At 37.5% G+C, this 60948-nt stretch overlaps 11 non-coding genes and 4 pseudogenes across 11 annotated transcripts; 12 read left to right on the top strand and 3 right to left on the bottom strand.

Annotated features, from left to right (window-relative positions):
• Positions 1-645: 645 nt before the first annotated feature.
• Positions 646-795, top strand: LOC148843197 (U1 spliceosomal RNA; annotated as a pseudogene).
• A 2909-nt stretch (positions 796-3704) lies between these two features.
• On the top strand, positions 3705-3823 carry LOC148843196 (U5 spliceosomal RNA). Its single transcript, XR_016104011.1, has one exon. It is a non-coding gene; the product is annotated as a U5 spliceosomal RNA (small nuclear RNA).
• A 2045-nt stretch (positions 3824-5868) lies between these two features.
• Positions 5869-5983, top strand: LOC148843195 (U5 spliceosomal RNA). Its single transcript, XR_016104010.1, has one exon. It is a non-coding gene; the product is annotated as a U5 spliceosomal RNA (small nuclear RNA).
• A 3460-nt stretch (positions 5984-9443) lies between these two features.
• Positions 9444-9593, top strand: LOC148843194 (U1 spliceosomal RNA; annotated as a pseudogene).
• Positions 9594-15085: 5492 nt separating this feature from the next.
• LOC148843193 (U5 spliceosomal RNA) lies at positions 15086-15204 on the top strand. Its single transcript, XR_016104009.1, has one exon. It is a non-coding gene; the product is annotated as a U5 spliceosomal RNA (small nuclear RNA).
• Positions 15205-22219: 7015 nt separating this feature from the next.
• Positions 22220-22379, top strand: LOC148843192 (U1 spliceosomal RNA). The gene has a single exon (XR_016103998.1). It is a non-coding gene; the product is annotated as a U1 spliceosomal RNA (small nuclear RNA).
• A 5218-nt stretch (positions 22380-27597) lies between these two features.
• On the top strand, positions 27598-27793 carry LOC148843191 (U2 spliceosomal RNA). Its single transcript, XR_016103886.1, has one exon. It is a non-coding gene; the product is annotated as a U2 spliceosomal RNA (small nuclear RNA).
• A 1541-nt stretch (positions 27794-29334) lies between these two features.
• LOC148843190 (U1 spliceosomal RNA) lies at positions 29335-29494 on the top strand. The gene has a single exon (XR_016103975.1). It is a non-coding gene; the product is annotated as a U1 spliceosomal RNA (small nuclear RNA).
• A 1004-nt stretch (positions 29495-30498) lies between these two features.
• LOC148843189 (U5 spliceosomal RNA) lies at positions 30499-30616 on the top strand. Its single transcript, XR_016104008.1, has one exon. It is a non-coding gene; the product is annotated as a U5 spliceosomal RNA (small nuclear RNA).
• A 500-nt stretch (positions 30617-31116) lies between these two features.
• LOC148843188 (U2 spliceosomal RNA) lies at positions 31117-31236 on the bottom strand (annotated as a pseudogene).
• Positions 31237-32284: 1048 nt separating this feature from the next.
• Positions 32285-32447, bottom strand: LOC148843187 (U1 spliceosomal RNA). Its single transcript, XR_016104012.1, has one exon. It is a non-coding gene; the product is annotated as a U1 spliceosomal RNA (small nuclear RNA).
• A 1052-nt stretch (positions 32448-33499) lies between these two features.
• LOC148843186 (U2 spliceosomal RNA) lies at positions 33500-33695 on the bottom strand. The gene has a single exon (XR_016103889.1). It is a non-coding gene; the product is annotated as a U2 spliceosomal RNA (small nuclear RNA).
• Positions 33696-37612: 3917 nt separating this feature from the next.
• Positions 37613-37808, top strand: LOC148843185 (U2 spliceosomal RNA). The gene has a single exon (XR_016103890.1). It is a non-coding gene; the product is annotated as a U2 spliceosomal RNA (small nuclear RNA).
• A 3019-nt stretch (positions 37809-40827) lies between these two features.
• Positions 40828-41023, top strand: LOC148843184 (U2 spliceosomal RNA). The gene has a single exon (XR_016104014.1). It is a non-coding gene; the product is annotated as a U2 spliceosomal RNA (small nuclear RNA).
• Positions 41024-47424: 6401 nt separating this feature from the next.
• Positions 47425-51068, top strand: LOC148843183 (strychnine-11-hydroxylase pseudogene; annotated as a pseudogene).
• The last annotated feature ends 9880 nt before the right edge of the window (positions 51069-60948 follow it).

Here is a 60948-nt window from a genome sequence, read left to right as displayed (position 1 = left end):
TTTTGTGTTTCATGTGCTTCACCATCTCAAAGTGTCCAGAAATTTCTGGACCCAAAATTATCCGCTTCAGGATGACAACCTTCAATAGATTGTTTTTTCCCCCACCATCTGTTGTTTGATTGCTTTTTTTCAATGTTTTTAAAATCGGACCGTTTTACCTTAAAACTGCTTTTTGGTCAAAACTGATGATCTGGTCAGTGAATAATTGATTCAGGTGGTTGAACCATCGAACCGTTCAACCTGAGAACAATTATTGGCTGTTTTTTAATCTTTGTCAGAGCAGGCCGTCCGTTTGGATGAGATGGCCAAACCATTCAATCCGGGAATGGTTTCCTATCCAATCCGATTTTAAAAACATTGGTTATTGTTGTTAACTTTCTTGTTGAAACTGCTCTAATCACCCTTTTCAGACTGTAGATAGGCCTTGAATTAGAGGATCTGGTTATATGTGGAGGAGAATTGGACGGTGGAGAATGAAGAATCAATGGAGTTGAGATAGTCTACCACCTTCTTCAGAAATCTCCCCTGCTTGTTCTGTTTGATGGGTTTCTTCTGCACCCCTTAAAACTGTTTTCACCTCCATTAGTTTCACCTGATTCTCTCTCGATCAAGTATCACACTAAGATAATAGAAGAAAAGGAAAATATACTTACCTGAACGGGTCAATGGGTGATCAAAAAGGCCCATGCTTGCGACCTCCACTGCATTAGGGACGGGTGCTTGCACATCTGCGCAAGTGGGAGAGTGTACGTCATTATTTGTGGCAGTGGGGATACGCGTTCGCGTGGCCACTGTCAATCTTTTAGGTTCAAGTTTTATATTTTTAGCATCAGGATCAACATTTTTTATGCAAATCTGAATCTGGGCTATTTGTTTACAGATCCAAATTCATTGTATTGCATTTACAGAACCATCTGTCTGCTATCAGGGAAACAGGGAAGAAAATCTTGCTTTTGGGGATTACAGTGTCAACTGAAAAATATGGCTTTTCCACATGTATTTGGTCAGGATTCAGGAATGAATCGGAACCTAAAAGTTAATGGATCCATAAAAAAACAAAAGCTTTTAGTATATGTTTGGCATCGATGCAGCAGCAGAAAACGGTGTGGCTGATGTGTGGGTGAAAAAATGGTGTCTTCTTTTTTTTTGTTTGGAATCGTTACTCTCAGGTAAGACGTTTCCTGGAGCAACAACAACTTTTTCTGTTAGGTATCAATGCTCCAGGAAATGTTTTCTGCACTTCTACCCATTATCCAGTGTCACGTCACTGCCCTGTTGGTAGCAAAGAGTTGCAATTTCAGAAAATGCCAAATTTGGTGTTGCTCTAAGCCATGCCTTCCCAATTTCCAAGGCATGGCTTAGAGCACTGTTTTCTATAAAAAACGGTTCCAAATAGATGGCTATTTCCTGGAGCACCATTTTTTCCTACGTGGTGCTGATATGGCACGATTGCTTCAGGAAATGGCAATAATTTCAAATAGTTGCATAAAAGCTCCAAATTAATCATAACATGCTGATTTCTTAGAAAGTGTGAAATGTAAGCCACTAAAATTAGAACTGATAGTTTAAGTTCCTGCAAGAGGAGAGGAATTTTCTATGATATGTTCTTCTCACTTATCTTCTTGTCCCACGCTATATGGGAGTGTGCAGAGGTAGGTTATGTACATGTAGAGGTGTCAATTGGGCTGGATTTGGTTCAAAATGATCCGATCCAATATGAGTCCACTATAGATGGATCAAGTCCAATCCAATCCAATCCAATGAATAGAATATTTTGGACTGGTCTAATTCAATGTCGGGACCATCCAATCTGTTTAAATCAGTTTTGGTGTAGATTGGTTCCAACCCAATCCTGGTCCATTGTCACTTGTATACTTATCTTCTATCAATGGACCAGATATCAATTCAATCTGACCCAATCCAATATAAAACCATTACAATGGACCAGGTCCAATCCAATCCAATAAATACTTTGGACCATTAAATCTGGACAGGTTCAATTCAATATGTCTTATAGGTCTATTCAATTTGTCTAAATTGATTTGGATGGGCCCAACCCAAAACTAGTTCATTGGCACCATTATGTACATGAGCATTCAGTCTACATGATGTTAAATTGATTTTTCTGCACCCCCCAACATAGTACTTGCTATTTTGTGGAGGTTGAGACATCACAAAATGGTGAGCGGTTTGGAAATGGATAGGTCTGTTAGTTGGGTTTTCCACTGAAGGAGTAATCATAGTTGATGGTTGATTTGTAGGGCAGGCCTAGAAGAGATTATGAACCTTGGATAGTTGGATTTTTGTACCTTGAATTTCTATTGTGGCTGTGTTTGGTTGCTGTGCAATTTTATTCGCACTAGTATAAATGCATGGGAGTGCAAATGAAAAAAAATGCAAATTCTCGTTTAGTTTAGTTTTGAGTTTTATTTTATTCTACTTGATTTCTTAATTTCTTTTGTACTGCAATCAAACAAAATAAGCTAAAATTTGAAACAAAAACAGGTCAGAATTTATACTCAAATCATTTGTATTGCCATAGTTTTGCATCAGTGCAAATCTATTTGCATTGCAACCAAACACAGCCTGGTGGCCATATTTGAGACTACAATTTAATGCCATATGTTCATATTAAAAAGGCCAAGCCTGTAACTCATAGTTTCTTTCTTTCTTTCTTTTTTTTTTCTTTTTTTCAAAAAGTTAAGGTAAACTTTATTTATGAATATAATAGTCATACAAATGAATTTGGCTTTGGTCAATGCAAGCCCGTGTTCACACCGTTCAAACAGTCTCTTGCAACCTTGCATTGGAAAATATCTCCCCATGAAATAAAGCACATAACTATAGAGATATTTCCAATGCAAGGCTGTTCGAAAGGGCATTACACTGACTGAAGCCGTACTCCATATAAAGAGGGAAGAAAACCATAAACCAGTTCACCCCCAATAGAAGTGGTCAGAGATCCCACAGACTAACTGAATTAAGCATCAGAAACTTGTTCTGATTACAGAAATTAGGTAGGACAGATAGCCAAGATGCTAATCTTGCCACAATACATTGATCAACACCTCAGGATTCTTCTTCTCTTTTCCAAAAGTTCTATCATTTCTTTTTGACCATATAGTGCTGATTACTTTTGCTGGAATAGATCTCTAAATGTATTTGCCTTCTTTTTGATAAGCCCAGAAGGTGCCAGCTTTGTAACAGATCCTTTACTGGTCACAGCATTACCCAAAAAACACCAACAACATAAAGTAAATGAGACCATATTCTCCAAGAAAACTTGCAATGAATACAGAGATGGTCAATGGATTCCTTGTCAAAACCACAAATTCCACAACTTAGGTCATCTAAACTAATTCATTTCCTCGTCAAGCCTATAGCTCATAGTGGATAAACTTTTGTTTAAGTTGTTTTCCATGAAACAAGAGCTTGCTTTCTTTTTTGCAAGGATAAGTCTGATCAATTGACCTGCAATAGGTTATCCTACCCTAAACCGAATCGAATTCAGGTCACTCTTAATGGGATCAAATTCAAACTTGAACAATCAGTTTATGTTGGATCCTAATTTGAACTGAAGTTTAGGATCTTGGATGAGAGTAGGCTACTCGTGGTATCTAGGAGTCTCACATCTGTTGGGTGAGAGGACTCCACTGACCATTAGATTCTATGTCAGATGCTTTTGGCTATAATTCTAATTCACTCAGCATTGTGGTGAGCACAAAGCAGACTATTCTTTTGCCTTTTACTAAAGAATACTAGTGTGCTTCTGCTCAAAGTGTCATACACCTATTTTTGGGGAGCCTTTCTCATTGATGAGATTGCTCCAACAAAACGTCATTGGTAAATATGATTTTAAGAGCTTCTGAAAAAGTATTTTCGCACCTCAAATCCTCAAAACCACAGCAATGTTGCCAAAGTCTGTTTAACCTGTTTTGTTAATGAAGAGATTAAATTAAGACATTACCTTTTAAATTGGTCATTTCAGAGCAGAAGAGTACCTTTTATCATGATTTGCAGGTCATCATGGATGATACCCAATATCTTTTCTGCAGTTTCTGTTCTCATTTATGAAGTGTTCCAAAAAGAGAATTCTACAATGTATATAATCCTTCCTGTAAAGTACTTCTTAGTTGGTGCTGAATGCATATTAGTATTGATTCTTGCAATTCAGTTCTAATCCATATTAGAACTGTAGGGAAAGGGTAAATATAATTATATCAACTTATCACTCTCTAGTGTTGTCCAATTGGTCGGTTGGTTGGTTTTGCATTCTATTCTGGTTCATTTCTATTTCTATCAAGCAGAATCAATTTGAAGACTTAGATAGAAAGATATGTTTTGTTTCTTTACGCTTTATAACAATCATCTTTTATAAGTTGTGTTTTCAGTATACAGATCAAATTCTGTACTTTATCCCCCCCCTAGTGATCTAATAAATCTTTATCCAAGTATGAAGCATTGTATAGGATAATTAATTTAATACAACAAACTGAATAACAGAACATACCATAAATATAGAGCACAAATGCAATAAACAAGCTTTTATTAGTTAAGTAATTTGGAACTAGTAGAGAATAAAAGCAAGGGTTTAATAATTAAGTGAAAAGATAGTGGGGAGGACTGAAATTTCTTTACATGTGAGACTCAGCTCTGGAATAAGGTCTACATGTTGTAATAGAGTAGCACTAGCAGACTAGCAGCTGTGGAAAATCAGAACTAAGGGAGGATTGAAATTTCTTCACCTCCCCATGCGTGTTGCACTACTGCATGGGCCCGGCGCACCCTACCAATTCTTCTGCTCTAAGTTTCTTGTATTAGGCAACTGATGACCGTTTCTTCACTCTTTTTCCGCCAAACAGCAAAAGTTCTTTGTTGTTGTGACTCTGCAAAAGATGTAGATATTTTAATCCCAGTTTATATTCCCGCCAACACTTCGCCACCTTAATCTTACTTTAGGGGATTCTGTTTTTCATTTAATTTGACAAGTGATAAGTTATCTATAAAAACTTCGCATTAATTTTTGTGTTTCCAAGGTTCAGTTGGCTCAACTCTGCTACACCTGCTGTGCGCTAGACATGACGAGACCCATAAAATTAAACCATATCTATATTACAATGCAGATGTAGAACTGTTGCTTATTAGAATCCTAGGATTCCTCACAAATTTGTAGCAATTGAAGTTGATGGCCTCAGCAGAGGTGGTCATAATGAGTAGAGAATGTGAGCCCCAACTCATCTGTCATTAACTCAAAACTGTGAGATTTGAAGTTGGGGATTGGTCTTAAATGGTCATTACATGGTTAAATATGGTTTCTTTCTAAATTCTATGTCAAAATCAAATTACTAATACAAGAAGCAGAAGGTTCACTTGAACCAAAGCTTGTGTAGGTTTTCCTTCTAGGAAATTTCTTTTCTTTGTCAGAAAATTTCTTAGCTTTTCAATTTTTTTTTGAGTCAATTAGAGATGACTACATTAGTGATTATACTCCTTACAAGTGTGACCCACTTCCCCTGTATTATACCTTCTGAGTAAAATGTCACTACGTTGATCAATTCAGTTGCGGGTCATTTAACTTCATTTGGATTCCTTTTATTTGGAAAAAGTTACGGTGTTTATATTATAATCACTTAAATCAGCTGATATGTTAAAGTAAGCAGCGTAGTCTATATATGTCTCAAAGGATTGGCTTCAGCAGCTGGATCGTTTAATATGAATATTCAGAAAACAGAGCGTGAGAGCAGACACCCTACCTCGTAGATGGTTATCAGAGAGTTCCATCCCAATATCCCATATCGGTTAAGAGAGGAGAAGACCACTCACCAACGCCCCTATATCACATGCTTCTGGGTTAATTTAATCTCACACTGCTGCTTGCTGAGCACAGCGTGAACTATGCTTTCGCCTTTTACTAAAGAATACCGTGTGCTCCTCCAAGCGGCGTACGCCTATATTTGGAGGGCTATTCTCTTTCTTGAGATTTTCCAACAAAGCAAATTAAAACCATTCATTTATTTTACGTTTTTCTATTTAATGAGGTCATTTATGTCCGTTCCACTCTCTTTGCCATGATTGGAGCCTGCTGAAAGACACCAGAATGAATTATTTAGGGTAAATAAAATAAATTATATTTAATTTTCAGTTTTTATTAAATCTTTTGAGAATTAAATTTTAAATTATTCATTTCATTTTTAACAATATAACTATGTTTTCATTTTTAACATATAATTATGTGTAAAATAAAATATATAAATAATCTAAGGTAGATAAAATATATTATTTTTATAATTTTTAGTTTTTATTAAGTTTTTTGAAAAAATTAAATCTTAAATCATTTATTTCAGTTTTCATAATATTATTTTTTAACTTGTATTAAAGATGAAAAACAATCTAAAAGTAATTAATGTATAATTTTGTCAAACTATACACAGATACACCTCTATATTGGTGTGATACGATCCGATATTGTACCAATACATACGACTCATGAAATACGTATCTAGTTGTAACGTATCCTGTATTTATGATTATGGATACGGATAGAATACAACTCATATCGGGAATATCATATCAATACCTTAATCCTTGCTAAAATACAAATAATGATGATGCTGAAATATACAGATGTTGATCTAGTGTCCTTAATGGGCTTTCATGAAACTCTTTCCTTTTGTGGTTATCTTCTATTTTTGTATGGATCGAGCTTTACCATTCAACCTGTCATCACAAACAGTTATTCTGTGGGTCACTTGGTTTTATCGGTATGATAACATACTTCATTCATGGAAAAATCTCATTGATTTGACCACAATAATGTGCATTGATGATGTTACCAACAATTTTATTTATTTTGGTGTGGTTTTTGGTTTCACTTGCTTTTGTTACATAACACTCATTTTTGGTTTCCTATTTCAAAACACCACATGGCACAAAGATTGCAATGAATGAATTATTGGGTGTGATGTGGTTTCAACCAAAGTTACAATTCTCATAAATGAGATCAGAATCAATTCTAACCTTAATTTGATCTAATAAGAGTCAGATTTGATACATCCTTGATCCTAATAAATCGGATTGAATCGAAAAAGTTGATTCATTTAATTAATAATTTATGATTCATTTAATTAATAATTTAAATTCGAATATACCTTGATTCAAATCCGATCTGCTATGATTCAATTCAATCTGGTTATTATTAATTATTATAATATATTATAATATTATATAAATAATATATTATTCATATTATATTACTAAAATTTTTATTACAATTCAAATCAAATCGGATATCCAATAAGATATTCGAATTTGAATCATAATCTTGAAAAAATTCTTATTGGATTTTCGGATTTCTTGTCAAATTAGATTGGATATACCCTTCATTAAATTCAATTCTACCCGTTTTGTAGTCCTATGTGTATTGAGTGTTTTGACTAGGGGTGTAAACCAAGGTTTTTAAAGTCGAGCTCCTGGGTCGAATGGTTCGACAATTCAAAACCGAACGGACGACCTGTTTGGATAAAAAATAAAAAATTTTAAAAAAGGCCAAAACCATTGGACGGTTCAACTAATCAACGTGACAATGTTTTTAGTGAAATAACGGTTATGGGGTAAAACAAAACCGATCACTTGATAGGTTCTCGGTTTTTCGGTCCAACCATTCGGTTCATTTTTGAAAACCATGATGTAAACGGAGCAAATTTGTATCGAATCAGGTAAACATTCTAATTCAAATCTGATTAGAAAATTCGATATCTGACAGATATTGAAAATTAATATTCGAATAAATTATTTATATAATTTAATTATTATATAAAATATTTTATGTTTTATGTATTATATATAAGAATTAAATAATCAGTTGAATTTTGATATTTATTGAATCGAATAAAATCATATCCGAATTTGAATCTCATTAACTAATTGGTATGAATAGGATATCTAAATTTGACCAATTACCATATTCAAATTATCCAAATTCGATTCAATTATATAAAATCTCAAATTTGAAATCAAAATTTTAAATACCATTGACACCGCTAATTTTAACCACATGTATTCTTTTTTTATTTTAGTTTTTTTTTTTTTTTACAAAAAATAATCAGGAATAGGCTTTAGGCCTGCCTACCTCTTGAAATTGGTCAAAACCCAAAAAGGACCTGCGAAAGTGCTGATGTAATACATATGGGCCCGATATGATGTGAAATTTTGATCCCTGATTTCAACCACATCATAGTGAGATCAATTGCTTGAAATAACCCCACACCTCAGAAAGAACACTACCAAATACCCTTAAGGGGCTAAATTGGGAACTGATTCATCAGATGAATCTAAATTAACTGAACAGATTTGGCATGAATAGCTAGTTTCACATTTGGCAGCTCTGATAGAATGCTATAAAGGGTTACACTTTTTCTGCCACATTATCTCCAGATCATGTCGAGATTTCGGCCTAAAAGCTAATTATTCCTATACAAACCTATTGACAAGATCTGTTTTCCTCTTAAAATTTTCTACTTTGGGAGTATTATTAAGACTTACGAGATTTATAACTAGCAACAAAAGAAAAAAAAAAAAAAACCTCCAGGAAAAACCAAAGAAAAAATTGTTCATCCTTTGTAAAGAATCTTATGGCTCTGAGAACCCAATTAGTACTTTCATATTTCATATTTATAGGCCACAGAGAAAATATGTTATGGACGCATTCGTGGGGAAGAAGTACCGCCGCCGGCAGCAGTAATAACATGGGACCCTCATCAAATTATCTAGCTAGCCACAGTTCATCTTACCTTATCCTTTTCTTATATGCTTTCTTACTCTTATCTTATCTGTAAGCAATTTAATTATCAAGGAGGACTAGGAGGACTCTTATCTCTTGTAATCTTCTATTTAATGAGCTGAATTTATTGAATAAAGATATCAAAATTTCAATCAAGAAAGAGAGTAAAATAAGAGTTTGGTGATCTATTGGACAAATCACCCTCTAGAACGCCAAGATAGATTTAACTAGGAAGGGGAGGAACAAGGGAAAACAAGAGCTTTTCTCCGTAGACCGACCCATGACGTGATCCTATTCCTGGGCCCATAACAAAATATGTGAGGACTAAATCCAACTTTTCACCCCTGGTTTGAAATATATGCACCTGGGCTTGCATAGTTATCTAGCAAGTAGTCCAAAGGTATAAGTATAACTAATAAAAAAACAGTTGCAAATTTGAAAATTCATCTAGTTTTTTTTTTTTTTAATCTTGGTCCTCTTTTAGGTGTTACTCATCCAATGTGGCCCTAGGCCATATAACACCTGGCAAATTAGGAGAACTTAGACCACAAGTTAGCAGATATGGGAGTGGAGTATTGATTCCTTGGTTTTTGTCCCACATTGGCGTGAGAAAGAAGCAAAGGAGATGGAGGTGCATAAATAGGGATAAAGAAGATAGAGAAACATACTTACCTGGACGGGGTCAATGGGTGATCATCGCCTAGGTTGGTGACCTCCATTGCACTTGGAGGGGTGCCCACCTAACATCTCCCCAAGTGGGAGAGTGTACGTCATAATTTGTGGTAATGGGGTTACGCGTTCGCGCGGCCCCTACCCAACTCTAATGTTTAAAACTTGGTTTGTAATCTCTAGACAAGGGAATTGATAGTTCTAAACCTTAACTTGTTGGTTAGATAGGTTTAGAATTTAGATGAAGAAATTGTTCAAAAAAGAAGACCATTACAGATTGAAATGAGCACAAATACACACACATAGACAATATTTTAGACTTACTGGAAATAGTCTCTTTTGAACCTCAAATCCTCAAAAACACAGAGGTATTGTCAAAGTCTGTTTAGCCTATTTGCTTATAAATAAGACAATTGTTGTAAATTAGCAGAGTACCTTTTAATTAGGCTCTCATCATGATCATAATCTCATTGAATCACCCAGTATGTTTTTTTGTAGTTGCTATTCTTAACGATGGTCTTTTGTTTCATCTGTATGGTACTTCTTAGTGGTGCTGAATGAGAAACATTTTCAAATGATTTAGTATGGGATTTTAGACAATGATATCAAACTAATTCATTCTGTTTTTACTTCAGTATAGAATTCAAATCTGTTGCTTTGTTTAGAAAGAGGAAGAAGTAAAATTCGTGGTGTTCAATGATCACGTAGTGCTGATAAACTCAAGAGTGCTATCGGCGGGTAAAAATGCATCTTTGCTAAGTGCCAATAAAGATTGTTATACAGTGAACCTCCGAGTCATTTCTCATGATTTCAATCCGTGTCCCTTTGGCCTGGCCCTAGTTCATGGTAATAGACTAATAGTTACTGAGATTTCAAAATATGATAGGAGTTTAGGAGACCTGTAGTTTAGAGCTGGTAAGTCATTTGTTTCTAGGGCTCAGTTTGGGAAGAGTACAAATACATACAAATAGAATGCAAAACCTTGTATTTGCAATGTATCATTATTTCCAAAGTGAGCCTAATGGATTTATATTCGTACTGAAGGAAAAGGGTATAGATAATAGATCAATTGATCGCTCTTTGATAAAACATTATCCAAGTATGAAGGTTGTTACTGATGAACAAAATACACCATAAATCTAGAACACTAATGCAATAAATAAGCTTTATCAGTTAAGAAACTTGGACTGGAGAATAAAAATAAGAGTATTAAGTGAAAAGATAGTGGGGATGACCGAAATTTCTTCACATGTGAAACTCAGCTCTGGGATAAGGTGTACGTGTATTAGAGCAGCAGACTGGCAGCTGGGGAAAATCAGAACTAAGAGAGGATTGGAATTTCTTCACTTCCCAATATTGAATACCCCTTTCGGCTCTGGCTGAATCCAACTTTTCTTTTCTCATGGGTATGTATTTAGTAGAAGGTTCAAAATTGAGGGGAGAGAGAGAGAGAGAGAGAGAGAGAGAGAGAGAGAGTCCTGCTAATAACATACCAGTGTCCAAGTGCTAAGCATGGGCCAAAAGAAGACACGGGACAAATTAAAATTGAGAAGTGGTTGATTATCTCAAATGGGATTTGATAATTCATCCAACTATGTAAATTTAAATTTCAAAAATTTCATTTTTTAACTAGTGTTCTTTAGTAACTAAGAATTTATTAAAATCAACAACCTTGTATTTTCCTACCTTTTATTCACACTTTTAAAGGTTTAAAGAAAGCCAAGTTTGCTAATAGACCTAATGAGAAGGAAGTGTGGATTATGACTTTAGATTACCAATTTTACATGTTTACACCTGTATGATCATCAACTGAAATAAGAAAGAAACAAAAGAATTATGGTAAATGTAGATCAATATCAATTTGTAACACTTGTAATAATACATTTAAATCAAATACCTAAACAAAATCATAATAATACATGGTGGAAAGTGGAAATATTAAAAAAAAATAAAAACAAAACAAAATTTTGGCTCGACGTACCATTCCATTTCTGAAATGGAAGCCCCACAGTTGGATGAATTATGGGCATTTTCTGATGGCCAATAAGCCTCTATATAAAGCAAAAATGGTTCAGATTCTGGAAACAACCATCAGAAAGAAATCTTGAATTGCAACAAAGAGTTTGAGTGTTTCAAGAACTTCTTAATGCAAGGTGATTTGCACGAATGTTTTGAAATAGATTTGCACGGAACTTTTAATTTAATGTGAATCTTAAAAAAAACACAACTTTGACATGCATCTTAACATGAAATACTGATAAGACTGGAATGGATTTAATGTGAATCTTTCAAAAAAACACAACTTTGACATGCATCTTAACATAAGATACTGATAAGATTGGAATGGAAAAGTCTATTGAACGGTTGAACAATAAATCCTCAAAAGTCAAAACCATAGCAGTATGGTAAACATTAACCTCTTTTGTTTATAAAGAGACAAGGGACCGTTTGGTTATTTGTAGTTGGAATCAGAATCTAAATCAAAATTCTTTTGGAATTGGAATTGGAATTGGAATGGTCTATTTCCATAATTTGTTTGGTTGAGATAGGAATGGAAAATTGAATAAGCAGGAATGGGGTTTCATTCCCAAGGGAGGGGGAGGGAATGTCCATTTCTTCAAATGGGGAAAATGCCATTCCACTAAGAATGTGGATGGGATTCCGATTCCATCCAACCAAGGTTCAAAGTATTGATACGCTGATAGAGGCGTATCAGTAGTTTTTCTTTAAGTTTTTTTTTTTCTTTTTTTTTTTTTTCAAATCTGGTTTAGAGGGGCCGGTTTAAGTCCATCCACCCCCTAAAACCCAGATACACCCTTTGTGGGGGCGTATTGAGAAGTTCCTAATACGATATGTATCAACCGATACGTATTGATATTTTGAACATTGATCCAACCAAACAATTCGAATCGTAATAGCCCATTTTGATTTTGATTCCAAACCCAATTTCCACGAATCAAATGGGGAATAATTATTGTACCTTTTTATCAGGATTTATAGCTCATTACACTCGTAGTCTCATTGAATCATGCGTATCTATTTTGTAGTTGCCATTCTCAATGATAGTAGTTTCTTCTTTTTTTTTTGTGGTACTTTTTAATGGCGATGAATGAGAAATATTTTCAAAAGATTTTGTTGGTAAATGGGGTGGAGAAGCTCTGAGGTGTATTTAAAGACAGTTAGAATGCTATTTTGCCCCCATTTAGTTTATTGAATTTGCTGTTGAGTTATTAACAAATTAGTTTCTTAGGTGAAAAACTATAACTAGCAAAGTTGAAGAATCTCCTAAAGAAACCTTTTGTGAAATAATAGTAAATATTAGACTGAGAGAGACAAGTGTATTTGCAGTGAAAAATGAGCGAAAACTTGTGTTGTAAAATCAAGCTTAGTTTCCATCATTTTATAGATTTTAGAGTCATCATGAAGAGGGGCGTGTCTATCTAAAGAGGCTCTTTGTACAGTCTCAAATTTAAATTCTATGACTGTTCATAGAATGTTAACATTTAATGTCTATTAATGTTTGATTAATGTCCCTTAATCATTGAGCAGTAGCAAGTCTCTATACTTTTCCAATGTGGGATAAGTTTTAAAAGAATAGACAACTAGTTAAAACAAAGGGCTTTGGTTAATATCTAATAAAACTTTGAATTTCGTATCTAATAAAACTAAAATCCAACAGATTCATTGTGGGTTTTTCTGACAATGATATGTAATAGATCATTCAGAATTCAAATATAAGAGGAATAAGTATAATTCCTTGTGTTCAAATGAATATGTACTGATGATAAATTCAAGAATGCTATCTTTGCTATAAGTGCCATAAGTCATTTCTCATGATTTCAATATCTCACCAACCCTAGTTCATGGCAGTAGTTATTTGATTTCAAAATATGATAGGACATAATGATTCTTATATAGTGAACCTTAAGTAATTTCTCATGATTTCAATATGTCACCAACCCTAGTTCATGGCAATAGTTATTTGATTTCAAAGTGACAGGAAACATGTAGTTTAGAGCTGGTAATGATTCTCACACACGTTATTTGTTTCTAGGGCTCAGTTTGGTAAGAGTACATATACAAAACTGAGCATAATGCTGTGTTTTGTTGCAATGCAAATAAATTTACACTGATGTAAAACCATGACAGTGTAAATGATTTGAGTGTAAATTCTATCTTACTTTTGTTTCAGATTTTAGCTTATTTTATTTGATAGCAGTACAAATGAAATAAATTAAGTCATGAAGCAGAGTAAAATAAAATCCAAAACAAAATTAAAAAGAATTTGCATTTTTTACATTTGCACTCCCATGCATTTGTACTAGTGCAAATAAATTTGCATTGCAACACAGCCTAATGGATTTATATTAGTGGGGAGGACCGGAATTTATTGGGAGAATGACCGTTCAACCCACCCCAGAATTCTTAGTCCCATTGAACAGGTGGGATGAATCTTGACCGTGGATCGATGCCAAATCTATGGGCATGATGCAGTTTATAGGGGGTTTACAGAGAGGGGGAGCCCCTTCTTCGCAAGGGTGAAATGGAATAAAAAACAGACTGAACTATTTGGTTTCTTTAATAAAGTAACAAAATACTTTGTACTCAGATGGAATTAAATTCAATTTGAAGTTCTTGATTTGTTCCATAAAATCAAGTTTGAAGTTTAAGAAGGGCAACATAAAAAAAATTGTTAAAATGGATTTTGGACCATTTTATTCAATACTTTCCATATCAGAAAATGATGAAGCTCAAGTACTCGGTTCCATAAACTCCAAATCTTTGGCTTAAGCATCGGAGTGCCCATATTGAGTAAAAGTGGCCTGAGTACTCTGATATTCTCTCTTTCTTTGTAGCTCGTAGCTCGACCAAGCGACCTATATAGTCCGATGTCTGAGCTATCCTCCAGTAGGGAGCTACCAAATCGCTTGTTCATAGGCCGAGTTTCCACTCTTAGAGGCAAACTCACTAACTCAGGCACCGACGCCACCAACGATTCCTCTCTCTCTCTCTCTCTCTCTCTCTCTCTCTGACGGTGACCAGGTTCTCTCTCTCTTTCTCTCATTATCTTCAGTTTTTGGTATTTTTTTAGTTTTGTTCGAATGAGTTTAGTTCTCACTCTCAGTGGTGAACTCACTAACTCAGGCATCGGTACCGCCGAAGAGAGAGAGGAATCTTCTCTCTCTCTCTTGCTAACTCATGAACTCACTAACTCACCAACGATTCCTCTCTCTCTCTAGCGGTGACCAGGTTCTCTCTCTCTCTCTATCTATCTCTCTCGTTATCTTTAGTTTTTGTTCTGTAAGTTTTAGCTATGTTTGAATAAAGTTTTAGTTTTCACTCTCAAAGTCTCAATTCTCGCTCTCAGAGGAGAACTCAGGCACCAGCAAACTTAGACATTTTATTAGGCATGGCTTGGGCTTTTTATGAGGATCGGGCTTGGGCCTAAGTTGTAGGCCTGTTGGTCGGGCCGGGCTCAGGCTTGGGCCTAAAAAAATTATGTTAATGAAGAGTGAAATCCTGACCTGGCCCGGCCCATGAACAGGTCCACACACCATCATATCCCATATCGGGTAAGAGAGAACACTCAGCAATGTCCCTATATCATATGCTTTTGGCTTAACTCTCAATTCACACAGCCACGCGATGAACACAGAACAAACTATTCTTTCACTTTTTACTAAAGAATACTATGTGCTCGTCGCTCAAAGCGACATACCCCTATTTTTGGTGGGCTTTTCTCTTTTCTAAGAAGGTCCAAACAAAGCTGATTAATAAAGTTTTTATTTCTTTAAGCTATGCTTGGTTGTGGTGCAATTTTATTTGCATTAGTATGAGGTTTACTTTATTCTGCTTCAGGTCTTATTTTACTTCATTTCTACTGCAATCAAACAAAATATAGGATAATTTTCAAATAAAAATAAATCATAATTTATACCAAAATCATTTGCATTATTCTCGTTATGCATCAGTGTAAATAAATTTGCATTGCAACCAAATACAACCTTAGGCTCAGTTGAAATGAATATGTAAACTGTAAAAGTTTATAATTTTGTATTTTGTATTAATCTTGTATGAATTTGTACTGTACATATTTGCATTTATATTCTAAAAATATAAATACAAATATATACCATATTTAACGAATGGTATTACGTCTGATTGCATTTGAGCGGATGGTGCTACGACTCAATAAGGTTGCATTTAGCATTGTTTATTTTAAGGACTAGGTCATCTCCTTTTCATAGTTAAAAATTCATTCCTTATTTTAAGGGTTAGGACATCTCCTTTTTTACTGTTAAATTGGCATTTTAACATAAAAAAAGAGTCGTTAAAATGAGGAATGCCAAATACAGCCTGAACCGTTGATTCAGCTTTTTCATTTTATGTTCTGCTTGGATCCGACGATATTAGTTATAATTGTCCCTGAAAAATATTAGTGGAAACCAACTAAACAACAGAGACTTCTTAGAAACCTATTCACAAGCTGTGTTCTCCATTTAAAATTTTTGACTTTGGAAAGTATTATTAGAATTTAAGTGACACATAACTTGCACTAAAAGAAGAAGCTCTAAGGAAAGATAAAAAAAAAAAAAAAAATCTTCCATTGTAATTCTCTGAAACCCAATCTTAAGAAGAGAATATAGCATCAGAGAAATCTCTAGTGCACTACTTGAACCATGTCATCTATCCAATTAGTTTAAAGAAAGAGAAGACTCGTATTGGAAAGGTAGAGAAAGCCAATCCCATTTGTGATGGAAATAGAGAAATTGCTCCACAGTTCTAACCCCTCAGAAATAGATGGAAAAAATCAAAATATCTTGGTATTTTCGCTTCTTTTGGCCTTTTTAATTACTCTCGTCATTTTAATAGGTTCATTTCATGTTATATCTAGTATTTAACCTTGAATTGGCTATGTGATTTTCTGTTATTATGATATAAAAAAGTTTGGAGGTGAAGGCATTCTCATAGGAAGTATTAAATTTCGGGTGCTTTCAGCTTACCTGAAATATGCATATTGATTGCAAAGAGTAGCATTGATCACTTGGATGGGCAACTGGGCTTAGGACCAGAACCAGTGTCATGGTTTTCAAAAACGGACCGGACTGGAAAACCAGTGACCGGTTTCGATTTTTCTCAAAATCGGATTTTTCATAAAAACCGCCGATTTTGGTCAATAAATCGTTAGCCCGGGTGGTTAACCATTCGAACAGTTTTGACTGATTTTCTTTTTTTTTTAATTTTTTTGTTAGAATGGGCCGACTATTTGGTTTGAACGGTCGAACCGTTCGACCCGATAATCGGACCCGACCGGTTTGGTCTTAGAGTTGGTTTTAAAAACCATGACCAGTGTTGTTTTTCAAGCATGCTGCATTGGTATGCCATTTTGTCATAAAACATTCGAAGACATGATCCAAAAAATCATTTTTTTTTTCGGGAAAATGCTCAAACTAAGTATGTAATTGGATTCGTTTATGTTTTTTCATTTAACGTTTGTATTTTATTTGTTTATAAAACCGAGAATGGTAATAATTACAACTGTTTATGACAATTAAGTGCCACTAGGCACCATATCAGCGTAACAATGAAAAAATGCCTAACTGTTTGTGAAAGCTTTAAAAAATAACTTTCTCAAATGGTAATCGTGCACAAAAAATGAAGTCCACTTTTGCCATTATCGATGCATACAAAAGAACATGAGAGAGGAACTGCTAAAGTGACATAGGTGACAGCGTTTACTAAATAAATGCCCATGAAACCACACACCCTCTAAACAATGAGCGTCTCTTTAGAAAATAGATTTCAGACATGGCACACTGATGTATCACCATTTTTGAGAAAAACAAGGCCTAAGGAGCCTTAAGTCTAGCGTTGGACACATTTCAACCCTCCCCCTGTACTTGAAATCTATGCACTTGGGCTGGCAATTTTGACCTAACCCACTTGACCCACCCAACCCACCCTTCATAACCCACCCATTTTAATAGTGGGTCAAGATGGGTCAAATGACCCATAAGGGTTAAATAAAAAAAAAAAAAAAGAGTAGGATTGATTGGGTAAAGGGTTACCCATTGACCCTCTCTTTGGGTTGGATTTATTCTCCTAAAACCCTCCCCCTCCCTCTCTCTTTCATGTCGTCGCCGCTGTTGGTCACCCCTCTCTTCCTTCTCTCATGCCGCCGGTCACCCCTCCTTGGCCCCTGTCTCTCTCTCGCCTAAATCTGTGTGTGAAACCAACCACTGCACTCTCTCTCTCATGTCGCCGGTCATCCTTCTCTACTTCTCTCGTCCAGATCTTCGCTTAAAGCCAATTGCCGCATCGATTTCTCATATCTATTTGCCCAGATCTTCGATTGAAGTCGATTGCTGCACCGATTTCTCAGATCTATGGACGGTGGACGTCACACCATCGCTCTCTCTCAGATCTTGAAGATGGTTGTTACACCAACATCTCAGATCTATGGAAGGTAGACGTCGCACCAGGCACCACCCCTATCTCTATCTCATATGTTGAAATTGGTCGCCGCACCACCACCACCCTCTCTTTCCACTCAAATCTTCGATTTGAATTAGGAAACACACTGCCACTCTCTCATCCTCACTCAGATCTCCAGATTAAAGATTCGAATCATGGAGCCCAGCTTTTTGGAGTAATACATTGTGTTTCAGCCTGATATTGTCATTGTTTTAGGGTATTATGATGAAAAATCAATTACCGAAGCGGAAATACATTGGCGCAATCTAATATGAATATTATCCAATGACAAAATGCCATGAAAAAACTTTTGATTTTTCTAATATGACTTTTTTGCAGTTTCTGATTTTTTACAAAATACTTTTTTTGAAAAATTTATCATTTTCTTGCTTTTTGCATTTCTTTTACTTTTTTGCTATAATATATAGATTTTTGAATATTCTATCATTCTATTTATTTTGCGGTTTCTGTTTTTATCCAAATTTTATATTTTTCTGAGTATTTTGTCTTTTCCAATTTACTTGTTTTTTTTTTTTTTTGCAATTTTTGATGTTTATAATTTTTTTTTATGTTTTTATGTATTTTATATTTGAAAATTTTATCTTTTTTCATATCGTTTTAGTTGAAATATATATATGTGTGTATTATTTACCATTTTCTGTGTTCTTATTTTTTATTTTAAAAATTGAAACTTTATATTCGTTTATTCTGTGTTTTTATGCAATTAAAATAGAAAAAAGGAAAAAAACACTATTTTAAATTAGAGGGTCAAATGAGTGGATTAGGGTGGATCAGGGTTGGGTGGCAAATGGGTTAGTGGGTCAATATGGGTGGGTTGGTACTCAACCCACACCCAACCCAACCCAACCCAACCCAACCATTTGCTACCCCTACCCTATATCCAAAACTTAGGCCCAAGGTCGACTATGTTGGTTGGGTTGAATTCAGATCCCCTATTCACATGACACTACTCACATGCCTAGTGAGGCATGGGTAGGCGATCTGAACTGGGTTGGGTTAGCATGGTAACTACTCCTGGTGGGAAAACATCCACTTTTGCATTTGATGGCTTGCCACCAACGTACCACTTATTCCATATTGAGAAAATCAGGACCCAAAATGTTTAGGTGGTATTCATTCTAGTTTATTTTTTTTTTTTATTTTTTTTTATCTTGGTTTTCTTAGGTGATATTCAATCAATTGTGGTCTTATGACCATCACACCATATGACACCATTGTGACGGTCTGACACAGGCTTAGTCTTGCCTACGCTTGACAGGCTTAAGTTAGGGACATGTTTGTCATTTTTGCCTGTAAGATTTTTGGGAGAACTGATGTCATCTTTAGGCAGACCACCAAAAGCTTAACGTACTCTTTGAGGAGGGGTGGTCGACCTCCTTGGGTGCCTAACCTTGGCACTCTTAGACCTTCATCCCCTTGCGGGGCGGCCCTGGTTAACGGCTTGCATGGCTACCAGGGTTCCTCATGGGCGCACACTTGCTCATGGGGATAGTGTTGGACCGGCACTGCGCTACCGATACTCAAGGGAGGTTTGGCATGAGGGCTTGGCTCAAGCATGACCATTCACTACGCCAGTCCCTTGCCCAAGCTGAGTGAGCTATCCTATTGCCTCTAGCGCCCGGGTGTGTTTCAGCCCAAGTGGTTGCCTATCATCATGGCACACAGGTGCTTGTCATCTTCGGCATACAGGAGACCCCTCACATCGGTGCCAAGTCACCTCATCGGTGCATGGTCGCCTTGCATTATGGTTGTCCCCCTTTAGCACGTAAGCGGCACCTCCCATGGACCGGTATGAGCCAAGAGAGTGCCTCAGCCAGTGGACTTGAGATCATGATCCAGTGCTACTGACTTTGGTGGAGCCATTCCATTGGGCAACTCCTAGCCTCTATGCGTATAAAGGCTTGTCCTGGCTTGCCTTGGCCAGGACGCCACACGCGTTTCTTCTGCTGTAGAACTACCCCCGTGACAGTTGGTATCAGAGTGAGCTAGCCAGTTGCAATTGCAGTTGGTTTTCAGCAGATTAGCCCAGAGCCAGTTGAAGCGGTCATTTCGACAAGCAACATTTTGTGGGGTGCGGTCCCTAGGCACTTCCACCCAAGATCGAGTAGATTTCAAATCAGACCTGACAAGAGGCCATTTCATTGTTCGTGTCTCCATTCCAATGACATTAAAACAACTTCCCTTGCGGGGCCAGACACATTGGTTGTTGTCCTCATGCGGGGTCAGACGCGTGAGCCTTGATAGGAATGTGGGTACACCGTCCGAGCAGATTGTTTATCAGGCCTAGCAAGAGGCCATTCAATGTTTGCATTCCCATTCCAATGACCCTAAAACAGCTTCCCTTGCGGGTACAGACGCATTGGTTGTTGTCCTCATGCGGGGGCAGACGCGTGGGCCTTGTTAGGAATGTGGTTGCGCTAGCCGTTGGAGCATGGCGGCCCTACACCGGCAAAGTATCAGGTGGACATGCTCAGTTTTCAGGTTGAACACTTGCAGCAGTAAAAGCTCATCACAAGGCGAGTGCATGTTCGGCAACTCAAGGGTAAAAGTTGCCACACTCGCACAGATTGTGGTCAGGTCTCCTTGAGGCAGCAGCAGTGGGGCCCCCTCGGAGTGAAGATGTAACCCGAGTCGGCGAGGCAAAGCATAGTTTCGAGGGCCAAGAGAGCATAAGCCATGACTAGGTTTGAGTAACCTGAATCGGCGAGGTGAAGTCTGTAGGCCAGCATGGTGAAAGAGTACCCAGGTCATCGCCAACATGAGGAGTAGACCTATCAGTGTGTTCGATAGCATCACTGAAAAGCTACCAAGAAGACGGTTGAGCCTTGAGGTAAGATGATACATGGGGCGGACCTCCGCAAAGCACCACACATATTTCTTCGAGGGCTCTTCTTTCTCAGTTCAACGGCATAGCCATTGCGCGGTTTGAGTAACTTCAACAGTGGGGGTGAAGTCCATGCAGGCCAGCATGGTGAAAGAGTACCCAGGTCATTGCCAACATGAGGAGTAGACCTATCAGTGTGTTCGATAGCATCACTGAAAAGCTACCAAGAAGACGGTTGAGCCTTGAGGTAAGATGATACATGGGGCGGACCTCCGCAAAGCACCACACATATTTCTTCGAGGGCTCTTCTTTCTCAGTTCAACGGCATAGCCATTGCGCGGTTTGAGTAACTTCAACAGTGGGGGTGAAGTCCATGCAGGCCGGCATGGTGAAATGGTTCCGTCCCCATAAATGGACACCAACATAGGCAAGACCCGAGTTGACCAGGTGAGCCCTAGAACTGGTGGAGAAGTGGATGGTGCGGGACACAGACGCGCATTCACGTGAAGACCATTGTCAAGGTCGACAATGGATTGAGTGGGGGAGCCTGTGACGGTCTGACACAGGCTTAGCCTTGCCTACACTTGATAGGCTTAAGTTAGGGACATGCCCGTCATTTTTGCCTGTAAAATTTTTGGGAGAACTGATGTCATGTTTAGGCAGACCACCAAAAGCTTAACGTACTCTTTGAGGAGGGGTGATTGACTTCCTTGGGTGCCTAACCTTGGCACTCTTAGACCTTCATCCCCTTGCGGGGCGGCCCTGGTTAACGGCTTGCATGGCTATCAGGGTTCCTCATGGGTGCACACTTGCTCATGGGGACAGTGTTGGACTGGCACTGTGCTACCGATACTCAAGGGAGGTTTGGCATGCGGGCTTGGCTCAAGCATGACCATTCACCATGCCAGTCCCTTGCGCAAGCTGAGTGAGCTATCCCGTTGCCTTTAGTGCTTGGGTGTGTTCCGGCCCAAGCGGTTTCCTATCATCATGGCACACAGGTGCTTGTCATCTTCGGCCTACAGGAGACCCCTCACATCGGTGCCAAGTCACCTCATCGGCGCATGGTCACCTTGCATTATGGTTGTCCCCCTTTAGCACGTAACTGGCGCCTCCCATGGACCGGTCTGAGCCAGGAGAGTGCCCCGGTCAGTGGACTTGAGGTCATGATCCAGTGCTACTGACTTTGGTAGAGCCATCCCATCGGGCAACTCCTAGCCTCTATGCGTATAAAGGCTTGTTCTGGCCTGCCTTGGCCAGGACGCCGCACGAGTTTCTTCCACTGTAGAACTACCCCCGTGACAACCTGACAAGTTAGAAGAAGACTTTAGATCACAAGTTGGTAGATACGACCATAATGGAATACTTCTTGGTTTTTGTCCCACATAGGCTTAGTAATAAAGAAGCAAGAGAAACAAAGGCTTATAAATAGGGAGAAAGAAGAGGGAAGAAACATACTTACCTGGACGGGGTCAATGGGTGATCAAAAAGGCCTATGGCCTAGGTTGGCGACCTCCATTGCACTTGGGAGGGGTACTCGCCTAACATCTCCCCAGGTGGGAGACTGTACGTCATAATTTGTGGTAGAGGGGGTACGCATTCGTGCGGCCCCTACCCAATTCTTCATCTCCAAATTTTACTCATGAAAATCTGAGAACAACCTCTCTTTTTCTTTCTTATTCTCCCAAATTGATCTCATATCATGAGAATACTTAGCCCATCAGAGAAGGTCCCATTCTTTGTTCAAATTCGCCATGGCCAAGTGGACAGGAGCTGGGATATTTTCGGAGTGTCTCTTTTGACTTTAGTATAGCCAGCTTTCGGGAGAGTTCCTTACTCAAAGGTTTAGAGCTTTTTCTGATTCTTCTTGGGATTTGGGGATTGTACTAGTTTTTTTTCTGATTCTTCCATGTGCTTTTCTCAATTGCTGCAGATTACCATGCCGATGCCTGAGTGTCTTAGATGACTTTGCACCATCACTTCGATCTTGAAGCCGTTTTCCGGTGGTTGTTTCCACCACCGTGATTCCTGGTTGGGACGACTTGTGGTGGAACTAAGAGAAACCACAGAACCAGGGGGTCATATCTAAGTAGTAAAAATCTTTGAGCAGAGCCAAAACCTGGAGATAGAATACAACTATTGTAGATCAAGGTAGGCTCCTTCACATGTTTGTTAAGTTTGCTCCGTCTTTAGAGTCAACATTTATCTGGACCTCATATACATCGGACTATATTGCTTCCTTATCAACAAAAAAATTGTCTGTTATCAATAAAAAATAAAACTTGGATTCTTATACTGCTGTATGAAATATTTTTTTAACTTCTGAAGATCTCTATTGTTTATGTTTGAAAGCTTTTTTTTATGTTTTTTGGTTAAAAAATTTCATTTATGGAGATGGGTCGTGAATTTAAAGAAAAAGAGAAAAAGTCGAATGAACTAAAGCTCATTTAAACAGATGTACAGTTAGGAATGAAAAAGGTTGGTAGGGTGAAATTCAACCTTAGGATAAAAAAATTGTTATGTGCTTTAGGAGAATTCATTCCTAAAAACTATTAGTAAACATGTACTTGAATTTGCACCTGGCAGTATCTCTAATTTCATGGATAGTTTCTGAACAGTTATAATTAGGCAATTTCTAAAGTGAGAGTAAAGAACATATATGCCCTCTTTATGCTCATTGTATGTTTAGACAAAGGGATAGAAAATGTCCAATGAAAATTCCAATGAAAATTCCACAATAGTATCCCATACTACCAACATGGGACAAATGGATCATAAAATTCCACCACTCTTTGCAAACCCGACACCCACGTAGATTGGGTTTACACTAGTCTATCTAGTCCCGACTGAATACTACAATACCGATGTCACCACCTGTGCCACACGATTGCAATTGGGAGGCATAGTATGTGTTTGGTTCTATTTATGTTTTTTCATTCAATGCTTGTACTTTATTTATTTGCAAAACCGAAAAAGGTAATAATTACAACCGTTTATGATAAGTAGGCGCCACTACGCTCCACATCAGCATAATAGTGAAAAAAAATCTAACCATTTGTGGAAGTTTAAAAAAAATAACTTCCCCAAACGGAAGGTGTGCACAAAAACTGAAGTTCACTTTTTCCATTCTCGATGCATACGAAAGAGCAAGAAAGGTGAACTGCTGAGGTAGTGCATATGTGACAGCATTTATTGAATAAACGCTCACGAGACCACACAACCTCATAGTATAGGCTCTGATACAATTTATTATGTGCCTTAGGAGAACTTACCCTTAAAAGCTAGTTATTAGAGGGAGGGAACCCAAACATATATATACCCCAAAACAGCATCCCATACTACCAATGTGGGATACCTCACATCAGCATCCCATACTAACATGGGACAAATGGGTCGTAACAAAAATAGAAATTACTGCTATGAAAATCTCAAGCAGCACCTCCTGTAGACATGCCCATCTTCCTTTAGATATTTGTTCACATAAAACTCCAGCTCTTTGACCTCTGAATGGCCATTACTGAACTGCTCTTCAAGGTAAGGATCAACCTTGTGACCTTGATGCTTCCCAAGTTCAGGAAATAGTTGATTTGCTTTGGCTCCTCAATTGTACTATTCTCTATTCAAATTTGCCATGCCCATTACTGTATTATCTCATTCTAGTTAAAAACCTAAGATAATGTGGTAGAACATTTGATATTCTAGACATCATCCTCGAGCAAGGAAGAAGGACCATAGTTGTGGTGTACCATGTGCTTCAACATCTCAAACTATCTCTAGACTCAAAATTACCTGGTTGAGCACGGGAACCTTCAATTGTAAATTCTTTCCAGTTCCCCCACTTTTTTTTTTGTTGTTTGATTGTTTTTCTTGTTCATTTTGGTTGTTGAAACTGCTCTAGTCACCCATTTCAGACTACAATAAGAGGCTTTGAATTAGAAGAGCTGGTTATGTCTTATCTATAGTGCAGGAGAACTGGACGGTGGAGAAGAGGTGATCAACAGAGTTGAGACAGTCTACCACCTTCTTCAGAATTCTTCCCTTGTTCTGTTTGATGGGTTTCTTCTGCACCCCTAAAACTGCGCCGCCCCTTCTCCATTACTCTCATCTTACTCTCTCAACCAAGTAGTTAAGTAACTCAACAACAACCACCACCACAGTAGTTGATTTGCCTAGGTTGGTGTCTTGGCGATCTCCATTGCACTAAGGGAGGGTACCCTGATGGGGTATGCGTTCGTGCGGCCCCTACCTAATTCTTCATTCTTTAAATTTTGTTTTTATTCAAGTAACATTTGATGATATACTTTTTTGATTGTTTTCTAACTACTTGGTTTGCAGATTTATTTTGTTGGTATGAATGTTTTTGTTCTATTCCAAATAATTGTTTTTTTTTTTTATTACATGACCTATTTCTCTCACAATGGAATGGATAATAAGTATATGGCAATGTGATGGAGGTCGAAGATCTTTGCAATCTGCACTCATTGGTTAAATGTGCCATGACTAGTTATCTGGGGTATTTCAGAGTGTCTCATTTGATTAAGATGGCCTTCATTATCCTAGCCGTAAAATATATAATTAAAATTTTGGATTTTTTCATTGCTTTATGGTTCAGATTTTGGGTGTTTATGTTTGAAAGCTCTCTGTTTTCTATTTTGTGTTCAAAATTTCATTCGAGCAAAGATAGGTAGTGAGTTTAGAGGAAAAGGGAAATGGTCAGATGAACTAAAACCCCACTTAAGTTGATCAATAGTTCAATCTTGGGATACAAAATTCTGCTATGAAAATCTTAAGTAGCAGTTTTCTCCTTCTTCCTCCAGATCTTGTGCATATAAAACTCCAGTTCCTTGATCTCCATCAGCTTTGACCATTTGGCCAGGCTGAGATGCAATTGCAATCAACGAATGACCATTGCTGAACTGCACTTCCAAGTGAGGATCAAGCTTTGCCAACTTGTTGATGCTCCTCAAGTTCCTCAGAAAATGGTTTCTTTTGTTTGGCTCCTCAATAGTAGCTTCACCTTCCTCTCCTTATTTCTCGTCGTGAGCACAGTGCTAGAGGTACCACTGCTTGAAAGGAACCACATCCACCTGAACAATTGAACCCTTCACCAAATCTGAGCATGCACCAGCACGTTGTTACATAATTTGCGTTTGGAATCAGTGTAGAACATTATCGATGTAAAAATACACCAATGGTATGACGTTTTATATTAAACCTTGAAAGTGACCATTGCTTTTTAAAAATGCGATGGATGAAGAGTGTAAAGTTTTACATTGATAAAATTAATGTAGTATTTACATCGATAATCGATGTAAAACTTTACATTTGATAGGTTTTACATTAATTATCGACATAAAACATATGCAAAATTAAACCAGAATGGAGTTTTACATTGACCATGATTACACTCTCCTTCCAAACGCGAACAAAATCGAACCGGTGTAAAGTTTTACACCGTTTCCAAACACATCCATAATTTTTGTTTAAATTCAAATAACTCACCATTCTCTAGGCTAGAGGATAACCAATCTTCTATATGCATCTGAACATAAAACCAAAGACCCCTCCAATTAGCGTTGGTCTAGATGAAGGAATTGATGGTCTTAAATGCAATCTGGTTGGGTAATGATGTAGGTGAACATGGCAGGCTCAGGATTGCACCACGTAGCACAGGCCAAATCACATTCTGGCTGTCCGTTGCCAACTAACTCTTGACGAGCTCATGTATAAATAAGTGGTGTTACTATGAGGTAATTCATCTTGGCATTCCAACTAACTCTTGGCAAGCTCAAGTATAAATAAGAAGTGTTATTATGAGGTAATTCATCATGGCATTTATTGCTCTAATCTCTCTAGCTCCCTGGTGACCTTGTCTGAACTATTTCTACTCAAGCCTCGTCCGACCCCTTGTTACGCCCTTACTAACTTGACCGTTGGAGTCTCCACCCCTATGATAACACACGGGGCCTCTGACGTGCTCTTTGATCCTCAGGTCGGATCATGCAGCCTTTGGACACATGAGCTCCCAGACCCACCAGCCCTCGGCTAAATGAAGTACAATTACATTATTGCCCTCAGCCCATCTTAGTAGCAACCGGTAGTCATATTTAGAATTTAGATGAAGAAATTGTTTAGGAAAAGAAGACCATTTGATAAGATATCGGTAGTTCATAAAGAGAGATGGCTGGTTCAAATGCACACAAAGGGAAAAGAAAAATCTTAAACAGACCACTCTGAAACATAGCCATTTGAAATTAGAACTAGTAACTAGTGATAGCCACACAAGATATTGGTTTCTAATGGATTTATCTTAGAACTGAAAGAAAGGGTAAAGATAATAGATCAATTTATCATTATCTAGTATTGTCCCATTGGTTGGTGGCTACTTGGATGAACCACTCTGCATAGTAATTTTCTATTCTACGCTGCTTCATTTCTAATTCTGTTAGGCAGAACCATAGTGGCATAACGTCTACAGGTAGTATAGAGTAGCAGGGGAAAATCACAAAATCAAGGATCACCTTAGCAACCAACCTAAGGGGAGGACCTATTGATACAAAGGTTTTATCTTCTCAGTATCACTCTGGTTGAATCCTGGTTTTCTCATCAACCAAACAAATTAATTCATAAGAATAAGATCAGTATGCATTATTAGTAGAGCAAGAAGATACAAAATAGAAGAGAGAGAGAGATTGTTGCTAGAGCATAGAACCTAGGGCTCATTATTCTTGCCGTTTCTGAAAGCTGGCCTTTTAATCCCACATCGGATAGGAGTAAAGAGTTGCAAAGGATAGCTAAACTATAAAATCGAAATTGAGAGGCTTAACAAATTATACCTTTCTCGGCCTTTTGGCTAAGATCAAGTGTAGTATCTGTTCTTATCAGTTTAATATCTGATACGTGGGCCATCGGCCCACATGATATTAAATAAATTTTTCTTGGGGGAGGGCCCAGCACAATAGCTTGCTATTGGGGCCTTTAAGCGTCGCCCATGCGTTGCACTACTCCACGGGCCTGGCGCACCCCTACCAATTCTTAGTTCTCAATATTGTTTTAGTTGGTGGGCCACTAGATATTATCAACAGGGATGGCCCATTTGTTGGTAGGTTGATGCTTATGGTTTGATTCAACGCTATACAGTACACATCCACCCTGTAATGGGGCCTTTTACTGATTAACTAAAATTTATTATTCTTTTTAACGTTTCTTAATCTGTTCAAATCCCTTCATATGATTTATTGGATGCAGGCATATAGAGAAAATTCTTGTTATTTAGGTTTCTTTCCTAAATGAATCTACTCAAATTTGAACTAATTTTTAACATCATCGAAAAGAAAACTAGAAGCCCCATTCAAAGCTAATACAACCATTAAAGTTCCACACTACTTTAAATGGTTTTGATGGGTATGAAGAACTATAAGATGAATATATGGATGGTTTGTCAAATCCATTGATCCATCAACTACTAATGTAAAAAATGGTTATTTTTAATTTATTAATAAATTAGAATAAAATAATTATTTTACTAAGTAGAATTTTTGAAATGCATATGATATGTTACATATCTTAGAAATTCTGATGGATCTGATGTTTCTATAATAATATATATGTAAATTATTAGTTTACATATTAATTTATAATAAATAGGTAAATAAGAACATACTCATTATTTGCAGAAATGCAAATTATTATTTACAAAGTTGACTTTATTACATTAGTAACCATTAAGAAGACAAACCCATTGAATTAATATTTTGGCAGCTTACAAAATGAAAAAAAAAGAACAGATGCAGAAAAAATGATTAAGTAATTAAAATACAATAATTGTTTTTTTTTTATAAAGAAATACAATAGTTGCTTTTTGATTTGTGTCTCAGATATTTTAGTTTAGGGATTAGTAAACTGCACTCTGAATTAAATTACAGATCTACAACAATTCAAAATTATAAATACCTCCTCCAGTAACAATCCATACCCACCCGTAAATTGACATCAATTACGAGCTGGCACCTACCCCCAATTGTACGATAGAGTTAGGATTTCTGAAGGTGGACTGAACAGTAAAAACCTCTTTAATTTATGGATCTTGTATATTTTCATTGGTCTAATATATCTTCAGGTTAATTAGATATACATCGGCTGTTATGTTATTAGTAAAGTTATTATATGATATGTACATTGTCCTAATTCGATTCCTATTAAGATTGACTGTAATATAATTTATATAAATCATTAAAATATGCATTTCTGCTATGTTTATAACTTTTTGGTTTTGAATATGCGAGTTTTTGTCTAAATCATATCATAGGTGGCACTCATCTTATGTGGCCTATGACCATATAACACATGGTAAATTAAGGGACCTTGGACCACAAATATGGCCACTTGGACCTCAAAGACCCAAATAAAAGGTTTGTCACAGGAGAATAGAGTATTGGAATATTAGAGTGGGTTAGATATAAAGCAATTAGTTTGACCAGTTGTTGCTTCTCGTCCCACATCGGCTAAGTATGAGAAAGAATAAGAGAGATGGAGGTGTATAAATAGGGTTAAAGAAGAAGAGAGAAGCATACTTACCTGGACGGGGTCCATGGGTGATCAAGAAGGTCCATGGCCTAGGTTGGCGACCTCCATTGCACTTGGGAGGGGTGCTCGCCTAACATCTCCCCAAATGGGAGAATGTACGTCATAATTTGTGGTAGTGGGGTACGCGTTCGCGCGGCCCCTGCCCAATTCTCCGATTCCTCAAATTTTGTTCGATTCAATTAACAATTGAAATTTGTTAATTTGATGTGATGACAATTGAAGGGTGTGGTGAAAGAGATAAATGCACTCTATACACCAATTAGAAAGAATGCAATACTTCCAGAATTTTTCCTTTGGTTAAGAATGGCCTGAGTGTTTATGGTTCAGTTCAGTGTTTCTGAACAATATATTGCTTTATGGTTCGGTTTTTGAAGATTTCTGGTGTTTATGTTTGAAAGCTTTCCATTTTTTTTTTCTGTTTTGTGTTAGAAATTTCATTTAAGTATGGATGGAAAGTGAGTTTAGGCTGCATTTGACATTCTTTAATTTAAGGATTTATCTTCTTTTTATAGTTAAAAATTCAATGTTCATGGGACATTTTAATTGAAAAAAAAAGGAGATAAATCCTTAAAATAAGTAATGCCAAATGCAACCTTAGAGAAAAAGGGAAATAGTTGGATGAAGTAAAAACCTATGTAGCTGATCTACAGTTCAACCTTGGGATACAAAGTTCTGTTCTGAAAATCTTAAGCAGCACCTCTTGCAGCCTTCCCCTTCTTCCTTTGGCACTTGTGCATATAAAACTCAGCCCATTGCCCTCTAGCAGCTTGACCATTTGACCAGGCTGAGAAATGAGATGCAATTGAAATCAACGATCGACCATTGCCGAATTGCTCTTCCAGTATCAAGGAAACGACCACCACGCCAGACAAAGCCTAAATCAAAGAAATATTGAAATAGAAAAATAGCTTAGAGAAGCGTGGGGGTGGGGATTTCTCAAACAACCAGTCGGACTAAATTTGTCTCCACTCTGGTTTCATATGGTAACAAACAAATAAGAAAGTCAAAAAATTGCTTCAAAAGTGAGTGAACTGTGAACCATACCACACACCCAGATGGTTATAACGTCCCACATGGTTAGAAGAGGAAAAGACCACTCACCCAGGCTCCTATATCAGATACTTTCGTCTGCTAAATTAACCCACGCAGCCGCGCGGTGAGCATAGAGCGTACTATTCTTTCGCCTTTTACTAAAGAATACCGTGTGCTCGCTGCTCAAAGCGACATACGCCTATTTTTGGAGGGCTTTTCTCTTTCCTGAGATTGCCCCAACAAACCAACTTCTTAAATAAAGTTAGATGAAATTGTTCAAAAAACGAAGACCATTTCATAAAATCTGCAGTTCATTAAGAGAACTGTAAAAACTTCAAAGATCTTAAACAGAATACTCTGAACGCAGCACTTTACCTCTTATGCTTTGCAGGTCTTCAACGATCATAGCCTTATATTTTTTTCTGCAGATGCCATTCTCATTCCTGTAGTGTTCCGGAAAGAGAAGACAACATTGCATCTTATATTTTTTTCTGTGAGGTACTTGATACTGCTAAGTGAGAATTATTTTCAAAAGATTTTGATCGTGGGATTTAGACAATGATCTGTAATCATCTCATTCCGTTACACATCTGTATAGAACTCAGATCTGTTACACACACAGAAAGAGAGAGAGAGAGTGTGTGAGAGAGAGGAACAAATTCAAGAGTGCTATTGTGAAAAAAATTACCTCTTTTTTGTGTTTTTTTTCCAGATTTACAACTCGATTTCTGCAAGGGCCTTCTCCCAAGAAAAATTAATTTAATATCATGTGGGCTGATGGCCCACGTATCAGATATTAAACTGATAAAAACAAATATACACTTGATCTTAGCCAAAAGGCCGACCAAGGTACGCTTTGTTTTGCTTCTCAATTTGTATTTTATAATTCATGGGACTCAATTTGGAAGGAGTATTAATACAAATGTGTAGAATGCAAAACCTTGTATTTTATATTATTTTATATGTATTTATACCATACATATTTGTATTTGTGTTCTTCTTAAACTGAGCCTAAATGATTAATTGTTCTCTATTTTCAAATTTTGAAATGAGTATGCATCATTTTTTTTTTTCAAAATTCATGACAAATAATTGTTCTTTTTCCTTCTTATTTCTTCTCTAAAACAATATTCTCCCTCAATTACATGAATGAAGGATATGGCTGGTCTGGTTAGACCTGATCATCCATCAACAAACAGATGATACTTCAGCCATGGCTGTGATCATGTGATGTTATAATCTATTTCTTTTCTTTCTGTCTTTAATTTTGGTTTGTATACCTTATATTAATACTTTTGTTTGTAAGAAAGATTATTTTGTAATTATTTATTGGACAATTTCATTCAAGAGGAAAAATAAGTTCTTTATCTTATCTTCCCTGGAGGCCAGGATCCTCTTCCCCTTTGTCACAAGTTATAATCATTCAATTCTTCCCCCATAACAAAGCAAACTAGTTAAATGAAGAAGAGTAAGAAGAAATGGTTTCTACAACATAGCATTTCTACCAATAGCAAGGAAATAATAGGCTGTGGTGAGGTAACCATTTCTGTTGATCACCGACTCCTTTCATCAAGTGGGGCTACTACACAGTCTGCACTTGAGTGAGAAGGATATATCATCAGAACCTTCCTTTCCTCTTACAGTGATTAGTACCATAAATCATCAGTTAACAATTCTGATTTCAGTTGTTGATATTTCACACTTTAGGAATCAGCATATGATAATCAATTGTAAGCATGTTATGATTTGGTTTGTGAAGGATCTTCATTAAATTTTATGTTCTAATTGAATGCGCTAAAACAATACATCACATTTGGATAAGTAAATAACTAAGATTTAGCTGTGCATCAAAAGTGCTTATTTTGAGGTTTAGGAAAGAAGCCCTGATCATTACATAATTGGCAGGGGCCGCACGAACACGTATCCCCATTATCACAAATTATGACGTACACTCTCCCACTTGGGAAGATGTTAGGTACATGCACCCCTCCCTAGTGCAATGGAGGTTGCCAACCTTGGCCATGGGACTTTTTGATCACCCATCGACCCCGTTCAAGTAAATATGTTTCTAATTTTTATTTTTATTTCTATTTATTCATCTCTTTCTCCCTTATTCCTTCTTATACTTTACCAATGTGGGATAAAAACCAAGAAAATCTCTAACTGAATATTCTGACCATCTCCATCTTACATATTCTTGGTAGGCTTAGACTAATAGAGCTTAGAATTATCTTGGGTCTTGAAGGGCAATGGTGGGTCCTAATTTTATGAATGAGACAAGTGACAACATTATTTAATTAGCAAATAAAACAATTCATTAAACATCAAAAGAGACAACATTCATCGACCAATCTAATGGGATTATATCTATTCATATTGACTCAATCAAGAATGAATTTGCTTTCTGAGCAACTAGATGATATGCTCTAGATTCCTCTCTAGAAGTACTAAAAAAATTAACTAATATTATTGAAAAGAAAAACTTGAAACTGTTTTTAATAGAATCCAAAATATATAGCCATTTATAGCAGATAACAGATTGTTTGCAACCCATAATTAATACGACGAAGAACCCAATTGGGGAGCTCAATTAACCATATATTGAAAGTTTACAAGCTTTCTAGCCCTCCATATAATAGAACATACTTGTGCTAGGGGTGCAAATGATCTGATCCGATTCAAAGCCCAATCTTATATTTTCAGATTTGGATAGCCTCATTTTGAATTTTTGAATCGGATAATAGAATTCAATCAGAAATTGGATTGAATTCAGATCGTCTTTTCTATCCAATCTGAGAAAATCTGATTTGATATATATGTTATTTATTTATTTATAAATATATTATTTATATTATACTTTTGTAAATTTATTATATTATTTATTTTTAATAAAAACATGTATATATAATAAAAATAGTTAGAAAAATACTTTCAATTTTTGTTTTTCTTTATTTAAATTATTATATATTATTCTTCTTTTAATAGTTTATTAATTTCTTTAAATCAGATCAGATCCAAAAATCCGAAAACCCGTTATCTAACTCCAGCCCAGGCCTTACTGTTCGAGATACTCATGGACCAGTAGATAAATAAGAAAATTTGAGAATAAGAATTGGTAGGGGTGCGCCGGGCCCGTACAGTTGTGCAACGCATGGGCGGTGCATGAAGGCCCCAGTAGCAAGCTACTGAGATGGGCCTTCCCCAAAGAAAAATTAATTTAATATCATGTGGGCCGATGACCCACGCATCAGATATTAAACTGATAATAACAGATACTACACTTGATCTTAGCCAAAAGGCCGAGAAGGGTATGCTTTATTTAGCCTCTCAATTTTGCTTTTATGGTTCATCTCTCCTTACCTCCTTTTATCTTCCTATCCCACGTGGGATTAAATGATGAGTTTGTGTATATTTTCCAGCCAACATTCTACACTTGATCTTTCTCTTCCCTCCTAATTTTTTCTCTAAGCCAACATTCTCTGTCACCTACTTGAATGAATGATATGGGCGGTCTAAGTTAGACCTGATCATCCATCAACAAACAGGTCTAAGTTAGACATGATCATCCATTCAAGAGGAAAAAATAACTTCTTTCTCTGATCTTCCCAAGGAGGCCAGAGCCTCTTCCTCTTTGTCCTAAATTACATTCAATTCTTCCCCCTAACAAACCTAGTTAACCGAAGAAAGAGTCAAGAAACAATAATGGTTTTTATACAATAGCAAGGAGGCTGTGGTGAGATATCATTTCTATTGATTATTGACTCCTGTCATTCTACCAAATATGCTAGGGAGGGAGGCATTATTAGGTTGAAGGTGACAAGGGTGGAAGTCAGTCCAGGTTAGATCGGGTTGAGGTCAACCCTAGCCCTATCTGAGTTATTGAACCTCCAACTATAACTCTGGGTTCAGGTTGGTCTGGGATTGGCCTGAATCAGTATTATCGGTTTTTGGAAAACTGGTAATCGAAATTAATCGATTAATCGGTTGACTGGTTCGGTTTATTAATTTATTGGTTTTTAATTTTTATAATATGTATTATAAAAATATATAAATATATAATAAAAAATTCAAAAAATATATAAAATATTATATTTTAATTAATAAATAATATATCACATATTATATATATATAATGCATATTTATTAAATTATAATATATAAAAAATATATAATATACATAAATATATAAAAATATATATACTGGTCGGTTCAGTTAACCACCGATTTTCTATATTGATTAACTGAAACCACACCGATTTTTGGGTTCAGTTTCGGTCGTTTTTTCGGTTGATTCGATTTTTCTGTTTTTTTTTGCTCACCCCTACTTAATTTGATATATACACACGATGGATTATTTAATTTAATATATGGACATATCCAATTTTGGACATTTTGCACTTGATTACTTGTATAAAGTATTGATAAAAACATCAAGAAAACTATTATTTGGGGTAGGGCTGAAACAGATAGAAAACATTATAGTGTAAGTAGACCCAATTTTGACAGGCGCAATGAACAATTGCACATGGATATGAGATTGGAAAAATTGATGAAAATATTCTTGATAGAAGGGAATAAAAAATGAAAAAAAAAACGCAATAGGATTATCAATTTATCATCCAGAGTATCGGTCTGAATTATGTGCTTGCATAGTAGTGCTAATTCGTTGAACGAAAGATGGACAACACTGAACAGGCTTGAGGCAAAAATATCAAAACAAAACATTCTTGGACCATTCATCAAGAAAAGACTATTTTCTGGCAAAACAGAGGGAACTACAAGAGTAATGACCATGGTTTTCCAACTGCCGTTGACCCAGAGGGTTTTGTTCGGCCGGGGAATTGTTCAGGCAATCGGTTCCGTTTTACCCCAAGCCTGATTCCTGGCCATTGAAAAATCATTGATCCATTGATTCGGGCGGTCGAACCGTTTATCCATTCAACAGTTTTTGGTTTTTTTTTTTTTAATTATTTTTGTTAGAATGAGCCATTCATTCAAATTAAACAGTCGGACCGTCAACCCGGAAATCGGTGGCCAGAATGATTTTATTTCCGAATCATTTTTTAAAACCATGGTAATGACACTAATTTTGGAGAGTCAGAATGAAGCATATGGAAGTCTTTTGCTCCCATTTAGTTGGGATAAGGCTTGGATGATGATGATGATGATGACGATAATAATGAGAGTAGGAAGGACTGAAGTTTTTTTATGTGTGAAGCTCAGCACTGGGAAAATCATGTACAAGTTATGTTAGAGTAGAATGGGAAAATCAGAGATCATCTTAGTAGCCAACTATGAGGAGGGGCTCTTGATACAAAGACTTCACCTCAATATTCTTCTCAGCTTTTCTCATCGGAGAAAAGAATGATGTACATAAGAAAATGATGATATGAATTTAGTAGAACTTACCATTTCGCTTGGTAGAAATGCAGCATAAAGATCTTGGTTTAAAGAGACTAGAGAGAGACAGGCCATTTGGTCAATCATGATATGGGTGAGCAATTGATTTATTCGGTTAATACACACATACACATATATACTACGACTGACTAATTCTATCAAACGAAAGCCAGTGGCACTTTTTCCTTCCGTCTTCCAATCCCCACCAAAATCCATGAATAAGTTTTCAATGGTCTTCATAAATAGGCATGGATGCCAAAACATGCTTCATAAGTATCAATTTGCCGCCTCTAGACAAAAGAAAAGGTGAGATTTCCAACCTTGTAACGAATTTGTTCTGTCAATTCAGCAAAGTAGACCTTTTTGAGTCTTCCTTTTTAAAGAGGAATACTCAGATATTAGCAAGGGAGTTGCTTCTTGGGTATGCCAGAAATCGTGGTGATCATGTTATTACGATTCGGAGAGAGATTCTTGGGACCAAAGGAGCTCTTACCTCTGTTTATTGCTTGCCCAGAGGCCTTTTCATAACGTTCAAGAAAGAGGAATAAACACTGCACCGAGGACTTTTTGCCATTGAGAAAAATCAGCCTCTTTCGTTAGTTAACCCACCTTTTTCTAAAAGGGATTGCAGTAATTCTGGTTTTATACTACTTGGAATGGCTCTCTCATATTGAGAAATTCTGTCTAGTGGCATTTCGATCACAGAATCCCTTGACAGCTGCATAAATGACTAGAATTTGTTTTTCAATTGGAAGTGGTGCATATAGTGGTTGTTTCGGTACTTCTGTAAGCCTTGCACCTCTATTGGGTAATGCCTGAGTCGCAGCATCAAGGTCTGACCCAAATTGAGCAAGGCCGGCCACTTCACGATATTGTGCCAATTCCAGTCTTGAACTACCGCGGACTATATATATATATATACTATTTATAAAAGAGTGAATATCTTTTTTTTAGAAATTTTCATTCAACGTTTTTTACCTTTTTGTCTAGGCATAGGACGGGTATAAAGAAGACATATATGTCCTTTACTCTCACTTCAGAAACTACCTAATTATAACTGTTCAAAAACTGCCAGGGTGTTGGAACCATAAATTATAATTGTTTAGGAATTGTTCATTTAATACTTTAGTTAATTTTTAAATAAATAAATTATAAAAATGACCATAAATTATAAATAGTTTTGTCTTAGAGATACTACTATGTGCAAATGCACATACACGTTTACTAGTATACATTTACATATCAAAACAGAAATCCATTAATATATTAATATTATATTATATAAATAAATAAAATCGATTAACTGAACTTTCAAACCTAAAAACCAAAATTTTTGGTTTAATTAGTTTTTTAGTTTTAACCAAACAATGTTCACCCCTAATGATATCACCTCAAGAAACCATGCAACCATTGAACCTAATAGCTTAAGCTGTTAAGAGATCCCTGAATAGTTACTTATTTTCTAACACTTGCTATTTTGGCATCTCATAACAATCTTCCAGGGAACAATCAGATCAAATATTCATTTCACATATTAAGAGGTACACTGCCATTCTAAGGATGCCTGTAGAGAAAACAGTTGCACTTGCTTGACCACATACTAACCACTCAAAACTTTTAAAATATTGACATCTCATCTCATAATACAATTCATTCTTCAGCCATGGGACAAAAGAAACTGGAGCAAATACAAAGCAAGAACTTCTTTTGACGTCTCTTTTCTCCTTTTCTTTCAAACCAAACATAATCTTAGCCCCACATGGGAAAGGAGGAGAGAAGGGGCAGGGAGAGTTGAACTATAAGAATGAAATCAGAACTCTGAGCAAAGCATACTTTTTTCGGCCTTTTGGCTAAGATCAAGTGTAGTATCTGTTCTTATCAGTTTTAATATCTGATACATGGGCCATTGGCCCACATGATATTTAATTAATTTTTCTTGGGGGAAGGTCCACTTTAGTAGCTTGTTACTGGGACTTCAAGCACCGCCCATGCGTTGCACTACTATAGGGGCCTGGCTCACTCCCTACGAATACCTCTCATCAAAATTTCTTTGGAGAAGTACAGACAGGTCCAATGCAGATTTCTAATTTTCAATGCAGATTTCTAATTTCCAATGTACTTTGAACCTACAAATTCTGACCCTGAGCTGATCGTTATTCTTCAAAATTTCTTTCATTTTGTTGATAATTAGTTGTAGGCCCATGATTAGTAGACGAGGGTTGGCCATATATAACAAGCCTATAACCCAGTGAGAATGAACTTTTGTTTAAACTATTTTCTATGAAACAAGAGCTTTCTTTTCTGCAAGTATCAAATTTGATCAATTGACTTGCAATAGTATTACCAATACTCAATTCAGGGTGTCCTGTGGAACAATTCACACTAAGACAAGATCTCTATTCGTCTATTGCTTTACCTTCTAATTCTAAGGCTGCAAGAACTTGACTTTTGGAAAGTAAGAACAATTAATTTCAGTATAAATATTATATAAATATGTATTTATATAAGTATTTATGTATATGTCCATTCATTTATGTACATGAAATTATACATCTATAAATGTATATTTACATATTCTTTTTCTATAAGTATTTATGCATGTATACTTATATGTATGTATCTACAGGTAAGGGTGTCAATAAACTGATTTTAGATTGGACCCCATTTAGTTCAAAATGAATTTGGACGGGTTGGATGGACCAACAAGACATTAGATTGGATTGATATAAGATAAGAACATATGTGTCAATGGACTGGATTTGGATTGAAACTAATATAAATCAAAATGAATTTGAACAGATTGAATGGTCCAGACATTGAATTAGACTGATCCAAATTGATTCAAAATATTCATTAGATTGGATTTGACCTGATCCATTTATAATGGACTCACATTGTGGATCCGATTGGATCAAATCCAGTCTATTTCTTTCATAAAAAAGTCATAATAAATCCAAACCCTCCCACCCTATTTGTCTCTGAACCCTACTTTCTTTAATCCTTATCTCATTTTTTTTTTTGTGTTTTTCAAGACAAAAGATTATGGGAAAACTAAGTCAATTACATTGAGGATTAAGTAATACTTGTGGGATTTGGCCATTTGACAGATGCCAATATAGGTATAATGTGAATTGTTCTATGCTTTTCTGCACTGTAGCGAGCCGTGCTAGCGCAGCCCGAAAGTGCAGGGAGGGGGTGGGGGGGGCTTGCCGCTTGCACAAGCTTGGGACTGTAGCCCATGGGCCCATGCGAGGCCAAACTAGCATGTGGGCCAACACGAATTTTTTTATGTGGTGGTTGTAATGGAATTTTCCCTGTGCCGGGCCATATCATTTATCAATTTCTGACATTTTGTAATAATATTTTTGTTGTTTATGCTGTGAATTACTAATGTAATTGACTTAATATACTTTTCTTATTACCATAAGTCAAAAAACGTAAGGATTAATTTGGAAAGAGTATAAATACAAATATATACGGTGTAAATTTATACAAAATAATATAAAATATAAGATTCTGTGCTCTACTTCTTCCAAATGGAGCCTAAATAATTCCTCCCCCCCCAAAAAAAATAGGGGTGGATTCGAGCCGAGCCGAGTCGAGTAGAATAGTACCAGGCTCGAGCTCGGCTTTGAAACTATTCTACAAGGCTCAAGCTTGGTTCGAGCCAGAACCTTGAGCTCGAGCTCAGCTCGAGTCAAAAGTTCATAAGATCGAGCTCGACTCAGCTTGGCTCGTTTTATATTTTTTTATAAAAATATTTTATAGAAATAAAAATCATATATAATTTGTTTAAATTTTATATTTAAAAAATTAAGAATTATAATATTTTTATTATATATTATTTTCTATAATTTTATTATATATATATATATATATATATATTCGAGCCGACTCGCGAGCCTTACGAGCCGAGCTCTAATAGGCTCAAGCTCGGCTCGGATGAAATCGAGCCGAGCCAAGCTTTTCATGAACCGAGCTCGAGCAGTTTGTGAAAAGCTCGACTTGTTGCCACCCCTACCCCCAAACAAAAAAAAAGAAAAAGAAAATTCCTAGCTCCCCCAATATATTGATAGTATATTGCATGTCAAATCTTTTAAGTTCAAAGGATATTTTTTTCCTAAAACATGATAACTATGTTTTGTTGGAGTCAAGATCACCTTTCAACAAAACACATTCTAACCCTCTACCAAGCTAATCTCACACTGCATATCTTATACATGGTGAGTTCCACTTTTATGGTAGGTCGCAGTCTCATAGTGATCAGATATGCGGTGTTAGATCAAGTTGGTAGAAGGTTGGAACATATTTTGTTGGCAGAAGATCTTAACTCGTTCTATTGCAAGTAATAATGCTAACATGAATTAACGTGAATCCTTAGGGTCAAGGAAACGAGTACATTTAACAAAAGGAAGGAGAGAAATCGGATCAGTCCCAGACCAACCTGAACGCAGAGTTATAGTTGGAGGTTCAATAACTCAGATAGGGTTATGGTTGACCTCAACCCAATCTAACCTGGCCTGACTTGCACCCCTGTCACCTTCAACCTAATAATGACCCCCTCCCTAGCATATTTGGTAGAATGACAGGAGTCAACAATCAATAGAAATGCATCTCACCACAGCCTATTATTTCCTTGCTATTGTATAAAAACCATTGTCGTTTCTTCTCTTTCTTCGGTTAACTAGGTTTGTTAGGGGGAAGAATTGAATGTAACTTGCGACAAAGGGGAAGAGGCTCTGGCCTCCTGGGAAGATCAGAGAAAGAAGTTATTTTTTCCTCTTGAATGGATGATCATGTCTAACTTAGACCTGTTTGTTGATGGATGATCAGGTCTAACTTAGACCGGCCATATCATTCATTCAAGTAGCTGAGAGAGAATGTTGGCTTAGAGAAGAAATTAGGAGGGAAGAGAAAGATCAAGTGTAGAATGTTGGCTTGAAAATAGACACAAACTCATCATTTAATCCCACATGGGATAGGAAGATAAAAGGTGATAAGGAGAGATGAACTATAAAAGCCAAATTGAGAGGCTAAACAAAGCATACCTTTCTCGGCCTTTTGGCTAAGATCAAGTGTAGTATCTGTTCTTATCAGTTTAATATCTGATACGTGGGCCATTGGCCCACATGATATTAAGTTAATTTTTCTTGGGGGAAGGCCCATCTCAGTAGCTTGCTACTGGGGCCTTCATGCATCGCCCATGCGTTGCACTAATGCACGGGCCCGGTGCACCCCTACCAATTCTCATTCTCAAATTTTCTCACGCCTTGTCCATCTTTATCCACTAGGCCATGAGTATCTACTATTGAAAGGCCTGGATAAATTATTAAAAGAAGAATAAAATATAACAAATATCTTTTCAATTATTTTCATCATATATTTATTTACACATTTTTTATTAAAAAATAAATAATATAATAAATTTATAAAAATATAATATAAATAATATATTAATTATTAAAAAATTTAACACCGAGAAGGTCCCGCCAATCGCAAGTTGTAGGCGGTGAGGTTCCCAAAAGTTCGTCTTCTCCAGCGGGCAGCGGAGGAAGATGATCTGCTTCTCCTGATGTCAGGAGAGGTGAGGTTGGAGGCGGGACCGACACAGGCCATGTTTTGGGTGGTGAGGTTTTTTTGTCAAATTCAAAATTTGAATTAGAAGGAGGCCTGAGTTGCTTGCAGCTCAAGCAATTACAAGCGAGATCGGCTTCTATCAGGAAAAATATATGCTCACACCATTCTAACAGCCTTTCCCAATCTTATATTAAGAATATTTCCTCATGAAATAAAGTATACAAGTATGGATTGAAGCCGAACTCACTACAAGCCTCTACGTGGAGAGTGCAAGAGAAAAGATTAATCAGAGGGAGGTCTCTGCAGGTCATATATCAATGGAAGGTGATGGGGGGTTTCAAGAGAAGCGAACAGACTACAATGGGAGTTTGTTTCCAATTTTGACGTAGCGTCTGGGAACGTTTGAGACCAACATCGACTTCCACAAGGGCTACGTCACACTGTATTCTAGTAAGGAACTGTTGCCAAAGATGGGGACGAGGGCAACAAGGGCATTTTGTTGGTGTCCTATGCCATGGATTCGACCTGTGAACAGGAGAAGAATATATGTTAGAGGCCTCGGGTGTTATCCCAGAGGCAAAGACTCCACCAGTCAAATTAGCCAAATGCCAAAAGAGAGATTTGATCAAGCTTAAGACGATGGCTTAGAGCTTAATCTTTAATAACTAACGAAAGTTCTCTTAGCATTCTGAATAGAAGAGATAAGTGTCCTTACCTTGAAATAAATACCCTTTTTTATAGCTGAATTTGCCTTCGAATAAATACCCTTTTTTAGAGGCAGTTAGATATGTACGGCCAAGATTCCATCAAGCCGATGTCATGTGGTGTGATCCAAGACCTGTCAAATACACCTACACCAGGAACCTTAAAATTAACTTAATATTAACTAAAAGAGCAGCGAAGAGAGCAGGTCTAAAAACGTTGTGTAAAAAAAATCTGATCTATGGGTTTGGTTCTCAATGGAACTGGTAAAGAGCAGCTGAGAGCGAGGGTCGATGTCCATGCCTCTATTGGAAGAGGGCAAATAAGAAGCTATAGCTTCACTATCGATAGGTAGCATAAAAAGAAGGAAAGTTCCTTTGAGACTTCGGAGAAGAAAGCTTCGTCTGGGTAACAGGAAGTTGTGCTCCAGAGTCTACGGAAAATAGAGCAGATAATGTAGGGAAAGCAAGAGAAAGGTAGGGAAACCTTTCCCCACATTGTCCTTTTCCTACATTGTCCTTTAAACTAAATATAGCCTAAAGATCTCCAAGTGGGAAAATCTTTGGATTTGCACTTTTGGAGGATTACCTGAAAAGCAGAAAACTACGAAGACTGATAAATTATTTTGCGGATGCCTCAGTAAAAGCAGATTTGAGGGGTAAGAAGTTAGTGAGGGGTAAAGGGAGAGGAGGAAGGAGTAAGTTCTTAATTTAGTTAGTTGTTGGCTCGGGTGTGGAAGGTAAGAAATGTCGGTTTTGTCCATGGATTTCTGTTTTTTTGTTGAGTTTTATGCTACTTTCTGTTCTTGTGACGGATGAGGGGCGATTTGTTTGAAGTTTGTCTTTGTTATCCTTATTTTTGTACATTCCTTTCTTTCTTTTTTTTTTTTCTTTAATAAAATTTTCCTTGATCTTTCCAAAAAAAATTGTAATTAAATAAAAGTTTTTTAAAATAGAAGTAAAACCAATCAAAAAGTAAAACTTATTTTCATGGTGGAGGGTCAATAATTCAACCTTTTTGAATTAAACGTGTCAATTCTTAATATCATCATTAAATAACAATAAAATAAAGATAAAAAACAAAAATATTATATTACGTTATAATATAGAAATTTTGTAAAAATCATTTACTGATAAACAATTTGTAAAAAACATTTAAGAATTTATCTAATATTTTATATTAATCATATTAAAAAAATAGGTGTGATAAATAATATAAAATTTAAAATCAACTCAAAAATGAAATTATTTTCTTGATGGTAAATCAATAATTCAATCTTTTAGGTCAAATATATTAATTCTTGATATCATAATTAAGAAAATATAAAATAAAAAAAAAATATATATATAAAAATTCCGTAGAAACATATACTTGGTATATAGTAGTCATATATCGAATACATAAAGAAACACGTGACGCAATATTTATTGGTTATTAGATATTCTTTTCTTGCATTTTAAGGGGCGATAAAAGGGTTTGATTGGGTTTTTCAAAATATTTGAGGGACATTTAATTTCATGTGTAAACGGTTTTCAACCATTGCCAATGGTGGGAAAATCGTTATACATCATATGAACTCATCCCACAAGGGAAGTCTTAGGGGATGTTTGATAACAGTTTAAGTGGTTGAATTGAAAACTATTGTTCTGTCTTTTATGAATAAGATTTTAAGTAGCTTTGGGCTTGCTCCTTAATTGCTGAACTGAAAACTATTATAATCTAGAATATTTTATTATTTAATTATTTTGTCCTTTAAAAGTCAACGCAATAAATTATCTATTTAACAACTTTTGGCTGTTTTCCAATGACCCCTTGGCCCCGTTGGAGGTTTTATTGTTTTGGATTTGATTATGATATGTGAAAGATACGAGATCTGAAAAACTAAAATTAATGTTACTTTAATTATCTCAAATTAATGTTTTACCAAAAAAGCTATAATTAATATATCTTGGGTAAAAAATTTATGTGGATGCACAATTCATTTTCAGTCGTCCATTGAGATCATGCAGGCTACATCATCCGTCAAGGACGACTGAAAATCACAATAAAGTGATTTAGTTTGAGAGTAGGTCAAAATCACAATAAAGTGGGTCCTCCATTAAGGTTATGTTTGGTTTGAAGGAAAAGCCAGGAAAAGGAAAGGAAAGGTAAAAAAATCTTATAATATACAAGGTTAATAAAGATTTCCCTATCTTTTTTTTTTTTTTTTTTCCTTTCTCTATTTTTTTCTTGAAAGCAAACATAACTTAAATGTAAAGGATCACTCTCAACTCCTCCCACTCCAAAAAAAAAAATATCTATTTTTTCTTTAAAAAAATCTATAATAGTCCCTACTTTTCAAGCCATTTTCCTCAAACCCACAAAAGAAAAATCTTGGCTCCACCATTGTTTTTGACGTAGAAGACAATGAACAGTCTTCTTTTGATTTGTAGTTTTGACATTTTCAACAGATAACTGAGGGACATGGACCAATTTGATACTTTTTGAAAGTTTAAGTACTGCAGTGACATATTTGAAAGTTTGGGTACTAACTTAACACTACCCCCAAAGTTCAGGATATTAAAGTGGAATTTTCCCTTATTTTAAATGTTTCTTCTTTTGTTTTCTGGTTATAAACCCTTTTCCTTCTCCAAATCCTAGTTTATCTCTTCTCACATAAATTAACAAAAGTCCATTGTGATATTTAACTTGAAGATGCTTTTGAAGATCAATATCAGCTGTCACGATATCATAGTCTAGTAGAGAAATTCTCAACTGCTTTCCGTGGATTTCAATTTTTAGAGAAATTCTCAGAGAAATTGTTAGCCTTGAATGAAGAACCTCACAAAACCTGATTTATATCAAGGCTTTTAAAATCGAACTGGATAGGGAACTGTTCTAGGGTCCGGTTCCCAGGTCGAATGGTATGAATAGACGATCTGCTTAGACAGAAAAAAATAAAATAAAATAAAAACATGGTCAAAAGCCATTCTTGAATTAAATGGTTCGATAGTTCAACCACTTGGGTCAACGATTTGCTGACCAAATCAATGGTTTTTAGTCAAAAAGTGATTTTAGAATTAAACGGAATCAGTCAGATGACTGTTCCTAGCTTTTCCGGTCTGACCATCCAATCCAGTCCGGTTTTGATATCATTGTGATAATCTTAATTTTTTTTTTTCCTTGTAAAACTTAGATTTACAAATTGCTGGGCAAACAATTGCATGGATTGAAGGGCTTTGGGTTTCATATATATTACAGTGTAGTGGAAATGATAAATCGCAGAGAAGGCAACAACTTGGAGGGAAGGGGAGAAGATTGGACGGGTGTTGAGTTGTGAGACTTGTCACATATGCAATGCCAATAACATGTTGAGGACAGATATTTTTTCCCTAAAACATCTCCCCATCCTCTTTCTAGTTTACACAAAGCACATCTCTCCACCCACAAAATATCTTCCCTTAATTAATCCAATATGTGATGAAGTCGGATTTTCTGCACTCGATTTCTTGTGTGCGGTGCATTTCCAATCAAATTGGGTCACATCAAGAGTTTGCACAGTATCCTGGCCCAAATGTTTAAGTCATTTAAACGTCTAGTTTGCCCGTTAGATTAAAATTTTCAAACTTAAAAAATATATAAAAGGATTGTAAAAACTAAAAGAAAAGTGAAAAAAAAAAAGAGAAACTTTAAGTGTTGATCAACAATCAATAACTCATGACTACTCACAGTCTTTTTCCCTTGTCTCATAAAACCCTAATCCATTTTTTTTCATTTTGCAGAGATCCAAGGAAGGAAGAAGAATTTGGGACTGCAAACAGAAAGATATACACTCTTTTTCACATGTCTCCAACTCTCCATAAACATCAAATGAATAAATTAGAAAATCTTTTTGATGGGCATATATCACCCCCATAAATGCTGATCTCCACAGATGAAGATATTGCTACAGAAGATGTTCAACAGATTCATAAAGCATATAAAATCTTAATGAAAATGAGTATTATAAAACAAAGAAAACTGGCGCATATAAAACCCTAACCTGGGCGGACACCATTAACGAATGTTTGCAAAACAAATAGGTGGAGAAGCCATTTACAAAAAAATGATTTCAAGATCTAAAGCAACCTATGTGCTTGTGTGAACTAGTTTCGATAATAACTCCATTTTGAAAGTCAAATATATAAAATTTCAAGGTCAAAACAACAAGATTGTTGTTGCTTCAATTTTCATTTTTGGAATAAGAAACACTGAACCTTGACATAAAACTTCTAATTCCCAAAAAAAGAAAAGAAGAAAACCTTGATATAAATATTTTCTCCATGCAATCGTTCATTAATGACGTCCGCCTCAGCGCAGGGTTTGCTTTGTAATAGTTTTCTCTGTTTTTCCCCTAATTTTCTATCTATCGAAACGTCAACTGGGTGTTCATACTTCATATCATCTCTTTTTTACTTTGTACTTTTTCTTTTATTTTCTTTTAAGTTCAGAAAAAAAAAGATATTAAAAAATTAACATGGCAAACAGGCCGTTCAAATGTCCACGTATGATGTGCAATGTCATGCGAATTTTGACGTGTTATAATTTGATTGGAAATGCACCCCAGTCCAAAATCAATTTGGATAGATTGGATGGACCAACAAGACATATTGAATTGGACCAATCTGTTTCAAAATATTTATTAGATTGGATTGGACTTAATTCAATTTAGACATTGGACTGAATTTGGGTTAAAACCAATCTAAATCAAAATGAAGTTGAATAGATTAAACAGTCTAAATATTGAATTGAACCGGTCCAAATTGATCCAAAACATACATTTATTGGAGTGAATTGGACCTGGTCCATTTATAATGAATTCAAATTGGACTGGATCGGATTGGATCAAATCCAGTCCAATTGACACCCTAGCACAATTAACACTGCTAGGGATGTAATAGGGTCAAATTTACCCGGACACGGATGGTTTTCCGAACCTTGATCAATTAAAGGATCTCTAATAATAAATAGGACCCATATTTTGTCTATCTTAGAAATTGGAATGATGTAATCAAGCCAATCAATATGATAGATATCTCTCTGTCTCTTTCTCCCTGTGGAACCACGCTCAACATTAAGAAATGAACTTCTGGGGCCGGGCAATTAAGGATTGTCCCAAACCAGAATTTATTCCCAAATTTATCGATCAAACCTAGCTCCAAATATGAATATGATGGGTTGGTTAGGTGTGAAATTTAACCTCTTATCAAATTTATATTAAACCCATGCAGATCGCATGGGTTACCACGCTAACTAGTTTATTACAACAGACAATAGTCTCGCCAGACTTACGATCATAACTAGTGCATAGCAACTGAAATCGTCCATGCTCTTAGATCTAACCATGTCACTGGTTCTTCCCTTTCTTCTATGCCTTCCTCTATTCTTCTTCTTCTTTTCCCTCAAGAAGAAGAGAAGAGTTGATAAAGAGCCTACAGGAATAGGAACTGGGCTTCTTCCACCAGGCCCCCCTAAGCTTTTTTCTTCATTGGAAACTTCACCAATTCACAACTTCATCTCTTCATCGTGGGTTGCGCCATCTTTCTATGGGATATGGTCCGCTTATGCCCCTACAACTTGGCTCCAGACCAACAGTGGTAGTTTCCTCAGCAAGAATAGCAAGGGAGATCATGAACACTTGTGATCTCGAATTCGCCGACAGACCATCCTTTGTTTGCCAGCAAAAATTGTCTTATGGAGGCCATGACATTGCTTTCGCGCCCTATGGTGAATACTGGAGGGAATTGAGGAAGATATGCATTACTGAGCTATTTAGCACCAAGGGAGTGCAATCCTTTCGGTGCATATGAGAGGATGAGATTGTTCATTTGATCAAGTCGATTTCCGGCCAGTTAGCCGCTTCCTCCAGTACTCTGTCAATTTGACAGATGTCACGCTTGCTCTTTCAAATAACATCGTCTGTCGGATTGCTTTCGGCAAGACATTCCAGCATGAAAGTTGCTATAAGTGTTCTTTTTCTCAACTCCTCAAGGAAGCTCAGGCCTTGTTCGTTAGCTTTGCTTTCGCTGATTATTTTCCTTCTCTAGGATGGGTGTTTGATATTCTGAGTGGACTATCTCGTAGACTCGAGAGGAACTTCCAAGGCTTGGATTTGTTTTACAGCCAAGTCATCGGGGAGCATCTTGATCCCAAGAGGCCCAAGCCTGAGAAAGAAAACATCACCGACATCTTGCTTCGAATGCACAAAGATCAATCAATCTCAGTTTACCTCAAGATGGAGCACATTAAGGGACTCATGGTATATATATAGCTCTACAATTATTTTCTCATGATTAATAAAAGATGGATAAAGAGAAGAAACCTTTGAGCAACCTGAAACAATATATGAACATAGAAATTTAATGGAAAGTGATGTAGGATGGATTGTGAACAATATTTCTTGGCAACATTTCTGTATTAGCCATCCCAATCTCAGGGATGAAGCCATTTGTTTATATATATCTTCTATGTTAATATTTTTTTTTCTTTTGTTACTCATTGACAAAAAAAGAAACAGTTTTATATGGGTTATGTTTATGGGGTTGAAAGATTGAAGAGAACTGGATTAGACTGTATGTTCAATCCAATCTAGAGTAGGTGATTTAGAGAAACGAAATCCTCTTCAGGAGAATCTAATGAAAGAATTTTTTTGGTAATCTATCTAGTGAAAGAATGTGACTTGAAGAATTTGGCCATGGAACTTACCTAAATTAGTTTTTCAATAAGACTATGGCTATACATGTAGAAAAGGCTAACTACCATATCAGGTTTAATTGGAAACTTGTAAAATGATGAAAATAACCTTTGCTGTCCAGAAATACCAACATGTGTAAACAATTCAAAGAATTCCAATCTTGACTCCTTGGATCCTGCATCGCTTAACTTATGTTCCTTGCTCTTCCATCACCAATGTTGCTGCTTATCAAAGTTCTCCTTTCGTTCAATCTGTGCCTTTTGGATTAAAAAGAGCTTAGCAAGTTGGATGGTGTAGCTATTTATTTATTTATTTCTTGAAAGGTCTGATTGGTCTTGGTTCTTGGATAGAAATCGATGTGTGACAGCATAATAACTACTGCTGTTTAGAGTTATGTTTATGGTTACATGCTGATAAGAAAATGGGGCTATAAGTTCTGCATTAAGATGGCAGTCATGGCTCTCTCTCTCTCTCTATCATTCCAAATCACTTAAATCATCTCTTCTTCTAAAATTTCTTCTAATCTATCTGCTCCATCTAAATCTTCCTCCTAGAACATATCATAATCTATCTCTCATTAAGCCACGCTACAATCCTTATATTTCCACATCTTTTTCATTGCCAGCCCCACAATGCCCCTTCTTTTTGGAAACGTGGAATGTCTTGACTTTAGTTTCATTATACAAATATAATTACTACCTAATTTGTTTTTCTAATTCTCGTATTATATTGGTCATGAATTTAGGTAGTAGAGAAAGAAGGAAAGGGGATGAGAGGTAATTCATGTCCAATATAATGAGATATTTAGAGAAACAAATTAGTAGAAAATTAGGTAGTAGTTTTGTTTGTAGAAGGAAACTAAAGTCAAGATATGCCATGTTTCCAAAAAGAATGGGCATTATGGGGATGGCAAGGAAAAAGATAGAGAAATATAAGGAATGCAATGTGGCTTAATGAGAGATGAGTTATAAGATGTTGTAGGAGGAAGTTTTAGGTGGGAGAGAGAGATTTTAGGAAGGTTTTTTAAGGTTTGAATTGTTGAGAGAAAGCATGATGTGTTCTAATAAGATAGACTTAACCCCTAGTGACTTAGCTTAATGGGTGGGCTTAGGCTGCATTTGGCATTATATTCTTTATTTTAAGGACTTATCTCCTTTTTACTATTAAAAACTCAGTGTTTATAGGGTATTTTAATCGCAAAAAGCAGATAGGTCCTTAAAATAAGGAATGCCAAATGCAGATTTAGAAGGGAAAGGAAAGAGAGTTGAGGAGGAAGCTGGAGAGGGAATTGGAGAAGAGTTCACATCTCTGCCCCACAGCACATCCCCACCGTGTATTGGGAACATCTCCCGATGATAGTACTAGTCCCGATGGTGTCATCATTGAGAGATGTTCCCAATACATGGCGGGGATATACTGTGGGGCATTGTGGGGCGGCCCCTTGTGGGATAGAGATGTGATCTGATTGGAGAAAGGAGAAGGAGAGGGCTGCTGACATGACTTATATATTACTATATAATATTAGATAGATTCTTTATAGCTGAAGTGTCCAAGAATACTGGGGCTCACACCGTGTAATTATATATTACAATTTCTTTAATTATTGAATAGTAATCAATCAGAGAATTTAACTCCATTCAGAGTTTTGACATTTTACTTCCGAGACAGTCAAATACTAAGTCCACACTCAGCCAACTTGCACATTGCACTTACATGTTTACACGATCTTCATGTTTCTTCTATTATTTTCTCATCAACAGCGATGAAGAAAGCACAGGATGAACTAAGAGGTCTTATCGGAAATAAAGGGTACGTAGATGAAGATGATCTTAACCGACTTCATTACCTGAAATGTGTGGTGAAGGAGACACTGAGATTGCACCCTCCTACTCCTTTGTTGATTCCACACGAAACTAGAAACCATTGTAGAATTGATGGGTATGATATTTATCCCAAAACCCAGGTTATTGTGAATGGTTGGGCAATTGGAATGGATCCCGAAATATGGAAGAACCCAGAAGATCTTGTTTATACCAGAAAGGTTAATGGATGGAAACATTGATTTTAAGGGTCAACATTTTGAGTTTATACCGTTGGAAGCAGGTAGAAGAAAATGCCCTGGGATGCATCTCGGAGTTACTATTGTGGAGCTTACCCTTGCAAATCTTCTCTACTCATTTAACTGGGAACTTCCTGACGGGATGAAGAAGGAAGATATCGACATGGATGAACTAGCGGGTATTTCAGTTCATAAGAAAAATCCTCTTCTCCTTTTGGCCATTAGTTATATATAACGAATTATAGATATGGCGGTGTCGTCCAACTTGTAGAGGTAGTGTTGGTGGAAAGTATAGATTTCCCCAAAATGTTTTATATGAAAATATAATATGGGTATCCATGCATGATATAAAAGAAATCTATCATATGGTTTGTATTGTAACAATTATATGAACATTGGATGTTGATGATGCGCAATCCGGCCACTCCTATCTGGAAGTGATGAGGCTTCTAACTGGCGATGGGCAAGAGATACCTGCAAGAAGGACGAAGGGACCCGGGGTTGAACACCCGACGGGGACTCTTCGATGCTTAAGTTAGAACTCATAGCGAGTAGAGAAAGAGAATCAGTACGCAAGAAGATGAGAACTAGAGAGTGGTGAATATGCGATACCTTGACCCCTGGGGAGTTGAAGTCTTTATATACTAACATCCTGGTAGGTTTGGAGGGGCTGCCCCCAAATCTCTGTCGCGACGATTTGCTGTTAGATAACGGTTCGGAGTGATTGGCTATCGTCGTCAGGACTGGGGAGTAGGTGGGCTAATGTGACCGTTGCAGGGTATGGTCCTGCCAGGCAGGAGACAACCTCCGGGGCTGGCAGGTACGGCGCCTCCAGGTGAGAAACAATGAGTGCAGTCCTCAGAGTTGGCAGACACTGTGCCGCTAGGCAAGGGACGTGGGTGCAACTTTCAGGGTTGACAGGTACAGTTGTCAAATAGGAAGCTGCTCGCGGGACTCAGGGTTATCCTTTGGTGAGCTACCCTGTAGCGAGTTACCTGGTGGCGAGCTATTTGTGACGAGTTGCCTATGGCGAGCTCGAGTTGTCTAGCTGTCAAGAGGCTGCACTTAGTTGGCATGAGGCGCTAGGTGTCATTATGTCGTTGGAGGGCCAAATCCACCCTCATCATTTGCCCCCCACACCCAAGCTGAAAGTAACTCAGTGAACGGAGTAGATTTCTCCTTTTGTCCCGTAAATCAACGAGCTTGTAAGCACTGATTCAGTTTGGTAGGATCTAGGAGTTGCTTGGAAGTGAGTTGCCCGTAAGGTGTTGAGGTCTCTGCTAGTTCGGTACTTTAGCCCTTAGGCTTTGGGAGTGATTTATAGTCCACTCTTTATGACTTTGTCTATACCGACGAGGCGGCTGGCTCTTATGCAGTAGTGTTGTCCATGCCATAGAGGCGACTGGGTCATAAGCAATAGTGGCCCTTAGGCTTTGGGAGTGACTCATAGTCCACTCCTGAACTTTGCCCATGCCGAAGAGGCGATTGGGTCTTTCAGTAGTATTGGCCTTTAGGCTTTGGGAGCGACTCATGGTCCACTCCTGAACTTTGCCCATGCCGAAGAGGCGACTGGGATTTAGGTGTCCATGCCGAAGAGGCGACTGAGACTTAGGTGCCCATGCCGAAGATGCAACTAGGTCTTAAGTGCCCATGCCGAAGAGGTGATTGAGACTTAGGTGCCCATGCCGAATAGGCGACTAGGACTTAGGTGTCCATGCCGAAGAGGCGACTGGGACTTAGCTCGCCCATGCCGAAGAGGCGACTAGGTCTTAAGTGCCCATGCCAAGGAGGTGATTGGGAGTTAGGTGCCCTTGCCGAAGAGGCGACTGGGACTTAGCTCGCCCATGCCGAAGAGGCGACTGGGACTTAGCTCGCCCATGCCGAAGAGGTGACTGGGACTTAGCTCGCTCATGCCGAAGAGGCGACTGGGACTTAGGTGCCCATGCCAAAGAGACGACTGGGACTTAGCTCGCCTATGCCGAAGAGGTGACTAGGACTTAGCTCGTCCATGCCATGCCAAAGAGGCGATTGGGAGTTAGGTCCCCATGCCGAAGAGGCGACTGGGACTTAGGAGCCTATGCCGAAGAGGCGACTGGGATTTAGCTCGCCCATGCCGAAGAGGCGACTGGGACTTAGGTGCCCATGTCTTTGTCATCATATTTCCTCCTCTTCTCTGCTGAAGCTCCGACTTTTTGATTCATTTCCTCCTCGGTCTCGATGAATTGGTCAGCGAGCTTGAGGAATGCAGTGATGTCTTTGGGCTTGTTCACCACTACGTGGCACTTGAACTCCCGGCGAGTGACTCCTCTCTTTGCTGCAACGAGTCTCACAGCAGAGTCTAGGTCTGGGATCAGGAGGCAGATGTCGTTGAAGTGCTTGATGTAGCTTCGGATGGACTCTCCCTCTTTCTAGACTATGCTAAGGAGGCTTTCTTGCGACCTCAGACACTTCTTTCTAGTAACGAAGTGCGAGGTGAATGCTTGTACGAACTGCACCCAGTTCTAGATTGTTTCGGATGGGAGGTTTCTATTCCACGTGCGCGCCACTCCTCCGAAGGTCGTGGAGAAGGCAACGCACATGCAGGCTTCACTAGCTCCGGCGAGGTGCATCTGGGACTGGAAGGAGTACACATGGTCATTTGGGTCGAATGACCCGTCATATTTGTCTAGAGGAGGTACCTTGAAGTCCTTTGGCATGGGAGCTACTAGGAGGTCGGAGGAGAGGGGAGATGGCACCGAGAGGAGAGGGGCAATCTTCGCAACTTCCGAGCTTGCCCCCGTTCTACCTTTGGGCCGCTCGGGTCTGCTGGGCCCGTGAGTTGTTCAAGAATTATTGCATGGCACACCTTGGGACGCCGTCTTCGCTGCTTCTTGGCAGGGTCCATATTGGTGCTTCTTGCTTCGGTATTGTCAGGCCGGGTTTTGGCCTAGTTAGAGTCAGGCTGATACTGGCTTCTGCGAACTGAAGGGTCTCGCTCAGAGCTCGCAGCCAATGCTTCGAATCGGTTACCCGTAAGTGAGGTTTTCGGTTGCACGTGCTGGGGTGGACCGACTCTAGTGGGGTCAGTGTCTTCTGACCTACCTTGTTGCCGCAAGGTGGTGGGAGCTATTTGTTCTCTCCTGCTACGGGATGAGGCTTGGGAGGTTTCTCCTCTGTGAGGAGGGCGACTACTTTGGCGGCAGTTGAGCGGCCGCTGGTTCTGCGGCGTTATTGGGCATCGCGGCTGAGCTGGTTGCCGGCTTTGCCGTATCGTTGGGAACTGCTGCTGATAGAAATGACACATGACTTGCTGTTGGTAGTGCTGAAGTTGCTGGACTTGCTGCATTTGGGCCTGAATGGCTCGTACGCACTGTACTAGGTCACCCAGCCGGTTTTGCTCCATGGCGGGAGGAACCACGGAGGGTTCAATGAAGGCGGTGTTTACCGTGGGGGGGAACGGGGTGTTCACTGCCTCGGCGACCTAGGGTAGGTCCAGCGTGGGGACCCTGAAGGTGCTGAGAGGTACAGTAAACTGGCTGATACGCACGGCGGGGGCCTGAATGTGCCCCCTAGAAGTGTTCGTTCCGTTGTTTTGCCTGGCATTGCCAGAAGACGCCATTAATGCTGGTGAAAGTTTGGTAGAGAAAGCTTTTCGAAGCGTTTCCCACAGACAACGCCAATTGATGATGCACAATCCAGCCACTCCTAGCTAGAAGTGACGAGGCTTCTAGCTGGCGACGGGCAAGAGATACCTGCAAGAAGGAAGAAGGGACCCAGGTTGAACACCTGATGGGGACTCTCCGATGCTTAAGTTAGAACTCAGTAGCGAGCTGAGAAAGAGAATCAGTACACAAGAAGATGAGAGCTAGAGAGTGGTGAATATGCGATACCTTGGCCCCTGGGGGGTTGAAGTCTTTATATACTAACATCCTGGTAGGTTTGGAGGGGCTGCCCCCAAATCTCTGCCACAGCGATCTGCTGTTAGATAACGATTCGAAGTGATTGGCTATTGTCGTCAGGACTGGGGAGTAGGTGGGCTAATGTGACCGTTGCAGGGTATGGTCCTACCAGGCAGGAGACAACCTCCGGGGTTGGCAGGTACAACACCGCCAGGTGAGAGACAATGAGTGTAGTCCTTAGAATTGGCAGACACTGTGCCGCTAGGCAAGGGACGTGGGTGCAACTTTCAATGTTGACAGGTATTATTGTTAGATAGGAAGCTTCTCGCGGGACTCAAGGCTATCCTCTGGCGAGCTACCCTGTAGCGAGTTACCTGGTGGTGAGCTATCTGTGGCGAGCTGCCTATGACGAGCTACCTGTGACGAGCTCGAACTGTCTAGCTATCAAAATGCTACACTTAGTTGGCATGAGACGCTAGGTATCATTATATCATTGGAGGGCCAAATCCGCCCTCATCATATGTGCTTAGCATTAACATTTTTCTCTTGTATGTTTCTTTACTTCTCATTTATTAGTATTATTTTCTTATGGTAATGAAGAGACGATGATATTAAAATAGAAAGGAACGACATAGATGGGCTGGAGCCAAAGCTTGGCCCAAGCCGGGCAACATGGGAAGCTAGCTCATGGGCCATGGCATTGTTAATTACATGTACAACGGGGAGTATGGTTTTTTATGCTCCATCCCCAGGAGAAAAACAAAGAACCGTTAATTTGATTGCCTCTTTCTTTCTTTATTTGTTTGTACTATGTAATGGTCTTATCTCCGAGTAAAGCTCTTTCTCATATTTACTTGTATCCAATATTTATTTGTACTATGTAATGATCTGACTCTACGACCAGTCTTAGTCCAGTGAAATACCAAACCTTACCCACAAAGATTGGTAATCTTTTTTTTTTTCAACCTTTCCTATTGCAGCAGAATACAACACTTCTAAGCTACAAATTTAAGAAATAAAAGAGGGGAAAAAACTGTTGTGAAATGCAAACCATATTTGCTCAGGATGAAGCCTGCAGACTCTCGTCACGGAATCTCTTGCGTTGTTTTAAAATTTAATGCATCAAGTTAGCTTTAAACCTCAGAATATCTTCTGCCATAATTGAAGGTGATGCTGAAGTTCTTCTTAGCTTCCTAGTATGTCAGTTGCCTACACTGAGGTCTTGTAATTAGGTTGCATACCAGGGGTGAACCTGGTATAAGAAAAACTGAAACAAACCGACGAGATCGAACTAAAAATTCTGATTAATTAAATCAGTTAGTTTGGTATTTTTAAAAAATCAAAGGTACCAGTCTGATTTTGATTAATCAATATAGAAAACCGGGGGTTAATCAAATCGATTGGTATACATATATTTCTATATATTATATGTATGCATTGTGATTGGGCTTTGGAGGCTTAATAACTTGGATTGGATTAGGATGATTGTAACCTAACTTGGGTTGGCATCGATCTATGATCAGGATTCATTCACCTGTAAGATTTCTAAGGGTGGACTGAACGGTAAAAACCCCTTAAATTAATGAGCTAGACTTCAGTCAATGCAAAGTCTGTTCAATTCAAACAGTCTTTACAGCCTTGCGATGAAAATAACTCTGTACTTATGTGATTTATTTCATGGGGGAGATATTCTCGTTGCTGCTAGGTTATAAAAGGCTATTGGAACAATTTGAGCATCTCGGTTTGCACTGACTGAAGCGAGCGAACTCTAAATTAATGGCTTACATGAGCTTTAATTAGCCCATTAGACTCTTTCAAAGGTATGCATGATCCCAACGCCAACCCAATTCATTAGGTTTTTAATGGGCCTTCAAAGATATGCATGATAACATCTTGTTGCAATTTATTACAAATTTCACTTTCAGCATTTCTGAATCCACCATAAGAGAGTTGTCCTCATTAATGATCTTGATGAAGATGCTATCTATCCCATCTTATGCCTATTGTTCTTATAAATTTCTTTTTTTTCGTGCATTTTTTTTTTATGTTGCTTTAGTCTTGCTATGACTTTATTAGCTGTTATATTATCTCTAAGTTGATCATTTGAATGTTGTCCTTTGTTATTAGTAGATGGCATATAATGTAAATGGATTCAAGACTCAGTACTGCACCATTTCTTGATGACTGCTTATATCACACTTATTTCTTCAAAACTTGCACTATATTTGTTTGTTTATAACTACAATTTTCATTCTCCTTGCTGATATAATGTTTGTACTTTTAGTTTCACTAGACTAGTAAATGTGTGCATGCGTTGCACATCGTAATTTAAGATAATAATAAGTGTAATAACAATAATAATGTAAGAGATATGTCAAGATTCTTCCTTTTTTTAAAAAAAATTGTTCCATGATCTTTTATATTTTTATGTAAAATTTAAAATTTTTACTCCATTTCATTATCAAAAATATATTTTTTATATAATGTGATGAATGTACAATATTAAGGATGTCTCTTAATTTTTTTATAATCTTTTTTTGTTTTGTTTTTATAACTATTTGTATTTCTATCTATTTTTTATTTTTTAAATTTAATTACGACATCATTGATTAATCTAGACTATTGAATTCATGAACCTTTCCTTGGATGGAAAACATTTTCCTTTTCAAGACGATTTTACTTTTTGTATTTCATTTCCTTCATCAATTAAAATAATCCTTATTTATCACACTTATTTTCTTTAATATGTTGGCTATATAATATTAGACTTTTACCAAATATTCTTTTTTTTTTGTATTTTTATGTTTTTAAAATCTTTCTATTCAATTATAACATCACGGGTTCACCCATTTGACTTGGACAATTAACCAATTCGATTTTAGATTTTACATTTTATTACATCATTAATAAAAGTAATTCTAATTATTTAACCAATTCCTATCTCCATTCAGCTTCACTACCCAATGCAAGGATCCCTTCATTTTTTTTTCTCACAAACAAATATATACAAACCGCTGGCTCCACGTGAAACAAGAAACCACTATAAAATTGAGCATGGGTAAGATATTGTGGAAATTGCCTCGGCCCAAAAGGACTTATCCAAACTTGCATTAAACAACATGCAACGAGCCCTTTCCAAGAGTGTGCGGTTCATCCGCTCTGCCACACCGTTCTGTTGTGGTTGACCAACACAGGTGCGGTGTCTAATGATACCCTCCTTCAAACAATAATTTGTAAAGTCGGACTCACAAAACTCGAGCCCATTATCAGTCCTCAACCTTTTAATCTGCTTCCCTGTCTATTTCTCAATCATAGTTTTCCACTGCAAGAAGACTTCAAATACATCATTTTTATTTTTGAGAAAATACACCATACCTTTTTGGAGAAATCATCGATGAATGTCAGAAGATAATTTGCTCCACCCTTCGAAGAAACACGAGAAGGGCCCCATAAATTTGAATGGATGTAATCAAGTGTACCTTTGGTCCTATGTATCCCTTTGGCAAAGCTAACATTTTTGTGTTTACCAAACACACAATGTTCACAGAATTCAAGAATACATGTGACATGCCCACAAAGTAAACACTGCTTGCTCAAAGAAGTTATCCCTTTCTCGCTCATATGTCTGAGCCTCATATGCCACATCTTTGTAAGATCTTCCTCGAACATGGATGACGAGATCAAAGCAGAAGATTCTATCACAGTACTTCACTGCAATACATATAATCTACCAACCCTGTTAGCTTTCATAACTACCAAAGCACCTTTAATTACTTTAAGAAATCCACCTTCAGCTGAATATCTGCAACCCCTCGAAATCAGGTTCTTCTCCAGATCAGGAACATGATAGACTTCATTTAATGTCCTCACAATACCATCATGCATACACACCCAGACGGTCCCTTTACCGACAACCTTGCAAGCTGCGTTGTTGCCCATCAAAACAACTCCACCATCAAAATTCTGATATGTGGAGAATGCACTTTTGTCGGGACACATGTGGTAAGAACATCCTGAGTCCATAATCCATTTTGAACCCTTCCTTGTAACTGCATCTGCAATTAGCATAAGATCATTCTCTAACTCATCCACCGCAACACTTGCTTCGGCTTGAGGATCTTTCTTTATGTCACCACTTGCCTGATGCTTCTACTTATTTTGCAACTTGAAACATTCAACTTTAACATGACCTTTCCTATTGCAGTAGTTGCAAGTCAAATTACGATGCTTTGACTTAGACCGACCCTTTGACTTACTACTACCACTTCTTTCAGATGGCCTGCCACGAACAATGAGACCCTCGGCTGTAGAGTTACTTGGGTTATTGGTCAGTTGATTATCAATCAGTTCGCATTGTAACAATGCATTCTTTACATCTTCAACTGTAATCTCCTCACACCCATACAATAAGGTATCTCTAAAATGCTTATATGATGCGGGTAAAGAACATAAAAGAGTGATAGCCAGATCTTCATCATCAATTACAATATCAATATTTTGTAGATCCATGACAATCAAGAAGAACTCATCAAGGTGGGTTTTAATCGAGTTACCTTCCCAAAGACAAAGGTCCTTAAGTCTACTTTTCTGCAGAAGTCGATTGGTCACGCTCTTTGTCATATAGAGTGACTCCAACTTGAGTCACAATTATGCTGTAGAGGTTTCTTTAGCAACTTCACGAAGAATCTCGCTCGATAAGCACAAATGAATAGTCGACATGGCTTTCATATCAATCTCCTCCCACTTTTCATCGAATATGGATTCAGGCTTTTTCTTTTGCCCCACCAAGGCTTTCTCCAAACCGTTTTGAATCAAAATCGCTCTCATCTTGAGCTTCCATAGACGAAAATTCACAGATCTATCAATTTCTCAATGCCAAACTTCATTGATACCATTAGTAACAAAATTAATCGATAAATAATCCTAAAAAACAATACTCTGATACCAATTGTTAGGATTGAATTCTGAAATACCGATTAAGTAATATGGCAAACAAGAAAATAATTGGGAAATATGTGAATTATAAAGCAAATAATAAGAGCAAAAGGAAAGGTAAAAATGGCACCAGATTTACGTGGTTCGGTCAAAGAGACCTACATCCATGGGAGAGGAAAGAAAACTTGTTTATTCATATCCTTGATAAGAGTATTACAAACTGACCACCTTACAAGTGCCGAAATGCCTATAACAAAGCCTTGATGCACTCCATAGCATAGATGACTATAGATCTTGCTGGAAGATGGTGATGGAGTTCTCTCAATCTCTTCAGCTTTCTAATGCTCTCTCTCCATGTACCTACTACCCTAGGAGGCACCATTTTTATAGAAGAAAATAGGGAACATGGTCCCTAAAATTCTGGCAAAAAAAATGGAGGAGGCAAAAAATAAATGCAGTAGTTTTTGGTGGAATCAAAATGGTAGAGCAGTAATTGTGGCTGTTGAATTCTCAGCAGCCACACCAAACGACATCATTTATTGTGACTGTTGAATTGCGTAGCCACACCAAACGTCAACACAAACAATGAAAAGTAAAAAATCATGCTTTCTCATCCCATCCCATTCAAATTTTCCCACAATAAATTCCATGTCTTTAGTGAATACCTGCTTTTGGAATCAGTAAGTTCACATGATAGTCTCATTTCGATTACCCTCACCATAAAGCACTCTCAATGGTAATGCCCCCACCTTGATGGTAAGATTGGCTATGAAAGCTCTATATCTGATTTCTATGTGGGCATCGGATCAGCAGCTCCTAATCACCTTCACTCTTGTCTTGAAACCATTGTCCATTTTGATTTTCAACATCCCCTGATTTGGTCCACTCCGCGATAATGTAAGTGGTTGGATACCCTGAGCTGAGGTGTTATGTCCTCAATGTCCTAATTATCATCATCTAATCCTTGTCCTAATTATATGATGTAGTGCCTATCATTTTCAAAACGTTGTTGATCTCAACAGTCGAACCATTTGGCTTAGGAATCATTCAGGCAATAAATTCTGTTTCACTCTTAATTCGTTTCTTACAACTGTTGACTTGGTCAGTTACCCACTGATCTGGACAGTCAAACTGCTGATCTATAAACCGATGGTCAAATTGGTTTCAGTTTCGAGTCAATTTCTAAAACATTGATACTTCCATGCATCCTGTTCGATCGATCTAATGCCATATCCATTGTTAAAATTATGAGAAGATGATAGACCTTAGCATATCCTTCCCTATTTATCACAACATTGGAAT

The sequence above is a fragment of the Nelumbo lutea genome, chromosome 8 (genome assembly GCF_056320005.1).
Source record: "Nelumbo lutea isolate HS-2025 chromosome 8, American lotus-T2T, whole genome shotgun sequence".
NCBI lineage: Eukaryota > Viridiplantae > Streptophyta > Magnoliopsida > Proteales > Nelumbonaceae > Nelumbo > Nelumbo lutea.
The sequence above is the reverse complement of the archived record's forward strand: the minus strand, read 5'-3'. Positions and strand labels throughout refer to the sequence as shown.